Here is a 72,089-nt window from a genome sequence, read left to right on the forward strand (position 1 = left end):
CGTTTCATCTTCAATGCCCTTGCTGATGGAAGGAGGTTTTCACTCAAAATCTCACGATACATGGCCCCATTCATTCTTTCCTTTACACGGATCAGTCGTCCTGGTCCCTTTGCAGAAAAACAGCCCCAAAGCATGATGTTTCCACCCCCATGCTTCACAGTAGGTATGGTGTTCTTTGGATGCAACTCAGCATTCTTTGTCCTCCAAACACGACGAGTTGAGTTTTTACCAAAAAGTTATATTTTGGTTTCATCTGACCATATGACATTCTCCCAATCCTCTTCTGGATCATCCAAATGCACTCTAGCAAACTTCAGACGGGCCTGGACATGTACTGGCTTAAGCAGGGGGAAACGTCTGGCACTACGTCCCTGGCGGCGTAGTGTGTTACTGATGGTAGGCTTTGTTACTTTGGTCCCAGCTCTCTGCAGGTCATTCACTAGGTCCCCCCGTGTGGTTCTGGGATTTTTGCTCACTGTTCTTGTGATCATTTTGACCCCACGGGGTGAGATCTTGCGTGGAGCCCCAGATCGAGGGAGATTATCAGTGATCTTGTATGTCTTCCATTTCCTAATAATTGCTCCCAGAGTTGATTTCTTCAAACCAAGCTGCTTACCTATTGCAGATTCAGTCTTCCCAGCCTGGTGCAGGTCTACAATTTTGTTTCTGGTGTCCTTTGACAGCTCTTTGGTCTTGGCCATAGTGGAGTTTGGAGTGTGACTGTTTGAGGTTGTGGACAGGTGTCTTTTATACTGATAACAAGTTCAAACAGGTGCCATTAATACAGGTAACGAGTGGAGGACAGAGGAGCCTCTTAAAGAATAAGTTACAGGTCTGTGAGAGCCAGAAATCTTGCTTGTTTGTAGGTGACCAAATACTTATTTTCCACCATAATTTGCAAATAAATTCATTAAAAATCCTACAATGTGATATTCTGGATTATTTTTTCTCAATTTGTCTGTCATAGTTGACGTGTACCTATGATGAAAATTACAGGCCTCTCTCATCTTTTTAAGTGGGAGAACTTGCACAATTGGTGGCTGACTAAATACTTTTTTTCCCCACTGTATGTCATGCAATAAAATGCAAATGAATTACTTAAAAATCATACAATGTGATTTTCTGGATTTTTGTTTTAGATTCCGTCTCTAACAGTTGAAGTGTACCTATGATAAAAATTACAGACCTCTACATGCTTTGTAAGTAGGAAAACCTGGAAAATCGGCATTGTGTCAAATACTTGTTCTCCCCACTGTATATATTTCATATATATAACCTGGTAAATATTGGTGGAAAATAAGTATTTGGTCAATAACAAAAGTTTCTCAATACTTTGTTATATACCATTTGTTGGCAATGACACAGGTCAAACATTTTCTGTAAGTCTTCACAAGGTTTTCACACACTGTTGCTGGTATTTTGGCCCATTCCTCCATGCAGATCTCCTCTAGAGCAGTGATGTTTTGGGGCTGTCGCTGGGCAACACGGACTTTCAACTCCCTCCAAAGATTTTCAATGGGGTTGAGAACTGGCTAGGCCACTCCAGGACCTTGAAATGCTTCTTACGAAGCCACTCCTTCGTTGCCCGGGCGGTGTGTTTGGGATCATTGTAATGCTGAAAGACCCAGCCACATTTCATCTTCAATGCCCTTGCTGATGGAAGGAGGTTTTCACTCAAAATCTCACGATACATGGCCCCATTCATTATTTCCTTTACACGGATCAGTCGTCCTGGTCCCTTTGCAGAAAAACAGCCCCAAAGCATGATGTTTCCACCCCCATGCTTCACAGTAGGTATGGTGTTCTTTGGATGCAACTCAGCATTCTTTGTCCTCCAAACACGACGAGTTGAGTTTTTACCAAAAAGTTCTATTTCGGTTTCATCTGACCATATGACATTCTCCCAATCCTCTTCTGGATCATCCAAATGCAAACTTCAGATGGGCCTGGACATGTACTGGTTTAAGCAGGGGAACACGTCTGGCACTGCAGGATTTGAGTCCCTGGCGGCGTAGTGTGTTACTGATGGTAGGCTTTGTTACTTTGGTCCCAGCTCTCTGCAGGTCATTCACTAGGTCCCCCCGTGTGGTTCTGGGATTTTTTGCTCACCGTTCTTGTGATCATTTTGACCCCACGGGGTGAGATCTTGTGTGGAGCCCCAGATCGAGGGAGATTATCAGTGGTCTCGTATGTCTTCCATTTCCTAATAATTGCTACCACAGTTGATTTCTTCAAACCAAGCTGCTTACCTATTGCAGATTCAGTCTTCCCAGCCTGCTGGTGCAGGTCTACAATTTTGTTTCTGGTGTCCTTTGACAGCTCTTTGGTCTTGGCCATAGTGGAGTTTGGAGTGTGATTGTTTGAGGTTGTGGACAGGTGTCTTTTATACTGATAACAAATTCAAACAGGTGCCATTAATACAGGTAACGAGTGGAGGACAGAGGAGCCTCTTAAAGAAGAAGTTACAGGTCGTCTGCTTGTTTGTAGGTGACCAAATCTTATTTTCCACCATAATTTGCAAATAAATTCATTAAAAATCCTACACATTTTTTTTCTCAATTTGTCTGTCATAGTTGACGTGTACCTATGATGAAAATTACAGGCCTCTCTCATCTTTTTAAGTGGGAGAACTTGCACAATTGGTGGCTGACTAAATACTTTTTCCCCCCACTGTCTATATAACCTGGTAAATATATATATATATTTAATATGTAAAATATATATAACCTGGTAAATATATATATATTTAATATGTAAAATAAAATAGTTTAGTTTTTAGTTTTTTGGTTATTCATTGTTAAGCCTACAACATGTTTAAGCTTTCAGTCTGCTAGATACCATTAGTGATATGATACAGCTTTCAGTCTGGTAGATACCATTAGTGATATGACACAGCTTTCAGTCTGGTAGATACCATTAGTGATATGATACAGCTTTCAGTCTGGTAGATACCATTAGTGATAGGATACAGCTTTCAGTCTGGTAGATACCATTAGTGATATGATACAGCTTTCAGTCCGGTAGATACCATTAGTGATATGATACAGCTTTCAGTCTGGTAGATACCGTTAGTGATATGATACAGCTTTCAGTCCGGTAGATACCATTAGTGATATGATACAGCTTTCAGTCCGGTAGATACCATTAGTGATATGATACAGCTTTCAGTCCGGTAGATACCATTAGTGATATGATACAGCTTTCAGTCCGGTAGATACCATTAGTGATATGATACAGCTTTCAGTCCGGTAGATACCATTAGTGATATGATAGAGCTTTCAGTCTGGTAGATACCATTAGTGATATGATACAGCTTCTGGTAGATACCATTAGTGATATGATACAGCTTTCAGTCTGCTAGATACCATTAGTGATATGATACAGCTTCTGGTAGATACCATTAGTGATATGATACAGCTTTCAGTCCGGTAGATACCATTAGTGATATGATACAGCTTTCAGTCTGCTAGATACCATTAGTGATATGATACAGCTTCTGGTAGATACCATTAGTGATATGATACAGCTTTCAGTCTGGTAGATACCATTAGTGATATGATACAGCTTTCAGTCCGGTAGATACCATTAGTGATATGATACAGCTTTCAGTCCGGTAGATACCATTAGTGATACGATACAGCTTCCAGTCTGGTAGATACCATTAGTGATATGATACAGCTTTCAGTGTGGTACAGTGCCTTGCAAAAGTATTCAACCCCCTTGGCGTTTTTTCCTATTTTGTTGCATTACAACCTGTAATTTAAATTGATTTTTATTTGGATTTCATGTATTGGACATACACAAAATAGTCCAAATTGGTGAAGTGAAAGGAAAAAAATAACTTGTTTAAAACAATTCTATAAAATAAATCACAGAAAAGTGGCGTGTGCACATGTATTCACCCCCTTTGCTATGAAGCCCCTAAATAAGATCTGGTGTAACCAATTATCTTCAGAAGTCACATAATTAGTTAAAGTCCACCTATGTGCAATCTAAATGTCACATGATCTGTCACATGATCTCAGTATATATATACCCCTGTTCTGAAAGGCCCCAGAGTCTGCAACACCACTAAGCAAGGGGCACCACCAAGCAAGCGGCACCATGAAGACCAAGGAGCTCTCCAAACAGGTCAGGGACAAAGTTGTGGAGAAGTACAGATCAGGGTTGGGTTATAAAAAAATATCAGAAACTTTGAACATCCCACAGAGCACCATTAAATCCATTATTAAAAAATTGAAAAGAATATGGCACCACAACAAAGCTGCCAAGAGAGGGCCGCCCACCAAAACTCACGGACCAGGCAAGGAGGGCATTAATCAGAGAGGCAACAAAGAGACCAAAGATAACCCTGAAGGAGCTGCAAAGCTCCACAGCGGACATTGTAGTATCTGTCCATAGGACCACTTTAAGCCGTACACTCCACAGAGCTGGGCTTTACGGAAGAGTGTCCAGAAAAAAGACATTGCTTAAAGAAAAAAATAAGCAAACACGTTTGGTGTTCGCCAAAAGGCATGTGGGAGACTCCCCAAACATATGGAAGAAGGTACTCTGGTCAGATGAGACAAAAATGTAGCTTTTTGGCCATCAAGGAAAACGCTATGTCTGGCGCAAACCCAACACCTCTCATCACCCCAAGAACACCATCCCCACAGTGAAGCATGGTGGTGGCAGCATCATGCCGTGGGGATGTTTTTCATCGGCAGGGACTGGGAAACTGGTTAGAATTGAAGGAATGATGGATGGCACTAAATACAGGGAGATTCTTGAGGGAAACCTGTTTCAGTCTTCCAGAGATTTGGGACGGAGGTTCACCTTCCAGCAGGACAATGACCCAAAGCATACTGCTAAAGCAACACTCGAGTGGTTTAAGGGGAAACATTTAAATGTCTTGGAATGGCCTAGTCAAAGCCCAGACCTCAATCCAATAGAGAATCTTTTGTCTTATTTCTTGTTTGTTTCACCCCAAAACTTATTTTGCATCTTCAAAGTGGTAGGCATGCTGTGTAAGTCAAATGATACAACTCCCCCAAAAATCAATTTGTATTCCAGGTTGTAAGGCAAAGAAAATGGGAAAAATGCCAAGGGGGGGTGAATACTTTCGCAAGCCACTGTAACAATACATAGATGTATATAATATATATATATATATATATATATATATATATATATATATATATATATATATATATATATATATAATGAACATTCACTAATGGCGTTCCACATGCTATTTATTTTCAGATTTATATTAAAAAATAAGTTGCATTAATAAAATGCTTTATACAATCAGCACCTCTTACATTATGGAATAATACTTTTGGGAACATTCATGAGGTAGTGAGTGTTCTTCATGTCAAAAAATTGTCAACGTTATCAGAACAACGTAATCAAATTTTCATACACCTTTATCTTGAAGAGAAGACTACACAAATTAACTCAATGAAACGCAACAACTACATTCATGAGATTTCAAGGTTAAAATCAAGAAATACACATTCCACTAATCTATTTTATTATTTTAATTTTTAAATATCAAAATCATATAATGACCATCTGACGGTTCATACAGTACTTGTATTCTATCAATCCAAATTATTAATAAAAATAGTAAATTGATTTTAGACATTCTTGAGAGGAAACAAACAAAAGTAAAAGCCTATTTTTCATATAAACATGATTTCATTACTAAAAATAAACATAAAAAACATAAGTCAGAACACAGTAGTTTCCATCCATCTTTAGCTTGAAAACTAGAACACAAATGAAGTCAACGAAACACAATAACTAACTTAAAGAGGTTTCAAGGTTAAAATCAAGAAATACACATTGGATTCATCAATTTAATCATTTCCATGTTTTAAATATCCAAATCATATAATGAACATCTGAGGGTTCATACAGTACTTGCATTCCATCAATCCAAATTAAACTTTTTAAAATTGTAATTTGATTTTAGACGTGATCATGTCTCGAGAGGAAAAAATCCAAACAAAAGTAAGCCTATTTCTGAGTAAGATTTCAAATTTTTTACATTTTAGTCATTTTAGCAGATGCTCTTATCCAGAGCCTTACAGTTAGTGAGTCAATACATTTTCATACTGGCCCCCCGTGGAAAAGGAACCCACAACCCTGGCGTTGCAAGCGCCATAATCTACCAACTGAGCTACAGGGGACTATATCATAAACAATGTGATTTCATTTAAAAATAAATAAATAAGTCAGAACACAGCCTCTCTATTCTGTCATGTGATTTAAGCTCCTCTGTCCAGGAAAGTATGTTAAGATTTCTCTCCAGAGTGTATTCTCTTCTTATGGTTGTTCAGGCTCCCTAACTGGGTAAAACTCTTTTCACACTGGGCGCAGTGGTAAGGCTTTTCTCCAGAGTGTATTCTCTTATGTTTGTTCAGGCTCCCTAACTGGGTAAAACCCTTTCCACAATGGGAGCAATGGTGTGGTTTATCCCCCGTGTGTGTCCTCTCATGTGATTTTAGTTCCTGTGATCGTGAAAATCTTTTTCCACACTGGGAACATTGGAAAGGCTTTTCTCCTGTGTGTATTCCTTTATGCTTTTTCAGGCTCCCTAACTGGGTAAATCTCTTTCCACACTGGGAGCAGTGGTGTGGTTTCTCTCCAGTGTGTGTCCTACCATGTGATTTTAGGTGCTCTGATCGTGAAAATCTCTTACCACACTGGGAACATTGGAAAGGCTTTTCTCCTGTGTGTATTCCTTTATGCTTTTTCAGGTTCCCTAACAGGGTAAATCTCTTTCCACACTGGGAACATTGGAAAGGCTTTTCTTCTGTGTGTATTATTTTATGGTTGTTCAGGTTCCCTAACTGGGTAAAACGCTTTCCACACTGGGCGCAGTGGTAAGGCTTTTCTCCAGAGTGTATTCTCTTATGTTTGTTCAGGTTCCCTAATTGGGTAAAACCCTTTCCACAATGGGAGCAGTGGTGTGGTTTATCCCCCGTGTGTGTCCTCTCATGTGATTTTAGTTCCTGTGATCGTGAAAATCTTTTTCCACACTGGGAACATTGGAAAGGCTTTTCGCCTGTGTGTTTCATCTCATGCGTTTTTAGGTTCCCTAACTGGGTAAAATCCATTCCACACAGGGCACAATGGTGTGGTTTCTCCCCTGTGTGCGTCCTCTCATGTGATTTTAGGTGCTGTAAACCTGAAAATCTCTTTCCACACTGGGAACATTGGAAAGGCTTTTCTCCTGTGTGTATTCCTTTATGCTTTTTCAGGCTCCCTAACTGGGTAAATCTCTTTCCACACTGGGAGCAGTGGTGTGGTTTCTCCCCAGTGTGTGTCCTACCATGTGATTTTAGGTGCTCTGATCGTGAAAATCTCTTTCCACACTGGGAACATTGGAAAGGCTTTTCTCCTGTGTGTATTCCTTTATGCTTTTTCAGGTTCCCTAACAGGGTAAATCTCTTTCCACACTGGGAGCAGGGGTGTGGTTTCTCCCATGTGTGTGTCCCCTCATGCTGTATAAGCTTCCATAACCACTTAAAACTCAAACTACACTGGGAGCAGTGGTGTCGTCTCACTGGTTTGGCCGTCTCTGGGTCTGGTTCCCCCGAAGAACTCTTCTTGCATCTGTCAGAATGAGAGTCTGGTCTCTCTCCTGCCAAAGACAGAGTATTTAGTTAAACAGAGAGATATCTAAATGAAATCTCCTGCTCTTCTTCCTATGAAGTTTAATCCAGACTAGATCCCTCATTATAAAACCATAAATGTGGATCCTGGATGCTGATTTGTTGATAGTCATGATTCATGGGTAATCCCTGTAAAATGGGTCTAGAATGGTACATAAGGGGTTAAGTTAAGATGGAGCTAGAATGGTACATAAGGGGGTTAGTATAAAATGGGTCTAGAATGGTACATAAGGGGGTTAATTTAAGATGGGTCTAGAATGGTACATAAGGGGTTAAGTTAAGATGGGGCTAGAATGGTACATAAGGGGGTTAAGTTAAGATGGGGCTAGAATGGTACATAAGGGGTTAAGTTAAGATGGGGCTAGAATGGTACATAAGGGGTTAGGTTAAGATGGGGCTAGAATGGTACATAAGGGGTTAGGTTAAGATGGGGCTAGAATGGTACATAAGGGGTTAAGTTAAGATGGGGCTAGAATGGTACATAAGGGGTTAAGTTAAGATGGGGCTAGAATGGTACATAAGGGGTGTAGATGGGGCTAGAATGGTACATAAGGGGTTAAGTTAAGATGGGGCTAGAATGGTACATAAGGGGTTAAGTTAAGATGGGGCTAGAATGGTACATAAGGGGTTAAGTTAAGGTGGGGCTAGAATGGTACATAAGGGGTTAATTTAAGATGGGGCTAGAATGGTACATAAGGGGTTTAGATGGGGCTAGAATGGTACATAAGGGGTTAAGTTAAGATGGGGCTAGAATGGTACATAAGGGGTTAAGTTAAGATGGGGCTAGAATGGTACATAACAGGTTAAGTTAAGATGGGTCTAGAATGGTACATAAGGGGTTAATTTAAGATGGGGCTAGAATGGTACATAAGGGGTTAATTTAAGATGGGGCTAGAATGGTACATAAGGGGTTAAGTTAAGATGGGGCTAGAATGGTACATAAGGGGTTTAGATGGGGCTAGAATGGTACATAAGGGGTTAAGTTAAGATGGGTCTAGAATGGTACATAAGGGGGTTAATTTAAGATGGGTCTAGAATGGTACATAAGGGGTTAATTTAAGATGGGGCTAGAATGGTACATAAGGGGTTAAGTTAAGATGGGGCTAGAATGGTACATAAGGGGTTTAGATGGGGCTAGAATGGTACATAAGGGGTTAAGTTAAGATGGGTCTAGAATGGTACATAAGGGGTTTAGATGGGGCTAGAATGGTACATAAGGGGTTAAGTTAAGATGGGTCTAGAATGGTACATAAGGGGTTAAGTTAAGATGGGTCTAGAATGGTACATAAGGGGTTAAGTTAAGATGGGGCTAGAATGGTACATAAGGGGTTAAGTTAAGATGGGGCTAGAATGGTACATAAGGGGTTTAGATGGGGCTAGAATGGTACATAAGGGGTTAAGTTAAGATGGGTCTAGAATGGTACATAAGGGGGTTAATTTAAGATGGGTCTAGAATGGTACATAAGGGGTTAAGTTAAGATGGGGCTAGAATGGTACATAAGGGGTTAAGTTAAGATGGGGCTAGAATGGTACATAAGGGGTTAAGTTAAGATGGGGCTAGAATGGTACATAAGGGGTTAAGTTAAGATGGGGCTAGAATGGTACATAAGGGGTTAAGTTAAGATGGGTCTAGAATGGTACATAAGGGGTGAAGTTAAGATGGGTCTAGAATGGTACATAAGGGGTGAAGTTAAGATGGGTCTAGAATGGTACATAAGGGGTTAAGTTAAGATGGGTCTAGAATGGTACATAAGGGGTTAAGTTAAGATGGGTCTAGAATGGTACATAAGGGGTTAAGTTAAGATGGGGCTAGAATGGTACATAAGGGGTTAAGTTAAGATGGGTCTTCAGTTGAACAGTGATTAGAACAGGTGATAGATCCAGTGATGTATTTGATCATGTGATCCAGCACCAGCCAAGCGAGCCTCCCTGTTTAGCGTGAATGAAGTGAGTTGGGAACAACAATGTAAATTGTCTTAGAAGTCAATTTCACATAAAAACGTTATTTACATTGTAGTCACTGGCCCCCCGTGGGAATCGAACCCACAACCCTGGCGTTGCAAACGCCATGCTCTACCAACTGAGCTATGTCTGAACTCAGAATAAAATATGCTTCACAAAAATAACATGCTCGCTGTGGTAGAGGTTTTATTTTGAAAAGGCAATTTTCTGCATTTATCAGAATCAGCCATCAGTCCGTAAACAGGATTACTAGAAACATTTTATATAAATGCTTATTGTGTATAACGTTGGACGGAAACTGTTTATTTGTCTACGGAATGTCCCTTTATTTGTCATGACTGATTTCAAGATTTCTATAATTTTCATAATATTTGTACCTTTATACCATCAATATCAATGGCGGAGACGCATAGAGATGGCAGCCCTCTGCACTTACCACTAATTCCTTTTTTTGCTAAGTTGGCCATATTGTACATTCCTCCACGTTACTCCTTTTTTAGTGTCGTCATTAACTATTTTAGCTTCAAGACGCCCCAAAAATAAAGAAGTTAAAAAAGTTTATTGTGCTGATTTATTGGCACATTGAATTGTAGTTTACAAACTCAGTGGAAAAAAACAATGACGTCATATCTGAATTCTGCCATCTTTATGTTTGCCATTGGAATCTGTCAATGCTTACCTGGATAAATGCTTGCTTTACCATTAAACAGTTAAGGAACTGTGTGACAAACCCTTGACATTTTTAGTATAATAAATTGAAATGTTTGTTTTTTTGGAGACTTCAGAAGTAAGTTGAAACAGTCCACGTGTTGAATTTCATTTGATATAATTCCCCAGAATCTAAATAGTTCCAGAATCTGAATAGTTCCAGAATCTGTATAGTTCCAGAATCTAAATAGTTCCAGAATCTAAATAGTTCCAGAATCTGTATAGTTCCAGAATCTAAATAGTTCCAGAATCTGAATAGTTCCAGAATCGAAATAGTTCCAGAATCGAAATAGTTCCAGAATCTGTATAGATCCAGAATCTGAATAGTTCCAGAATCTGAATAGTTCCAGAATCTAAATAGTTCCAGAATCTGAATAGTTCAAGAATCTGAATAGTTCCAGAATCTGAATAGTTCCAGAATCTGTATAGTTCCAGAATCTAAATAGTTCCAGAATCTGTATAGGTCCAGAATCTGTATAGTTCCAGAATCTGTATAGATCCAGAATCTGAATAGTTCCAGAATCTGTATAGTTCCAGAATCTAAATAGTTCCAGAATCTGAATAGTTCCAGAATCTGAATAGTTCCAGAATCTGAATAGTTCCAGAATCTGTATAGTTCCAGAATCTGTATAGTTCCAGAATCTGTATAGTTCCAGAATCTGAATAGTTCCAGAATCTGTATAGGTCCAGAATCTGTATAGTTCCAGAATCTGAATAGTTCCAGAATCTGTATAGATCCAGAATCTGTATAGTTCCAGAATCTGTATAGTTCCAGAATCTGTATAGATCCAGAATCTGAATAGTTCCAGAATCTGTATAGATCCAGAATCTGTATAGTTCCAGAATCTGTATAGATCCAGAATCTGAATAGTTCCAGAATCTGTATAGTTCCAGAATCTAAATAGTTCCAGAATCTGAATAGTTCCAGAATCTGAATAGTTCCAGAATCTGAATAGATCCAGAATCTGAATAGTTTCAGAATCTGTATAGTTCCAGAATCTGTATAGTTCCAGAATCTAAATAGTTCCAGAATCTAAATAGTTCCAGAATCTAAATAGTTCCAGAATCTAAATAGTTCCAGAATCTGTATAGTTCCAGAATCTGTATAGTTCCAGAATCTAAATAGTTCCAGAATCTAAATAGTTCCAGAATCTAAATAGTTCCAGAATCTGTATAGTTCCAGAATCTGTATAGTTCCAGAATCTGTATAGTCCCAGAATCTGTATAGTTCCAGAATCTGAATAGTTCCAGAATCTGAATAGTTCCAGAATCTGTATAGTTCCATAATCTAAATAGTTCCAGAATCTGAATAGTTCCAGAATCTGTATAGTTCCAGAATCTGTATAGTTCCAGAATCTGAATAGTTCCAGAATCTGTAGATTTCCAGAATCTAAATAGTTCCAGAATCTGTATAGTTCCAGAATCTGTATAGTTCCAGAATCTGAATAGTTCCAGAATCTAAATAATTCCAGAATCTAAATAGTTCCAGAATCTGTATAGTTCCAGAATCTAAATAGTTCCAGAATCTGAATAGTTCCAGAATCTGAATAGTTCCAGAATCTGTATAGTTCCATAATCTAAATAGTTCCAGAATCTGAATAGTTCCAGAATCTGTATAGTTCCAGAATCTGTATAGTTCCAGAATCTGAATAGTTCCAGAATCTGTAGATTTCCAGAATCTAAATAGTTCCAGAATCTGTATAGTTCCAGAATCTGTATAGTTCCAGAATCTGAATAGTTCCAGAATCTAAATAATTCCAGAATCTAAATAGTTCCAGAATCTGTATAGTTCCAGAATCTAAATAGTTCCAGAATCTGAATAGTTCCAGAATCTGAATAGTTCCATTCCTGATATTACTGCCAGTGTTTTATAATGGTTTCCCACCATGATATTGTGATATGTATTCCTGTCAGTCATTAACTTTGTATCTGTTGATTTGTGAATGCTGTACATGCTAGCTAGTGGCTGTACTTTTCTCTGCACACGTCGTCATTGGGCTAGCATGGCTATTCATGTCCCCTTTTATTGTTCATTTGTACTTTACAGAGGAGTTGGTGCTAGAGGTCTGCATAGGTCTAACAGACCCGGAATTCCTAGATCCGACCCGGGATCCGGGTCCTAAATTCTGACTTTTGTCTTGGATCTGATATAATTGCCACGAGTCTGGGGTATGTGCAATTAAAATGTATTTACCGACTGGACCCCTCCTGATGACCGCGTGGAGCTTGTTATCTGTGTCAGACCATTGCAACACAATAAAACGTACAGCTTATGTCCAGCTGAAACTGGTTCCGGCTGCTCACGTCACGTGCGCCTGCTGCTGAGGAGAGAGAGGGAGCGAGTGAACGGAGCCTTGGCCTAGGTTACTGTTCATTGCGAAGATGGAGGCCTTTTTCATTTAACTAAACGACAGTTAGAGGAGGAGTGAAAAGAAGTCTACAAGGGGAATGTTTTATTTTTTGTATTATTATTTTTTTAGTCATTTAGCAGACGCTCTTATCCAGAGCGACTTACAGGAGCAATTAGGGTTAAGTGCCTTGCTCAAGGGCACATCGACAGATTTTTCAATTCTTAGAAAATGTTTTAGCTGATTATAGATGAGAAAACTTTGTTCAACTCGCTATTCAGATTTGATGCAATTTCTCAAATTCGTATGATTTATTTTCGTATTTATGATTCGTTTTATTATTATTATTGTTATTGTAGGTCTATTTAAGAATCTAAACCAGTTCTTTATGTATGTTTTGTTTCATTTTGTAGAAATTCTTTCGTTGGCTAAATTAATTTCGAACTGTCTTTTGGACCCGTGAATATCTCTCTATTTTTTAAAAATATATACTGTTTGTTTTTGAAAGATTGTCTTTTTCTTACTACAACGACATACTTAGACAAAGACAATTGACAACTAAACATTTACTACAAACATTGACATCCCACCTGCTCAGACCCACATGTTCCCACCATATCCACCCATCCTGTTTGTCTCACAATCTGATTTTCTCTCCTTCCTCATCCTTTGAATATCTCCAGTGCTTGTAATATTTTACGCCATATGGCTTCAAATTGAACAATTATTTTTCTCTCTGTAGCCCACATTTTGTTCAATATTTAGATAATAATGCATTTGATTCATCCACTGTCTTAACGATGGAGGGTCATTTGATTCATCCACTGTCTTAACGATGGAGGGTCATTTGATTCATCCACTGTCTTAACGATGGAGGCTCATTTGATTCATCCACTGTCTTAACGATGGAGGCTCATTTGATTCATCCACTGTCTTAACGATGGAGGGTCATTTGATTCATCCACTGTCTTAACGATGGAGGGTCATTTGATTCATCCACTGTCTTAACGATGGAGGGTCATTTGATTCATCCACTGTCTTAACGATGGAGGGTCATTTGATTCATCCACTGTCTTAACGATGGAGGGTCATTTGATTCATCCACTGTCTTAACGATGGAGATATAAGAAAACTCAGGAAATATTTTTTCGACATATTTAACCCCTTACTTCCAACATAGGCAGATGTGGTGGATTAAGACTCAGCCCATGCTACGTCTCAATATCTCTAGCTTCAACTGACGGATTTTGATGGAGTTTATTTTTCATTATGTTACTTAGATTGACGCACGGGTGCGTCAATAAACTGTTAAGGATTTTAAATAACCTGTAGTAATTATTTTTTAATCCAGATCAAAATGATCCTTCTTTGTCTTGACACGAGTCACACACGAGTTGTTTTATGCTTTTATGTGATGTCAAGCACAGACACTGAGTAAAGCACTACAGAAAGAGATATTCAGATGTTTACAAAGGTAGTGAAATATATAATGTGAAGCATTTGATCCATTAACGTTTTGTTGGCCGCCCCCCACTCTTTGTAGATTTAACAATTCCTACAGAACAACATATTAAAGTGTAGACCTTCATTAGAATGGCCCTTTAAAACCACACATCGGTTCAACAACTGCAGAGTTTGTGCTCCTGTTTTTAATATATTACTCACTGTTGTTAATCAGATCTCCAGTCTCTTCTTCTTCTTCCAATGTGACAGTAATCTCCCCCTCTTCCTTTATTCCAAAAATGTCTTCCTCTTCTTTCACTGTAACATCATCCTCCTCTTTCACTCTGAACGCGTCTTCCTCTTCTTTCACTGTAACATCCTCCTCCTCTTTCACTCTGAACGCGTCTTCCTCTTCTTTCACTGTAACATCTTCCTCCTCTTTCACTCTGAACGCGTCTTCCTCTTCTTTCACTGTAACGTCTTCCTCTTCTTCTTTCACGGTAACAGCTTCACCCTCTACTTGTTTTTGTATTGTAACATCCTCCTCTTCCTCCTCCTCTTTCACTAGAGCTTCTTTCTCCGTCCAGCAGACCTCCTCTTCTTTAGCAGGAGGAGAGTAGCTTAGTGAGCTCATGGTTGGGATGTTAGCTAGATAGCTAGTTAGCATTAGTGACTAGGCTGGTGCTAATTTACCCAGCCAGCTAGCTAGCTGACTAACAACAACGTAAATATTAAATAGGGTAACTAGCAAGTAGATACGACAAGTGTGTTTAAAACACAGTGGCTAATATACACCGAAAGAGTTTAAAGAGCTTCAATGTTTTTTTTGGCTATGAAGCGACGGAGGTGGTTGACTAGCTGTTGTTGTTGAAGAAGCGTCCCGTCCACTAGATTATACGTCACACTGGCAGCATCGCCTGAAACAGGCACATCGCCATCTGCTGGGTGGGAAGGGTAACACAGTCAAGGGAAATGTTCATTTTATTTTGAGACAAAAAGTTGATTTTTCATTTATTTCATTAAATAATATTATATTGAGACGTACAAAGAGAAGCATGTGTTGATTAGTGAATATCTTTAATGAGTGAGAATTTAAAACAACCTACCATACTAAGGCAGCTAGGTCCAACCTGCTCCTACATGGTGTACCAGTACTGAGTAGGTCCAAACTGCTCCTACATGGTGTACCAGTACTGAGTAGGTCCAAACTGCTCCTACATGGTGTACCAGTACTGAGTAGGTCCAAACTGCTCCTACATGGTGTACCAGTACTGAGTAGGTCCAAACTGCTCCTACATGGTGTAACAGTACTGAGTAGGTCCAAACTGCTCCTACACGGTGTAACAGTACTGAGTAGGTCCAAACTGCTCCTACACGGTGTAACAGTACTGAGTAGGTCCAAACTGCTCCTACACGGTGTAACAGTACTGAGTAGGTCCAAACTGCTCCTACATGGTGTACCAGTACTGAGTAGGTCCAAACTGTTCCTACATGGTGTAACAGTACTGAGTAGGTCCAAACTGCTCCTACACGGTGTAACAGTACTGAGTAGGTCCAAACTGCTCCTACATGGTGTAACAGTACTGAGTAGGTCCAAACTGCTCCTACATGGTGTACCAGTACTTAGTAGGTCCAAACTGCTCCTACATGGTGTACCAGTACTGAGTAGGTCCAAACTGCTCCTACACGGTGTAACAGTACTGAGTAGGTCCAAACTGCTCCTACATGGTGTACCAGTACTGAGTAGGTCCAAACTGCTCCTACATGGTGTACCAGTACTGAGTAGGTCCAACCTGCTCCTACATGGTGTACCAGTACTGAGTAGGTCCAAACTGCTCCTACATGGTGTACCGGTACTGAGTAGGTCCAACCTGCTCCTACATGGTGTAACAGTAGGTCCAAACTGCTCCTACATGGTGTACCAGTACTGAGTAGGTCCAAACTGCTCCTACATGGTGTACCAGTACTGTGTAGGTCCAAACAGTTTTGGACAAGTCTCTGAATGTCTTTGAATGGCCCAGCCAGAGCCCAGAAATGAACCCGATCTAACATCTCTGGAGAGATCTGAAAATAGCTGTGCAGCGACACTCCCCATCCAACCTGACAGAGCTTGAGAGGATCTGCAGAGAAGAATGGGAGAAACTGAATACTTATTATGTAAATAAGGTATTTCTGTTTTTATAAATTTGAAGAAAAAAAAACGTTTTGCTTTGTCATTATGGGATATTATGTGTAGATGAATGAGGAAAAACCCCAATTTAACCCGTTTTAGAATAAGGCTGTAATGTAACAACATGTTGGAAAAGGGAAGAATCCTTTCCGAATGCACTGTATGATGCAGGTTCTCTGTGTCTATGATGCAGGGTTTTCTGTGTCTATGATGCTGGTTCTCTGTGTCTATGATGCTGGTTTTCTGTGTCTATGATGCTGGTTCTCTGTGTCTATGATGCTGGTTTTCTGTTTTTTGTGTCTATGATGCTGGTTTTCTGTGTATATGATGCTGGTTTTCTGTGTCTATGATGCTGGTTCTCTGTGTCTGTGATGCTGGTTCTCTGTGTCTATGATGCTGGTTCTCTGTGTCTATGATGCAGGGTTTTCTGTGTCTATGATGCTGGTTCTCTGTGACTATGATGCTGGTTTTCTGTGTCTATGATGCTGGTGTTCTGTGTCTATGATGCTGGTTCTCTGTGTCTATGAATCTGGTGTTATGTGTCTATGATGCTGGTTCTCTGTGTCTATGATGCTGGTTTTCTGTGTCTATGATGCTGGTGTTATGTGTCTATGATGCTGGTTCTCTGTGTCTATGATGCTGGTTCTCTGTGACTATGATGCTGGTTTTCTGTGTCTATGATGCTGGTTCTCTGTGTCTGTGATGATGGTTCTCTGTGTTTATGATGCTGGTTCTCTGTGTCTATGATGCAGGGTTTTCTGTGTCTATGATGCTGGTTCTCTGTGACTATGATGCTGGTTTTCTGTGTCTATGATGCTGGTGTTCTGTGTCTATGATGCTGGTTCTCTGTGTCTATGATGCTGGTGTTATGTGTCTATGATGCTGGTTCTCTGTGTCTATGATGCTGGTTTTCTGTGTCTATGATGCTGGTTCTCTGTGTCTATGATGCTGGTTCTCTGTGACTATGATGCTGGTTTTCTGTGTCTATGATGCTGGTTCTCTGTGTCTGTGATGCTGGTTCTCTGTGTTTATGATGCTGGTTCTCTGTGTCTATGATGCAGGGTTTTCTGTGTCTATGATGCTGGTTCTCTGTGACTATGATGCTGGTTTTCTGTGTCTATGATGCTGGTGTTCTGTGTCTATGATGCTGGTTCTCTGTGTCTATGATGCTGGTGTTATGTGTCTATGATGCTGGTTCTCTGTGTCTATGATGCTGGTTTTCTGTGTCTATGATGCTGGTTCTCTGTGTCTATGATGCTGGTTCTCTGTGTCTATGATGCTGGTTCTCTGTGTCTATGATGATGGTTTTCTGTGTCTATGATGCAGGGTTTTCTGTGTCTATGATGCTGGTTCTCTGTGACTATGATGCTGGTTTTCTGTGTCTATGATGCTGGTTTTCTGTGTCTATGATGCTGTTATTCTGTGTCTATGATGCTGGTTTTCTTTCTGTTAATGTGATACAGATTTTCTGTGTCTATGATGCTGGTTTTCTGTGTCTATGATGCTGGTTCTCTGTGTCTATGATGCTGGTTTTCTGTGTCTATGATGCTGGTTCTCTGTGTCTATGATGCTGGTTCTCTGTGTCTATGATGCAGGGTTTTCTGTGTCTATGATGCTGGTTCTCTGTGACTATGATGCTGGTTTTCTGTGTCTATGATGCTGGTTTTCTGTGTCTATGATGCTGGTGTTCTGTGTCTATGATGCTGGTTCTCTGTGTCTATGATGCTGGTTTTCTGTGTCTATGATGCTGGTTCTCTGTGTCTATGATGCTGTTTCTCTGTGTCTATGATGCTGGTTTTCTGTGTCTATGATGCTGGTTTTCTGTGTCTATGATGCTGGTTCTCTGTGTCTGATGCTGGTTTTCTGTGTCTATGATACTGGTTTTCTGTGTCTATGATGCTGGTTTTCTGTGTCTATGATACTGGTTTTCTGTGTCTATGATTCTGGTTTTCTGTGTCTATGATGCTGGTTCTCTGTGTCTATGATGCTGGTTTTCTGTGTCTATAATGCTGGTTTTCTGTGTCTATGATGCTGGTTTTCTGTGTCTATGATGCTGTTATTCTGTGTCTATGATGCTGGTTTTCTTTCTGTTAATGTGATATAGATTTTCTGTGTCTATGATGCTGGTTTTCTGTGTCTATGATGCTGGTTCTCTGTGTCTATGATGCTGGTTTTCTGTGTCTATGATGCTGGTTCTCTGTGTCTATGATGCTGGTTCTCTGTGTCTATGATGCAGGGTTTTCTGTGTCTATGATGCTGGTTCTCTGTGACTATGATGCTGGTTTTCTGTGTCTATGATGCTGGTTTTCTGTGTCTATGATGCTGGTGTTCTGTGTCTATGATGCTGGTTCTCTGTGTCTATGATGCTGGTTTTCTGTGTCTATGATGCTGGTTCTCTGTGTCTATGATGCTGTTTCTCTGTGTCTATGATGCTGGTTTTCTGTGTCTATGATGCTGGTTTTCTGTGTCTATGATGCTGGTTCTCTGTGTCTATGATGCTGGTTTTCTGTGTCTATGATACTGGTTTTCTGTGTCTATGATGCTGGTTTTCTGTGTCTATGATACTGGTTTTCTGTGTCTATGATTCTGGTTTTCTGTGTCTATGATGCTGGTTCTCTGTGTCTATGATGCTGGTTTTCTGTGTCTATGATGCTGGTTCTCTGTGTCTATGATGCTGGTTTTCTGTGTCTATAATGCTGGTTTTCTGTGTCTATGATGCTGGTTTTCTGTGTCTATGATGCTGGTTCTCTGTGTCTATGATGCTGGTTTTCTGTGTCTATAATGCTGGTTTTCTGTGTCTATGATGCTGGTTCTCTGTGTATACAGTGCAATGGTGGAAATAAATAATTCAGGCACTTGTGATGTTGGGCTGAAGCTACTGAACCAGAAATTGATGGAAAAGTTTTTGTTTTTCAGACCTAAAGCTGTTTTTCTTTTAACTAAATAGCCAACAATATTATACTAAAACGTACAAAGAGAAGTAAGTGTTGATTGATTAGTGAAGATTTTTAATGAGTGAGAATAAATGATTTACATCTGTATTTAAGGCAATTTCTTATTCAGTCAGTCAGTCAAACAAACAGACAGTATCAAAATAAGCATCTAGCTCATTAATGCTCCTACATGTAACAACACATAGATGTATATAATGAACAGACTAGGTCTATACTGCTCCTACATGGTGTAACAATACATCATATAGATGTATATAATGAACAGACTAGGTCTATACTGCTCCTACATGGTGTAACAATACATCATGTAGATGTATATAATGAACATTCATGAGGTAGTTTCCATCCATCTTTAGCTTGAAAACTAGAACACAAATGAAGTCAACGAAACACAATAACTAACTTAAAGAGGTTTCAAGGTTAAAATCAAGAAATACACATTGGATTCATCAATTTAATCATTTACATGTTTTAAATATCCAAATCATATAATGAACATCTGAGGGTTCATTCAGTACTTGTATTCCATCAATCCAAATTAAACTTTTTAAAATTGTAATTTGATTTTAGACGTGATCATGTCTCGAGAGGAAAAAATCCAAACAAAAGTAAGCCTATTTCTGAGTAAGATTTCAAATTTTTTACATTTTAGTCATTTTAGCAGATGCTCTTATCCAGAGCCTTACAGTTAGTGAGTCAATACATTTTCATACTGGCCCCCCGTGGGAAAAGAACCCACAACCCTGGCGTTGCAAGCGCCATGCTCTACCAACTGAGCTACAGGGGACAATATCATAAACAATATGATTTCATTTAAAAATAAATATTCTGTCATGTGATTTAAGGTCCTTTGTCCAGGAAAGTATGTTAAGATTTCTCTCCAGAGTGTATTCTCTTCTTATGTTTGTTCAGGCTCCCTAACTGGGTAAAACTATTTCCACAATGAGAGCAGTGGTGTGGTTTCTCCCCTGTGTGTGTCCTCTCATGTGATTTTAGGTCCTGTGATCTTGAAAATCTTTTTCCACACTGGGTACATTGGAAAGGCTTTTCTCCTGTGTGTATTCTATTATGGTTGTTCAGGTTCCCTAACTGGATAAAACTCTTTCCACACTGGGAGCAGTGGAAAGGCTTTTCTCCAGAGTGTATTCTCTTATGTTTGTTCAGGCTCCCTAACTGGGTAAAACTCTTTCCACAATGAGAGCAGTGGTGTGGTTTCTCCCCTGTGTGTGTCCTCTCATGTGATTTTAGGTCCTGTGATCTTGAAAATCTCTTTCCACACTGAGAACATTGGAAAGGCTTTTCTCCTGTGTGTTTCATCTCATGTTTTTTTAAGTTCCCTAACTGGGTAAAATCCTTTCCACAGTGAGAGCAGTGGTGTGGTTTCTCCCCCGTGTGCGTCCTCTCATGTGATTTTAGGTGCTCTGATCGTGAAAATCTCTTTCCACACTGGGAACATTGGAAAGACTTTTCTCCTGTGTGTATTCCTTTATGCTTTTTCAGGCTTCCTAACTGGGTAAATCTCTTTCCACACTGGGAGCAGTGGTGTGGTTTATCCCCTGTGTGTGTCCTCTCATGTGATATTAGGTGCTCTGATCGTGAAAATCTCTTTCCACACTGGGAACATTGGAAAGACTTTTCTCCTGTGTGTATTCCTTTATGCTTTTTCAGGTTCCCTAACAGGGTAAAACTCTTTCCACACTGGGAGCAGTGGTGTGGTTTCTCCCCTGTGTGTGTCCTCTCATGCTCTTTTAGCTTCCATAACCACTTAATACTCAAATTACACTGGGAGCAGTGGTGTCGTCTCACTGGTTTGGGCGTCTCTGGGTCTGGTTCCCCTGAAGGACTCTTCTTCCGTCTGTCAGAGTGAGAGTCTGGCCTCTCTCCTGCCAAATACAGAGTATTTAGTTAAACAGAGAGACCTAAATGAAATCTCCTGCTCTTCTTCCTATCAGATTTAATCCAGACTATATCCCTCATTATAAAACCATAAATGTGGATCCTGGATGCTGTTCCATTTGAATTATCCCTACACATCCACTGTCCACAGCCAGCCAGGTTTTTTCTAAACTAATCTCCACTAGAAAGAATCATCTAGACATTATTACCCCATGTTTCTAGTCTAACAGTTGGTTTGTAACAGATGGGATTTATATAATCCTTGCTATCTGCCTCTCCCACCTCTACAACTGAGCCATTTTGTTTGTAAAAAAAATATGTATACAACTTATTTGCTAAGTTGGCCGTATTGTACATTCCTCCACGTTACTCCTTTTTTAGCTTCAAGACGCTGGAAAATACAAAAAACTAAAAAGTAGATTGTGCTGATTTATTGGCACATTGAACTGTAGTTTACAAACTCAGTGGAAAAAACAATGACGTCATATCTGAATTCTGCCATCTTTATGTTTGCCATTGGAATCTGTCAATGCTTACCTGGATACATGCTTGCTTTACCATTCAACAGTCAAGGAACTGTGTGACAAACACTTGACATTTTGAGTATAATACATTTAAATGTTTTTTTTTTTTGGAGACTTCAGAAATATGTTGAAACAGTCCATGTGTTGAATTTCATTTGACATAATTCCCTGAATCTGAATAGTTCCAGAATGTGAATAGTTCCAGAATCTGTATAGTTCCAGAATCTAAATAGTTCCAGAATCTGAATAGTTCCAGAATCTGAATAGTTCCAGAATCTAAATAGTTCCAGAATCTAAATAGTTCCAGAATCTGAATATTTCCAGAATCTGAATAGTTCCAGAATCTAAATAGTTCCAGAATCTGTCTAGTTTCAGAATCTGTCTAGTTTCAGAATCTGAATAGTTCCAGAATCTGAATAGTTCCAGATTCTAAATAGTTCCATAATTGAAATAGTTCCAGAATCTGAATAGTTCCAGAATCTAAATAGTTCCAGAATCTGTATAGTTCCAGAATCTAAATAGTTCCAGAATCTAAATAGTTTCAGAATCTGAATAGTTCCAGAATCTGAATAGTTCCAGAATCGGAATAGTTCCAGAATCTGAATAGTTCCAGAATCTAAATAGTTCCAGAATCTAAATAGTTTCAGAATCTGAATAGTTCCAGAATCGGAATAGTTCCAGAATCTGAATAGTTCCAGAATCTAAATAGTTCCAGAATCTAAATAGTTCCAGAATGTGAATAGTTCCAGAATCTGAATAGTTCCAGATTCTAAATAGTTCCAGCATTGAAATAGTTCCAGAATCTGAATAGTTCCAGAATCTGTATAGTTCCAGAATCTAAATAGTTCCAGAATCTGTATAGTTTCAGAATCTGAATAGTTCCAGAATCTGAATAGTTCCAGAATCTGAATAGTTCCAGAATCTGAATAGTTCCATTCCTGATATTACTACCAGTGTTTTATAATGGTTTCCCACCATGATATTGTGATATGTATTCATTTCAGTCATTAACTTTGTATCTGTTGATTTGTGAATGCTGTACATGCTAGCTAGTGGCTGTACTTTTCTCTCTACACGTCGTCATTGGGCTAGCATGGCTATTCATGTCCCCTTTTATTGTTCATTTGTACTGTCACGCCCTGGCTCTGGGGACTCTCGTATGTTGAGCCAGGGTGTGAGTTTCTAGTTTTTGTATTTCTATGTTGGCCAGGGTGGCTCCCAATCAGAGACGGCTGAAGCTCGTTGTCTCTGATTGGGAGCCATGCTTAGGTAGCCGTAAGGCATTCGTTTGGTTTCTGGTTCCGCCTGTCTACTGTTGCTGTTAGTTTTGCTCCTCTGTGTTGAAGACACAGCTGCTTGACCTCCTTCTATAGGCCTATATCTGTAGAGCAGTAGTAGCCTATCTGAACTGGGCTAATTAGCCTCCTTCTATAGGCCTATATCTGTATAGCAGTAGTAGCCTATCTGAACTGTGCTAATTAGCCTCCTTCTATAGGCCTATATCTGTATAGCAGTAGTAGCCTATCTGAACTGTGCTAATTAGCCTCCTTCTATAGGCCTATATCTGTATAGCAGTAGTAGCCTATCTGAACTGGGCTAATTAGCCTCCTTCTATAGGCCTATATCTGTATAGCAGTAGTAGCCTATCTGAACTGGGCTAATTAGCCTCCTTCTATAGGCCTATATCTGTATAGCAGTAGTAGCCTATCTGAACTGTGCTAATTAGCCTCCTTCTATAGGCCTATATCTGTATAGCAGTAGTAGCCTATCTGAACTGGGCTAATTAGCCTCCTTCTATAGGCCTATATCTGTATAGCAGTAGTAGCCTATCTGAACTGTGCTAATTAGCCTCCTTCTATAGGCCTATATCTGTATAGCAGTAGTAGCCTATCTGAACTGGGCTAATTAGCCTCCTTCTATAGGCCTATATCTGCATAGCAGTAGTAGCCTATATGAACTGGGCTAATTAGCCTCCTTCTATAGGCCTATATCTGTATAGCAGTAGTAGCCTATCTGAACTGTGCTAATTAGCCTCCTATAGGCCTATATCTGTATAGCAGTAGTAGCCTATCTGAACTGTGCTAATTAGCCTCCTTCTATAGGCCTATATCTGTATAGCAGTAGTAGCCTATCTGAACTGTGCTAATTAGCCTCCTTCTATAGGCCTATATCTGTATAGCAGTAGTAGCCTATCTGAACTGTGCTAATTAGCCTCCTTCTATAGGCCTATATCTGTATAGCAGTAGTAGCCTATCTGAACTGTGCTAATTAGCCTCCTTCTATAGGCCTATATCTGTATAGCAGTAGTAGCCTATCTGAACTGTGCTAATTAGCCTCCTTCTATAGGCCTATATCTGTATAGCAGTAGTAGCCTATCTGAACTGGGCTAATTAGCCTCCTTCTATAGGCCTATATCTGTATAGCAGTAGTAGCCTATCTGAACTGGGCTAATTAGCCTCCTTCTATAGGCCTATATCTGTATAGCAGTAGTAGCCTATCTGAACTGTGCTAATTAGCCTCCTTCTATAGGCCTATATCTGCATAGCAGTAGTAGCCTATCTGAACTGTGCTAATTAGCCTCCTTCTATACGCCTATATCTGTATAGCGGTAGTAGCCTATCTGAACTGGGCTAATTAGCCTCCTTCTATAGGCCTATATCTGTATAGCAGTAGTAGCCTATCTGAACTGTGCTAATTAGCCTCCTTCTATAGGCCTATATCTGTATAGCAGTAGTAGCCTATCTGAACTGTGCTAATTAGCCTCCTTCTATAGGCCTATATCTGTATAGCAGTAGTAGCCTATCTGAACTGTGCTAATTAGCCTCCTTCTATAGGCCTATATCTGTAGAGCAGTAGTAGCCTATCTGAACTGTGCTAATTAGCCTCCTTCTATACGCCTATATCTGTATAGCGGTAGTAGCCTATCTGAACTGGGCTAATTAGCCTCCTTCTATAGGCCTATATCTGTATAGCAGTAGTAGCCCATCTGAACTGTGAGGTGGACAATTGTTATTTTAGGAAAGTAAAAAAACGAATAAAACAATAGACTGTAAAGCTTTGAATATGCTACACATCGAAACAACAAATATATATGTTTTTCTAATTTGTTATAGGCCGTTTTTAAAAACACGTAACGGTGGATCATTTGGCAAACATTGATAGTTTATTGATGGCGCTGGCAGCGCCCAGTGGGAGGTTTCCTTCTCTCCCCTCTTTCTACTCTCTGGTCTGAATGGGTCTCTCGGATCCGAACCACCACGGGTCTGTTTGGGTCTGTTTCTCACGTGCCTTTTCGGAACGGTTCTTACTGTCCTCGGGTCCATTCAGAACGGGTCTCTGTTTAAAAAAACTTGTATTTATGCATATCGGGTCGGAAAGCCACGGATCCATTTCGGAACGGGTCCTACGTTTTGGACCCGTGAATCTCTCTACTTGGGATATTTTTTTTAATATATACTTTATATTTTGGAAAGATTTTTATTGTCTTTTTCTGACTACAACGACTTACTTAGAGAAAGACAATAGACAACTTAACATTTCCTACATTATTTCTACAAACATTAATGACATCACCTGCTCAGACCCACATGTTCCCACCATATCCACCCATCCTGTCTGTCTCACAATCAGATTTTCTCTCCTTCCTCATCCTTTGAATATCTCCAGTGCTTGTAATATTTTATGCCATATGGCTTCAAATTGAACTATTCTGTTTCTCTCTGTAGCCCACATTTTGTTCAATATCTAGATAATAACGCATTTGATTCATCCACTGTCATAACGATGGAGGGTCATTTGATTCATCCACTGTCTTAACGATGGAGGGTCATTTGATTCATCCACTGTCTTAACGACGGAGGGTCATTTGATTCATCCACTGTCTTAACGATGGAGGGTCATTTGATTCATCCACCGTCTTAACGATGGAGGGCCATTTGATTCATCCACCGTCTTAACGATGGAGGGTCATTTGATTCATCCACTGTCTTAACGATGGAGGGTCATTTGATTCATCCACTGTCTTAACGATGGAGGGTCATTTGATTCATCCACTGTCTTAACGATGGAGGGTCATTTGATTCATCCACTGTCTTAACGATGGAGGGTCATTTGATTCATCCACTGTCTTAACGATGGAGGGTCATTTGATTCATCCACTGTCTTAACGATGGAGGGTCATTTGATTCATCCACTGTCTTAACGATGGAGGGTCATTTGATTCATCCACCGTCTTAACGATGGAGGGTCATTTGACTCATCCACCGTCTTAACGATGGAGGGTCATTTGATTCATCCACTGTCTTAACGATGGAGGGTCATTTGATTCATCCACTGTCTTAACGATGGAGATATAAGAAAACTCAGGAAATATTTTTGGACATCATTAACCCCTTACTTCCAACATAGGCAGATGTGGTGGATTAAGACTCAGCCCATGCTAAGTCTCAATATCTCTAGCTTCAACTGACGGATTTTGATGGAGATTATTTTTAATTATGTTACTTAGATTGACGCACGGGTGCGTCAATAAACTCTTAAGGAATTTAAATAACCTGTAGTAATTATTTTTTTATAAATTTAATCCAGATCAAAATTATCCTTCTTTGTCTTGACACGAGTCACACACGAGTTGTTTTATGCTTTTATGTGATGTCAAGCACAGACACTGAGTAAAGCACTACAGAAAGAGATATTCAGATGTTTACAAAGGTAGTGAAATATATAATGTGAAGCATTTGATCCATTAACGTTTTGTTGGCCGCCCCCCACTCTTTGTAGATTTAACAATTCCTACAGAACAACATATTAAAGTTTAGACCTTCATTAGAATGGCCCTTTAAAACCACACATCGGTTCAACAACTGCAGAGTTTGTGCTCCTGTTTTTAATATATTACTCACTGTTGTTAATCAGATCTCCAGTCTCTTCTTCTTCTTCTTCCAATGTGACAGTAATCTCCCCCTCTTCCTTTATTCCAAAAATGTCTTCCTCTTCTTTCACTGCGACAGTCATCTCCCCCTCCTCCTCTTTCACTCTGAACGCGTCTCCCTCTTCTTTCACCGTGACATCCTCCTCCTCTTTCAATCTAAAAGCTTCTTCATCTTCGGTCAATTTAACGTCTTTCACTTCTTCTTTCACGGTAACAGCCTCAACCTCTACTTCTTTTTGTATTGTAACATCCTCCTCTTCCTCCTCCTCTTTCACTATAGCTTCTTTCTCCGTCCAGCAGACCTCCTCTTCTTTAGCAGGAGGAGAGTAGCTTAGTGAGCTCATGGTCGGGGATGTTAGCTAGATAGCCAGTTAGCATTAGTGACTAGGCTACTGCTAATTTACCCAGCCAGCTAGCTGACTAACAACAACGTAAATATTAAATAGGGTAACTAGCAAGTAGATACGACAAGTGTGTTTAAAACACAGTGGCTAATATACACCGAAAGAGTTTAAAGAGCTTCAATGTTTTTTTTGGCTATGAAGCTACGGAGGTGATTGACTAGCTGTTGTTGTTGAAGAAGCGTCCCGTCCACTAGATTATACGTCACACTGGCAGCATCGCCTGAAACAGGCACATCGCCATCTGCTGGGTGGGAAGGGTAACACAGTCAAGGGAAATGTTCATTTTATTTTGAGACAAAAAAGTTGATTTTTCATTTATTTCATTAAATAATATTATATAGAGACGTACAAAGAGAAGCATGTGTTGATTAATGAATATCTTTAATGAGTGAGAATTTAAAACAACCTACCATACTAAGGCAACTAGGTCCAAACTGCTCCTACATGGTGTACCAGTACTGAGTAGGTCCAAACTGCTCCTACATGGTGTACCAGTACTGAGTAGGTCCAAACTGCTCCTACATGGTGTACCAGTACTGAGTAGGTCCAAACTGCTCCTACATGGTGTACCAGTACTGAGTAGGTCCAAACTGCTCCTACATGGTGTACCAGTACTGAGTAGGTCCAAACTGCTCCTACATGGTGTACCAGTACTGAGTAGGTCCAAACTGCTCCTACATGGTGTACCAGTACTGAGTAGGTCCAAACTGCTCCTACATGGTGTACCAGTACTGAGTAGGTCCAAACTGCTCCTACATGGTGTACCAGTACTGAGTAGGTCCAAACTGCTCCTACATGGTGTACCAGTACTGAGTAGGTCCAAACTGCTCCTACATGGAGTACCAGTACTGAGTAGGTCCAAACTGCTCCTACACGGTGTACCAGTACTGAGTAGGTCCAAACTGCTCCTACATGGTGTACCAGTACTGAGTAGGTCCAAACTGCTCCTACATGGTGTACCAGTACTGAGTAGGTCCAAACTGCTCCTACATGGTGTACCAGTACTGAGTAGGTCCAAACTGCTCCTACATGGTGTACCAGTACTGAGTAGGTCCAAACTGCTCCTACATGGTGTACCAGTAGGTCCAAACTGCTCCTACATGGTGTACCAGTAGGTCCAAACTGCTCCTACATGGTGTACCAGTACCAACCTGCTCCTACATGGTGTACCAGTACTGAGTAGGTCCAAACTGCTCCTACATGGTGTACCAGTACTGAGTAGGTCCAAACTGCTCCTACATGGTGTACCAGTACTGAGTAGGTCCAAACTGCTCCTACACGGTGTACCAGTACTGAGTAGGTCCAAACTGCTCCTACATGGTGTACCAGTACTGAGTAGGTCCAAACTGCTCCTACATGGTGTAACAGTACTGAGTAGGTCCAAACTGCTCCTACATGGTGTACCAGTACTGAGTAGGTCCAAACTGCTCCTACATGGTGTAACAGTACTGAGTAGGTCCAAACTGCTCCTACATGGTGTACCAGTACTGAGTAGGTCCAACCTGCTCCTACACGGTGTACCAGTACTGAGTAGGTCCAAACTGCTCCTACATGGTGTACCAGTACTGAGTAGGTCCAAACTGTTTTGGACAAGTCTCTGAATGTCTTTGAATGGCCCAGCCAGAGCCCAGAAATGAAACCGATCGAACATCTCTGGAGAGACCTGAAAACAGCTGTGCAGCGACTCTCCCCATCCAACCTGACAGAGCTTGAGAGGATCTGCAGAGAAGAATGGGAGAAACTCCCCAAATACAGGTGTTCCAAGCTTGTAGGGTCATACCCAAGAAGACTCAAGGCTGTAATCGCTGCCAAAGGTGCATCAACAAAGTACTGAGTAAAGGATCTGAGTACCTATGTAAATGTGATATTTCCAGGTCTAACAAAAGCCACCGTCTTTCTATTATCAATTTCCCTATAAGCTGAAAGTCTGTTGTTAATTTATTTACTGTAAAATAGCATTGTATCTGGTCAAATACCATTTTTTCCAAAAGTTTACTAAGGTTTAGCAACAGGCTGATTGGTCGGCTATTTGAGCCAGTAAATGGGGCTTTACTATTCTTGGGTAGCGGAATGACTTTCGCTTCCCTCCAGGCCTGAGGGCACACACTTTTTTGTAAGCTTAGATTGAAGAGATGGCAAATAGGAGTGGCAGTACTGTGCGCTATTATCCCCAGTAGCTTGTGGAGGATTCCCCAGTGGCTGTGCCACTAGAGATCCTGGTTCGAATCCAGGCTCTGTCGCAGCCGGCCGCGACTGGGAGACCCCATGGGGCGGCGCACAATTGGCCCAGCGTCGTCCAGGGTAGGGGAGGGAATGGCCGGCAGGGATGTAGCTCAGTTGATAGAGCATGGTGTTTGCAACGCCAGGGTTGTGGGTTCGATTCCCACAGGGGGTATGAAAAAATAAATAATGTATGCACTAACTGTAAATCTCTCTGGATAAGAGCGTCTGCTAAATGACTAAAATGTAAATGTGTAAGTTTGCCACTTGTTTGCTAAGAGTAGCCACTTCGCCCCTGTAGTTCACTGCAAGCAAACAGTTAATACATTGAAAGTTCGGGCGGTCCACATAGTCCCGGAATAAAGCAAAAATAAACACAGCTCCTGCAGCGTTGAAAACGTCCAATAGCGTCCTCCATTTGAGACGGCCGGCCAGCTAGGATTTCTGGGCTTCCTTGTCTCTCTCCTTACAGGGAATTCTAAAAAAAAATAACACACAAAAATGGCGAAAACTAAAAAGATGTGTCCTCCTTTAAATCCTCTCAGAGCGGTGAACACGAAAGCTTCGTCTTTGCACATGCTGCTGTTGGTAGCAGCATCGGCTAATGTTGGTAGCTATACAACGCAGTTTCAGCCAGGTCAGGTAGCAGGGAATACAGCCACAATTAGCGTGGGACACCTCCGCGGTCCCAGCCACTAAGGGCTAACCGCGCAGCGGGCTGTGTTCAAGCTGTTCGTGGAAAAACCCTGCTAGCTTGATAGCTACCAGCTAGGCTAATAGCTAGCTACGGCAAACAACTTGAGACGTTTTGGCAGGATCCCGGGACAGATAGTAGCGGTCACAGCAACTGTGGCTAACAGCATTGCGGGATCCATAATAAAAAGGTATATAAAACAAATTGTATTTCATAGTTTTGATGTCTTCACTATTATTCTACAATGTAGAACATAGTAACAAATAAAGAAAAACCCTTGAATGAGTAGGTGTGTCCAAACTTTTGACAGGTACTGTAAGTATTCATACCCTTTACTCAGTACTTTGTTGAAGCACCTTTGGCAGCGATTACAGCCTCTAGTTTTATTGGGTATGACGCTACAAGCTTACCTGTATTTGGGGAGTCCTTCTGGAAGGTTCTCCCATCTCCACAGAGAAACTCTGTCAGAGTGATATCGTATCTGAAGATTATGTCTTTGTTAAATGTTTTTCATGACGGAATGGAATGTTGGTTGTTCAGGCCAGAGGGGGGAGGTTTTATGATGTTATTTGAAATGTGCCGCTTGGAGGGTGACGGCCGAGGGGAGACTGGTGATTGGCCAGAAGAAGGGAGTAGCCCCTCCCTTTGCATTGTTTATAAATAGGGGGTAAACGATTAGACGGCAGAACGACCATATCAATCTGGGAAGTCGTTCTCCAGGCAACGCGTGTCTGTAATTTATGCTGTAACCTCGTGATATGAATAAAAACTTCTGACACGATGCAGCATAACGGACTTTTTGTTGGCAGCGATAATGGCCACCATTCATCATATACGACAGTGACCATCGGGTTCTTGGTCACCTCCCTGACCAAGGCCCTTCTCCCCCGATTGCTCAGTTTGACATTTCCTTCGACCTCATGGCTTGGTTTTTACTCTGACATGCACTGTCAACTGTGCAACATTACATAAACAGGTGTGTCCTTTCCAAATCATGTCCAATCAATTGAATTTAACACAGATGGACTCTAATGAAGTTGTAGAAAAATCTCAAGGATGGTCAATGGAAACAGGAAGCACCTGAGCACTGTATGATGCAGGTTCTATGTGTCTATGATGCAGGGTTTTCTTTCTGTTAATGTGATATAGATTTTCTGTCTATGATGCTGGTTCTCTGTGTCTATGATGCTGGTTCTCTGTGTCTATGATGCTGGTTTTCTGTGTATACAGTGCAATGGTGGAAATAAATAATTCAGGCACTTGTGATGTTGGGCTGAAGCTACTGAACCAGAAATTGATGGACAAGTTTTTGTTTTTCAGACCTAAAGCTGTTTTTCTTTTAACTAAATAGCTAACAATATTATACTGAGACGTACTAAATGTTGATTGATTAGTGAAGATTTTTAATGAGTGAGAATAAATGTTTTACATCTGTATTTAAGAAAATGTCTTATTCAGTCAGTCAGTCAAACAGACAGTATCAAAATAAGCATCTAGCTCTTTAATGCTCCTACATGTAACAACACATAGATGTATATAATGAACAGACTAGGTCTATACTGCTCCTACATGTAACAACACATAGATGTATATAATGAACAGACTAGGTCTATACTGCTCCTACATGTAACAACACATAGATGTATATAATGAACAGACTAGGTCTATACTGCTCCTACATGGTGTAACAATACATCATGTAGATGTATATAATGAACAGACTAGGTCTATACTGCTCCTACATGGTGTAACAATACATCATATAGATGTATATAATGAACAGACTAGGTCTATACTGCTCCTACATGGTGTAACAATACATCATGTAGATGTATATAATGAACAGACTAGGTCTATACTGCTCCTACATGGTGTAACAATACATCATGTAGATGTATATAATGAACAGACTAGATCTATACTGCTCCTACATGGTGTAACAATACATCATGTAGATGTATATAATGAACAGACTAGATCTATACTGCTCCTACATGGTGTAACAATACATCATATAGATGTATATAATGAACAGACTAGGTCTATACTGCTCCTACATGGTGTAACAATACATCATGTAGATGTATATAATGAACAGACTAGGTCTATACTGCTCCTACATGGTGTAACAATACATCATGTAGATGTATATAATGAACATTCATGAGGTAGTTTCCATCCATCTTTAGCTTGAAAACTAGAACACAAATGAAGTCAACGAAACACAATAACTAAATTAAAGAGGTTTCAAGGTTAAAATCAAGAAATACACATTGGATTCATCAATTTAATCATTTACATGTTTTAAATATCCAAATCATATAATGAACATCTGAGGGTTCATTCAGTACTTGTATTCCATCAATCCAAATTAAACTTTTAAAAATTGTAATTTGATTTTAGACATGATCATGTCTCGAGAGGAAAAAACTCAAACAAAAGTAAGCCTATTTCTGAGTAAAATTTCATCTTTTTTACATTTTAGTCATTTTAGCAAATGCTCTTATCCAGAGCCTTACAGTTAGTGAGTCAATACATTTTCATACTGGCCCCCCGTGGGAAAAGATCCCACAACCCTGGCGTTGCAAGCGCCATGCTCTACCAACTGAGCTACAGGGGACAATATCATAAACAATGTGATTTCATTTAAAAATAAATAAATAAGTCAGAACACAGCCTCTCTATTCTGTCATGTGATTTAAGGTCCTCTGTCCAGGAAAGTATGTTAAGATTTCTCTCCAGAGTGTATTCTCTTCTTATGTTTGTTCAGGCTCCCTAACTGGGTAAAACTATTTCCACAATGAGAGCAGTGGTGTGGTTTCTCCCCTGTGTGTGTCCTCTCATGTGATTTTAGGTCCTGTGATCTTGAAAATCTTTTTCCACATTGGGTACATTGGAAAGGCTTTTCTCCTGTGTGTATTCTATTATGGTTGTTCAAGTTCCCTAACTGGATAAAACTCTTTCCACACTGGGAGCAGTTGTAAGGCTTTTCTCCAGAGTGTATTCTCTTATGTTTGTTCAGGCTCCCTAACTGGGTAAAACTCTTTCCACAATGAGAGCAGTGGTGTGGTTTCTCCCCCGTGTGCGTCCTCTCATGTGATTTTAGGTCCTGTGATCTTGAAAATCTCTTTCCACACTGAGAACATTGGAAAGGCTTTTCTCCTGTGTGTTTCATCTCATGTTTTTTTAAGTTCCCTAACTGGGTAAAATCCTTTCCACAGTGAGAGCAGTGGTGTGGTTTCTCCCCCGTGTGCGTCCTCTCATGTGATTTTAGGTGCTCTGATCGTGAAAATCTCTTTCCACACTGTGAACATTGGAAATACTTTTCTCCTGTGTGTATTCCTTTATGCTTTTTCAGGCTTCCTAACTGGGTAAATCTCTTTCCACACTGGGAGCAGTGGTGTGGTTTATCCCCTGTGTGTGTCCTCTCGTGTGATATTAGGTGCTCTGATCGTGAAAATCTCTTTCCACACTGGGAACATTGGAAAGACTTTTCTCCTGTGTGTATTCCTTTATGCTTTTTCAGGTTCCCTAACAGGGTAAAACTCTTTCCACACTGGGAGCAGTAGTGTGGTTTCTCCCCTGTGTGTGTCCTCTCATGCTCTTTTAGCTTCCATAACCACTTAATACTCAAATTACACTGGGAGCAGTGGTGTCGTCTCACTGGTTTGGGCGTCTCTGGGTCTGGTTCCCCTGAAGGACTCTTCCCGCTGTCAGAGTGAGAGTCTGGTCTCTCTCCTGCCAAAGACAGAGTATTTAGTTAAACAGAGAGACATAAATGAAATCTCCTGCTCTTCCTATGAGATTTAATCCAGACTATATCCCTCATTATAAAACCGTAAATGTGGATCCTGGATGCTGTTCCATTTGAATTATCCCTACACATCCACAGCCAGCCAGGTTTTTTCTAAACTAATCTCCACTAGAAAGAATCATCTAGACATTATTACCCCATGCTTCTAGTCTAGCAGTTGGTTTGTAACAGAGGGGATTTATATAACCCTTGCTATCTGCCTCTCCCACCTCTACAACTGAGCCATTTTGTTTGTAAAGAAAAATATGTATACAACTTATTTGCTAAGTTGGCCGTATTGTACATTCCTCCACGTTACTCCTTTTTTAGCTTCAAGACGCTGGAAAATACAAAAAACGAAAAAGTAGATTGTGCTGATTTATTGGCACATTGAACTGTAATTTACAAACTCAGTGGTAAAACAATTCTGCCATCTTTATGTTTGCCATTGGAATCTGTCAATGCTTACCTGGATACATGCTTGCTTTACCATTAAACAATTAAGGAACTGTGTGACAAACCCTTGACATTTTGAGTATAATACATTGAAATGTTTTTTTTTTTTTGGAGACTTCAGAAATATGTTGAAACAGTCCACGTGTTGAATTTCATTTGACATAATTCCCTGAATCTGAATAGTTCCAGAATCTGTATAGTTCCAGAATCTGTATAGTTCCAGAATCTAAATAGTTCCAGAATCTGAATAGTTCCAGAATCTGTATAGTTCCAGAATCTAAATAGTTCCAGAATCTGAATAGTTCCAGAATCGGAATAGTTCCAGAATCTAAATAGTTCCAGAATCTGAATAGTTCCAGAATCGGAATAGTTCCAGAATCTGTATAGTTCCAGAATATGAATAGTTCCAGAATCGGAATAGTTCCAGAATCGGAATAGTTCCAGAATCGGAATAGTTCCAGAATCTAAATAGTTCCAGAATCTGTATAGTTCCAGAATATGAATAGTTCCAGAATATGAATAGTTCCAGAATATGAATAGTTCCAGAATATGAATAGTTCCAGAATCGGAATAGTTCCAGAATATGAATAGTTCCAGAATCGGAATAGTTCCATGCCTGACATTACTGTACATTCCTTTTGTTGTTGTCAGTGCCCTTTTTAATGTTGCACACTTCCTTCTCCTTCTGCATTCCCCCTCATAAACATCCTGCCCCCTTACCTCTTCCCTGTCTACTGGACCCATGTGGAAGAGGTAAGTTACTGTAAAATAGTCCCATGAAATTTGTTAAAACACTTCTAATGAGTTTATATGGTCACTGACAGTGTTTTATAATGGTTTCCCACCATGATATTGTGATATGTACTCCTGTCAGTCATTAACTTTGTATCTGTTGATTTGTGAATGCTGTACATGCTAGCTAGTGGCTGTACGTTTCTCTGCACACGTCGTCATTGGGCTAGCATGGCTATTCATGTCCCCTTTTATTGTTCATTTGTACTGTCACGCCCTGGCTCTGGGGACTCTCGTATGTTGAGCCAGGGTGTGAGTTTCTAGTTTTTGTATTTCTATGTTGGCCAGGGTGGCTCCCAATCAGAGACGGCTGAAGCTCGTTGTCTCTGATTGGGAGCCATACTTAGGTAGCCGTAAGGCATTCGTTTGGTGTGGTTTCTTGTTCCGCCTGTCTACTGTTGCTGTTAGTTTTGCTCCTCTGTGTTGAAGAGGTTTTGGCGTTTGCTTTGTATTTTGTAGTTTACGCCTTGTGTGCGTAATCGCTCGCCTCCGGGCTCGTTTGAGGCTCGTTTTGTATTTTTGTGACTAAAGTCTGTTGGACTAAGCTTCTGTGTCCTGCGCCTGATTCCTGCACCACATCCACATTCAGCAAGCGTGACAGAAGAGACCACCACGACTGGGTCAAGCAGCGTGATGAGGAGAGAGGTTGGACGTGGGAGCAGATGAGCGAGAGTCTGGCGAGAGCCATGGAGGCCGGGTCCACGGGGGAGAGAGACGCCCAGAATTTTTTTAGGGGGGGGGGGGGCTCACGTCGTGGACGACGAGGCAGCGGGAGGCCGCAATAGAGCGGTTAGCAGAGGAGGCCGCCAGGTTACGGGGGCCACTGGTCACCAGGGGGAAGGAGAGTGTTGAGGCTGCTCCCCGCACCAAGCCTGTGGTGCGCGTCGTCAGTCCGGTACAGCCCGTGCCTGTTCCACCGGTGTCTGGTCCGGCACCGGTCAGCTGCACCACTCCAGAACTAGAGCAATCCGCTCCACCAGTATTCAGTCCAGCTCCGGCCAGCAGGGCCAGACCGGACCAGGGGCGCTTTGGGGGGTTAGAGAGGGAGTGGGGGTCATGCCCGGAGCCGGATCCACCGCCGAGGCGGAGTGCCCACCCGGTCCCTCCCCTGTTGTGTTTGGTTGGCGCGGTCGGAGTCCGCGCCTTTGGGGGGGGGGGGGGGGGGTACTGTCACGCCCTGGCTCTGGGGACTCTCGTATGTTGAGCCAGGGTGTGAGTTTCTAGTTTTTGTATTTATATGTTGGCCAGGGTGGCTCCCAATCAGAGACGGCTGAAGCTCGTTGTCTCTGATTGGGAGCCATACTTAGGTAGCCGTAAGGCATTCGTTTGGTGTGGTTTCTTGTTCCTTTTGGTTTGTGTTTGTACCGTAGGACTTCACGTATCGTTTGTTGTTTTGTTCGCTGTGGTGTACTAAATAAAATATGTACGCATCTCACGCTGCGCCTTGGCCAGCATCTTTTCAAGACGATCGTGACATGTACTTTACAGAGGAGTTGGTGCTAGAGTTCTGCATAGGTCTAACAGACCCGGAATTCCTAGATCCGACCCGGGATCCGGGTCCCAAATTCTGACTTTTGTCTTGGATCTGATATAATTGCCACGAGTCTGGGGTATGTGCAATTAAAATGTATTTACCGACTGGACCCCTCCTGATTTATTGGGCTTAGCGTTCCAACTGACTCCGACAGTTGAACTTGAGGTGAGGAAGAGTGTTTCAGGCCTACCAGAGTTACTCCTTTAATCTAACAATATAATGCTTTTAAAAAATATATATATTCTTGATCGAAAATGTAGGAATTAGCCTCCTTCTATACGCCTATATCTGTATAGCAGTAGTAGCCTATCTGAACTGGGCTAATTAGCCTCCTTCTATACGCCTATATCTGTATAGCAGTAGTAGCCTATCTGAACTGTGCTAATTAGCATCATCCTATATGCCTATATCTGTATAGCAGTAGTAGCCTATCTGAACTGTGCTAATTAGCATCATCCTATATGCCTATATCTGTAGAGCAGTAGTAGCCTATCTGAACTGTGCTAATTAGCCTCCTTCTATAGGCCTATATCTGTATAGCAGTAGTAGCCTATCTGAACTGGGCTAATTAGCCTCCTTCTATACGCCTATATCTGTATAGCAGTAGTAGCCTATCTGAACTGGGCTAATTAGCCTCCTTCTATACGCCTATATCTGTATAGCAGTAGTAGCCTATCTGAACTGTGCTAATTAGCATCATCCTATATGCCTATATCTGTATAGCAGTAGTAGCCTATCTGAACTGTGCTAATTAGCATCATCCTATATGCCTATATCTGTATAGCAGTAGTAGCCTATCTGAACTGGGCTAATTAGCCTCCTTCTATACGCCTATATCTGCATAGCAGTAGTAGCCTATCTGAACTGGGCTAATTAGCCTCCTTCTATACGCCTATATCTGCATAGCAGTAGTAGCCTATCTGAACTGGGCTAATTAGCCTCCTTCTATACGCCTATATCTGCATAGCAGTAGTAGCCTATCTGAACTGGGCTAATTAGCCTCCTTCTATACGCCTATATCTGCATAGCAGTAGTAGCCTATCTGAACTGTGCTAATTAGCCTCCTTCTATACACCTATATCTGCATAGCAGTAGTAGCCTATCTGAACTGGGCTAATTAGCCTCCTTCTATAGGCCTATATCTGCATAGCAGTAGTAGCCTATCTGAACTGTGCTAATTAGCCTCCTTCTATACGCCTATATCTGTATAGCAGTAGTAGCCTATCTGAACTGGGCTAATTAGCCTCCTTCTATACGCCTATATCTGTATAGCAGTAGTAGCCTATCTGAACTGTGCTAATTAGCATCATCCTATATGCCTATATCTGTATAGCAGTAGTAGCCTATCTGAACTGTGCTAATTAGCATCATCCTATATGCCTATATCTGTATAGCAGTAGTAGCCTATCTGAACTGGGCTAATTAGCCTCCTTCTATACGCCTATATCTGCATAGCAGTAGTAGCCTATCTGAACTGGGCTAATTAGCCTCCTTCTATACGCCTATATCTGCATAGCAGTAGTAGCCTATCTGAACTGGGCTAATTAGCCTCCTTCTATACGCCTATATCTGCATAGCAGTAGTAGCCTATCTGAACTGGGCTAATTAGCCTCCTTCTATACGCCTATATCTGCATAGCAGTAGTAGCCTATCTGAACTGTGCTAATTAGCCTCCTTCTATACGCCTATATCTGTATAGCAGTAGTAGCCTATCTGAACTGGGCTAATTAGCCTCCTTCTATACGCCTATATCTGTATAGCAGTAGTAGCCTATCTGAACTGTGCTAATTAGCATCATCCTATATGCCTATATCTGTATAGCAGTAGTAGCCTATCTGAACTGTGCTAATTAGCATCATCCTATATGCCTATATCTGTATAGCAGTAGTAGCCTATCTGAACTGGGCTAATTAGCCTCCTTCTATACGCCTATATCTGCATAGCAGTAGTAGCCTATCTGAACTGGGCTAATTAGCCTCCTTCTATACGCCTATATCTGCATAGCAGTAGTAGCCTATCTGAACTGGGCTAATTAGCCTCCTTCTATACGCCTATATCTGCATAGCAGTAGTAGCCTATCTGAACTGGGCTAATTAGCCTCCTTCTATACGCCTATATCTGCATAGCAGTAGTAGCCTATCTGAACTGTGCTAATTAGCCTCCTTCTATACACCTATATCTGCATAGCAGTAGTAGCCTATCTGAACTGGGCTAATTAGCCTCCTATAGGCCTATATCTGTATAGCAGTAGTAGCCTATCTGAACTGTGCTAATTAGCCTCCTTCTATAGGCCTATATCTGTATAGCAGTAGTAGCCTATCTGAACTGGGCTAATTAGCCTCCTTCTATACGCCTATATCTGTATAGCAGTAGTAGCCTATCTGAACTGTGCTAATTAGCCTCCTTCTATAGGCCTATATCTGTATAGCAGTAGTAGCCTATCTGAACTGTGAGGTGGACAATTGTTATTTTAGGAAAGTAAAAAAACGAATAAAACAATAGACTGTAAAGCTTTGAATATGCTACACATCGAAACAACAAATATATATTTTTTTGTAATTTGTTATAGGCCGTTTTTAAAAACACGTAACGGTGGATCATTTGGCAAACATAGTTTATTGATGGAGCTGGCAGCGCCCAGTGGGAGGTTTCCTTCTCTCCCCTCTTTCTACTCTCTGGTCTGAATGGGTCTCTCGGATCCGAACCACCACGGGTCTGTTTGGGTCTGTTTCTCACGTGCCTTTTCGGAACGGTTCTTACTGTCCTCGGGTCCATTCAGAACGGGTCTCTGTTGAATTTTATTTTATTTATGCATATCGGGTCGGAAAGCCACGGATCCATTTCGGAACGGGTCCTACGTTTTGGACCCGTGAATCTCTCTACTTGGGATATTTTTTTTTAATTTATACTTTATGTTTTGGAAAGATTTTATTGTCTTTTTCTGACTACAACGACTTACTTAGATAAAGACAATAGACAACTTAACATTTCCTACATTATTTCTACAAACATTAATGACATCACCTGCTCAGACCCACATGTTCCCACCATATCCACCCATCCTGTCTGTCTCACAATCAGATTTTCTCTCCTTCCTCATCCTTTGAATATCTCCAGTGCTTGTAATATTTTATGCCATATGGCTTCAAATTGAACTATTTTGTTTCTCTCTGTAGTCCACATTTTGTTCAATATCTAGATAATAATGCATTTGATTCATCCACTGTCTTAACGATGGAGGGTCATTTGAATTCCAGTTAAGCAAAAGTTATTTCCAAACGATTGACGAGAAAATTACGGTCTAGCTCATTGGGTGTCTCACCGCACCCCCGTATGCCATGTCTTGAAATATGAAGACAGACGGATGAAAAGTTAATTTATATTGTAAAACTTCTGACAGACAACAATCTAACTCCGCCCATAACTTTTGGACTTTATAGCGCTCCCAGAAGGCATGAATCATGGAGTCACTGTTCGTTTTTCACTTAAGATATGACTCTGTTGTGCTGTAAAATTTGATCCTTGCGACATGGGGCCGTGCATAATCATGCTGAAACATGAGGTGATGGCGGCGGATGAATGACACGACAATGGGCCTCAAGATCTTGTCACGGTATCGCTGTGCATTCAAATTGCCATTGATAAAATGCAATTCCATCAGCAAACCTTCTGCCATCTTCCCGGTACAGTTGAAACCTGGAATTTATCCGTGAACAGCACACTTCTCCAGCGTGCCAGTGGCCAGTGAAGATGAGCTTTTGCGAAGTGAAGTAGGTTACGACGCTGAACTGCAGTCAGGTCAAGACCCTGGTGAGGATGACGAGCACGCAGATGAGCTTCCCTGAGACGGTTTCTGACAGTTTGTGCAGAAATTCTTTGGTTGTGCAAAGCCACAGTTTCATCAGCTGTCCGGGTGGCTGGTCTCAGACGATCCCACAGGTGAAGAAGCTGGATGTGGAGGTCCTGGGCTGGCGTGGTTACGGTTGTATGCGGTTGTGAGGCCGGTTGGATGTACTGCCAAATTCTCTAAAACGACGTTGGAGGTGGTTTATCGTAGAGAAATGAGCATTCAATTTTCTGGCCAAAAAAAAAGAAATACTACCGATTTCGTAGTAGTTCCATTCTGAAGAAAACAATTTTTTTGTTCATTCCGTTCTACTGAACTGACCAGCAAAATAAAGTTATGAACCGGTTCGAACCCCACAAAAATGTGTATATCGTTTCTTTCGGTTACTTTTCAAACCTCTAAAATATACATATTTTTATACATTTAGCTCGACATAAAATGTATTCACCAATCAGTGTGGATAGAGCAGCTTGCTATGGAGCAGGTAAGCTATTTCATCTGTATGGGAAAGTCGTTAAGAGCTAATTGTATTTTGCCGTAACAGCATGGTTTAACCCCAATGAAAGACACACAATGTGCTGCCAGTCACTATGGACAGACCAGTGTAGGCCGCGAGATGCGACTGAAACTTTGCAGGTGGGGAGAGAGCGAGAGAGGATGGAGGAAGCTTGGCTTGAAGCGCTGGGCATCTTGTTATGACATGTATTATCTGAATTAGGCCCACAGAATTATACCTACGGAGGAGCGGCTTCTATGGAGGAACGTTGAAAGTCTTTGGTGGCTTGACGTTGGACCAGAGCTAACGTTAGCTAATTAGCTAACAAGCTTGTGTGTGCAGAGCAGCACTAGAATTAAAAACACGTTTTAGCTTTTAGTAGATAATAAATCCACTGTGAAACGTTTAGCTGTTTCTGTTAAGCCTACATTCTAGGTGAAAAATCTGAGTCTCAGCGCAATTCCGTTACGGTGGAAGTGCCCTCATCTAATCAAGGTATATAAGTGTTTAGTTTTTCATTAAATCACAACAACAACAACAACAAAAGAGTTTCCACTTTGACAGAGTATTTTGTGTAGATCGTTGACAAAAAAATACAATTAGATCCAATTTAACCCCATTTTGTAACACAAAATCCAAGAGGGGGGGTAGACTGTATGTGCCCTGAACAAATATAGACTTGGTCCATTAACGTTTTGTTGGCCGCCCCCCACTCTTTGTAGATTTAACAATTCCTACAGAACAACCTATTAAAGTGTAGACCTTCATTAGAATGGCCCTTTAAAAACCACACATCGGTTCAACAACTGCAGAATTTGTGCCCCTGTTTTTAAGATATTACTCACTGTTGTTAATCAGATCTCCAGTCTCCTCTTCTTCTTCTTCTTCTTCTTCTTCTTCTTCCAATGTGACAGTAATCTCCCCCTCCTCCTTCTTCTTCTTCTTCACTCCAAAAACTGCATCCTCCACTTTCTCGTCTTCCTCTTCTTTCACTGTAACATCATCCTCCTCTTTCACTCTGAACGCGTCTTCCTCTTCTTTCACTGTAACATCCTCCTCCTCTTTCACTCTGAACGCGTCTTCCTCTTCTTTCACTGTAACATCCTCCTCCTCTTTCACTCTGAACGCGTCTTCCTCTTCTTTCACTGTAACATCCTCCTCCTCTTTCACTCTAAAAGCTTCTTCATCTTCGGTCAATTTAACGTCTTTCTCTTCTTCTTTCACGGTAACAGCTTCACCCTCTACTTGTTTTTGTATTGTAACATCCTCCTCTTCCTCCTCCTCTTTCACTAGAGCTTCTTTCTCCGTCCAGCAGACCTCCTCTTCTTTAGCAGGAGGAGAGTAGCTTAGTGAGCTCATGGTTGGGATGTTAGCTAGATAGCTAGTTAGCATTAGTGACTAGGCTACTGCTAATTTACCCAGCCAGCTAGCTGACTAACAACAACGTAAATATTAAATTAAATGGGGGTAACTAGCTAGTAGATACGACAAGTGTGTTTAAAACACAGTGGCTAATATACACCGAAAGCGTTTAAAGAGCTTCAATGTTTTTTTGCTATGAAGGTGGCTGACTAGCTGTTGTTGTTGTTGAAGAAGCGTCCCGTCCACTAGATTATACGTCACACTGGCAGCATCGCCTGGCACACTGCCATCTGCTGGGTGGGGAGGGTAACACAGTAGATTTTACATTTTTACATTTTACATTTTAGTAATTTAGCATACGCTCTTATCCAGAGAGACTTACAGTTAGAGAGTGCATACATTTTATTTTTATTTATCATACTGGCCCCTCGTGGGAATCGAACCCACAACCCTGGCGTTGCAAGCGCCATGCTCTACCAACTGAGCTACAAGGGAAATGTTTATTTTACATCTGCATTTAGGACATCAGTCAAACAAACAGATAATATCCCAATAAGGCAGCTAGGTCCAAACTGCTCCTACATGGTGTACCAGTACTGAGTAGGTCCAAACTGCTCCTACATGGTGTAACAGTACTGAGTAGGTCCAAACTGCTCCTACATGGTGTACCAGTACTGAGTAGGTCCAAACTGCTCCTACATGGTGTAACAGTACTGAGTAGGTCCAACCTGCTCCTACATGGTGTACCAGTACTGAGTAGGTCCAAACTGCTCCTACATGGTGTACCAGTACTGAGTAGGTCCAAACTGCTCCTACATGGTGTACCAGTACTGAGTAGGTCCAAACTGCTCCTACATGGTGTAACAGTACTGAGTAGGTCCAAACTGCTCCTACATGGTGTACCAGTACTGAGTAGGTCCAAACTGCTCCTACATGGTGTACCAGTACTGAGTAGGTCCAAACTGCTCCTACATGGTGTACCAGTACTGAGTAGGTCCAAACTGCTCCTACATGGTGTACCAGTACTGAGTAGGTCCAACCTGCTCCTACATGGTGTAACAGTACTGAGCTGCGTTTAGTATGAAAAAAGTAGTGGAACTTCAGTTCATCAACGATTTTAATTGGCTGATACACATTTTGTGCTGGAGAACCTGTTTACATGTAAAATGGTTGCTTATAGATCCATTATTCATCCAATTAATAATTTCCATTTTAAAATATCCAAATCATATAATGGACATGAAGGGTTTATAGCTGAATTCAATCAATCCCAAATCCATAATTACAAATGTTTTAATTATAATTTGATTTTAGACATGATCATGTCTCCAGAGGAAAAAAACTAAAACAAAAGTAGGCCTATTTTTGAGTAAGATTTCATATAAACAATATGATTTAATGTGGCATAAAACAACAGTCAAACATCAGTCAGAACACAGCCTCTCTATTCTGTCATGTGAATTCAGGTCCTCTGTCTGGGAAAATGTCTTTCCACAATTAGGTTCCCTGACTAAAACTCTTTCCAAACTGTGAGCTTATCCTCCCCTGTGTGTGTATGTTCTCATGCCTTTTCAAGTTCCCAAGCTTGGTAAAAAATTTTCCACACTGGGAACAATGGTAAGGTTTCTCTTTAGAGTGTATTATCTTGTGTATGGTCAGGCTATCTAAATCAGTAAAACTCTTTCCACACTGGGAGCAGTGGTAAGGCTTTTCTCCTGAGTGTGTCCTCTCGTGCTTTTTAAGGTCCAGTGATCTTGAAAATCTCTTTCCACACTGGGAGCAGTGGTAAGGCTTTTCTCCTGTGTGTTTCCTCTCGTGTTCTTTTAGGTTCCCTAACTTGGTAAAATCCTTTACACACAGGGAGCAATGGTAAGGTTTCTCTCCTGTGTGTGTCCTCTCATGCTCCTTCAGATTATCTGACAACCTAAAGTTCTTTCCACAATGGGAACAAGGGTAAGGCTTCTCTCCAGAGTGTATTCTCTTATGTTTGTTCAGGTTCCCTAACTGGGTAAAAGTCTTTCCACATTGAGAGCAGTGGTAAGGCTTTTCTCCTAAGTGCATTCCTTTATGCCTTTTCAGGCTCACTAACTGGGTATAACTTTTTCCACATTGGGAGCATTGGAAGGGCTTTTCTCCTGTGTGTGTTCTCTCATGCTCTTTCAGCTTCCATAACCACTTAAAACTCTTATTACACTGGGAGCAGTGGTGTTGTCTCGCTGGTTTAGACATCGCTGGGTCTGGTTCCCCTGAAGGACTCTTCCCGCTGTCAGGGTGAGAGTCTGGTCTCTCTCCTGCCAAAGACAAACAGAGCATATAGTTAAACAGAGAGACCTGAATGAAACCTCCACAAGATAAAACTGTCTTCCTATGAGGTTTAATCTAGACTAGATCGCTCATTATAAAACAGTACATTTGGATCCCGGATACTGATTGGTTGATCGCCGTTAGTTATTCATGATTATCCCTGGGTTCCATTTGAATTATTCCTACTAGTCGAGGCTCCTCAGAGGAGGACCATCCTCAGTGAATTTCAGAAAAATAAAAAGTGAAATATTTTTTAAAAAGTTATCATTTTTAGATAAAACTATACTAAATATAATCACGTCACCAAATAACTGATTAAAAACACACTGTTTTGCAATGAAGGTTCTCCAGTAGCCTCAGCAGCACTCTGTAGGGTAGCACCATGGTGTAGCCGGAGGACAGCTAGCTGAAGGACAAACAAGAGAGGCTAGGAGGCTGGTGATTCTCACCCCCATCCATGAACTGACATGTTGTCCACCCAATCAAAAGGATCAGAGAATGAATCTAGTACTGAAAGCACAAGGCTACGGCTATCCAACACTGGAACTCTGCCAAGTCAAGGTCAGCTTTTGGTTTTATTAATGTATTGCCACCGGGGCCCACCGGTGTAACTGCCAAACTGTTTGCTGTACACTGTACTGCATGATTGTAGCGGGTTTATTAACGCGTTAGTTCTAGTAGCTAGTTATGTTGACTCTGACGTTACTTTAGCTAATATGGTGACAACAATGTAGGCTGTGTGTAGCAGTTAGCGGTTATGGTATTTGTATTTTGTATTTATTAGGGATCCCCATTAGCTGCTGCCAAGGCAGCAGCTACTCTTCCTGGGGTCCAAACGTATTAAATCACTTACATCACATATAAAACAAAATATAAAACAGTGCATCATATGACATTATTACACAACTACCTACAGTGGGGAAAAAAAGTATTTAGTCAGCCACCAATTGTGCAAGTTCTCCCACTTAAAAAGATGAGAGAGGCCTGTAATTTACAGGTTCCTATTGATGGTAAAACAGGTTCCAATTGATATTGATGGTAAAACAAACTCAAAAAGAAGGGCATTGAAGATGAAACGTGGCTGGGTCTTTCAGCATGACAATGATCCCAAACACACCGCCCGGGCAACGAAGGAGTGGCTTCGTAAGAAGCATTTCAAGGTCCTGGAGTGGCCTAGCCAGTCTCCAGATCTCAACCCCATAGAAAATCTTTGGAGGGAGTTGAAAGTCCATGTTGCCCAGCGACAGCCCCAAAACATCACTGCTCTAGAGGAGATCTGCATGGAGGAATGGGCCAAAATACCAGCAACAGTGTGTGACAACCTTGTGAAGACTTACAGAAAACGTTTGACCTGTGTCATTGCCAACAAAGGGTATATAACAAAGTATTGAGAAACTTTTGTTATTGACCAAATACTTATTTTCCACCATAATTTGCAAATAAATTCATTAAAAATCCTACAATGTGATTTTCTGGATTTTTTTTTCTCATTTTGTCTGTCATAGTTGACGTGTACCTATGATGAAAATCACAGGCCTCTCTCATCTTTTTAAGTGGGAGAACTTGCACAATTGGTGGCTGACTAAATACTTTTTTCCCCCACTGTATAACAAATGTGATTTCTGTTCAACCAAGAAAATATATCTTAGGCCTTTTCTTGGACACACGGAAGCATGTTGAAACAGTCCTTGTAAAGGTGTCTAAAGGAAGTGGCTGATTAGAATATTGGGACGTTGTTTTGAAGCCACTACAGCAACAATGTTGACATTTTGAAACGTGATCTCCGCCCTGCCACAGGTAATGAACGTGACCGGATGAGACAGCAACTTTTTCTGAGCCAGCCTGATGAAAATCAAGCATCAGCACTATTATCAATATCTTATTATATCATACAAAGAAATATCAACAGAAAAACTGGTCAAACAAACAAATACATCTATACTGAACAAAAATATAAATGCAACATGCAACAATTTCAAAAGGTTTTACTGAGTTACAGTTCATATTAAGGAAATCAGTCAATTGAAATAAATAAATTAGGCCCTAATCTATGGATTTCACATGACTGGGAATAGAGATATGCATCTGTTGTAGGGGCGTGGATCAGAAAACCAGTCAGTATCTGGTATGACCACCACTTGCCTCATGCAGCGCGACACATCTCCTTCACATAGAGTTGATCAGGCTGTTGATTGTGGCCTGTGGAAGGTTGTCCCACTCCTCTTCAATGGCTGTGCGAAGTTGCTGAAAATTGGCGGGAACTGGAACACTCTGTCGTACACATCGTTCCAGAGCATTCCAAACATGCTCAATGGGTGACGTGTCTTGTGAGTATGTAGGCCATGGAAGAACTGGGACATTTTCAGCTTCCAGGAAGTGTGTACAGATCATTGCAACATGGGGGCCGTGCATTATCATGTTGAAACATGAGGTGATGGCGGCGGATGAATGGCACGACAATGGGCCTCAGGATCTCGTCACGGTGTTCAAATTGCTATCGATAAAATGCAATTGTGTTTGTTGTCCGTAGCTTATGCCTGCCCATACCATAACCCCACCGCCACCATGGGTCACTCTGTTCACAACGTTGACATCAGCAAATCGCTCGCCCACACAACGCCTACATGTGATCTGCGGTTGTGAGGCCAGTTGGACGTACTGCCAAATTCTCTAAAACGACATTGAAGGTGGCTTATGGTAGAGATATTAACATTAAATTATCTGGCAACAGCTCTGGTGGTCATTCCTGCAGTCAGCATGCCAATTGCACGCTCCCTCAAAACTTGAGACATCTGTGGCATTGTGTTGTGTGACAAAACTGCACATTTTTGAGTGACCTTTTATTGTCCCCAGCACAAGGTGCACCTATGTAATGATCATGCTGTTTAATCAGCTTCTTGATATGCCACACATGTCAGGTGGCTGGATTATCTTGGCAAAGGAGAGATGCTCACTAAAAGGGATTTTTTTTTAAATGTGTGCACCAATTTTTTTTTGCCGCATGTTACATTTATGGAATCTTTTATTTCAGCACATGAAACATGGGACCAACACTTTACATGTTGCGTTCATATTTTCTCACAGATCTGGAGAAGGGTACCAACACATTTTTGCAGCATCGAAGGTCCCCAAAAACACAGTGACCTCCATCATTCTTAAATGGAAGAAGTTTGAACCAAGACTCTTCCTAGATCTGGCTGCCGGAAATTGCCAAACTGAGCAATCGGGGGAGAAGGGCCTCGAGTTACATGTTAAAATATGCTTATTTGGGGGGAATTTAAACCATTTACTTGTGTTACAAAACGTTAATAAAATATGAAGTGTTACTGTTTGACAGTGTCATTTTGTCAACATTGGGAATGTTGGTGCTTTTAGACGATATCATCTGGTATACAGAAAACATGTTGTCAATCTTATTAATCATGTTTGATAAAAGCTCTCAGAAGAAAAATTACTCAACCCATGGATTATTGTGAATAACACTCTAAGAACAGCCTTTAGTCATGTGTTACAATAATCCACGGTGCAATAATCCACAGGTTTTCATGCTTTATTGGTTAAATAACCTGATCAGTTTATTTTAAATACATTTAATCCAGATCAAAATGATCCTTCTTTGTCTTGATTCTGTCCACTTCATCATTTTAAGTCACACACAAGTCGTTTTTTGCTTTTATGTGATGTCAAGCATAGACACAGAGCAAAGCACTACAGAAAGAGATATTCAGATGTTTACAAAGGTAGTGTAGATTTAACAACCTATTAAAGTGTAGAACTTCATTAGAATGGCCCTTTAAAACCACACATCGGTTCAACAACTGCAGAATTTGCGCCCCTGTTTTTAAGATATTACTCACCAGGGGCGGCCTGTTCAATAGGGCGATATGGGCGACGCACTGCCAAACGGGAAAAGGAAGGGATTTTTTTTCTAATCAATTATATCACGGCAACAGTAGTTATCAGTGTTGTAATCTATACGTCTGATCTGCCACAGTGCCACACTGCCACTAAATGTCAAATCAGGCTAAAGTCGTGCTTCAAATGGCTCCCCCCCCTTTTGGGGCGATTTCAGTCAGGTTGAAAATCGCCCAGAAGTCTCTCATAGCCTCTAATGTAAAATCTATTTTTTTCAAATTTCAGAGCCTTCAATACAATCTCTATGGGTGTCTGAGGGCTTGCACTTACGCGCTTTCGTCATACGTAACGTAACGTAACCATGAACGTAACTGAGAAAAGAGCGGATTGTGTCTTTGAAAGAAGTTCCTTTTTGTCGGCGAACCAATGAAGATAAATTGGCAACGAAACAATTAGGACCTCCCAGACCAAATTTAATAATTCAACAGGTTTCTACTAAAGGCGGAAAGTCCTACACCCGAGGATTTTCCAAAAATTGGTACGAACGGAAAAATAACATTGCCACTCAACTTGATGAGGGATACAGGCTAGCTGTCCGCCGCCACAACGATGAGGTTAGTGTTGATAATCACAAGTTTACTGGAGAACTGAGACCAAGTAGAGACTTTGGACAGGGTGGATATGGTATAATAAAGGCAGTTTATTCAGAGGTAAAGATATCTGGAATCGCGTGCACGGACCCGTTCGTCAAACTCTTAGGGAGCTATAAATTAAGCCCCATTACTTACCATATCAGATAAGAGAAATTGCTGCAGCTACATATATTTTACATCCTGGCCCTACATAGTTCAGTATTTGCATCACTTACCAAAATATTACATGTGGTCATATATGCTTGGAAAGTGGAGATGCCATAGAACGTCAAAAAAGTAAACATTGCTGGACACACATTGCCGTTTTGGAGAAGACATCGCGTTTGCTAGCGAAGAGATTTGTTGTGGCAAATGAACTTGGGCTGGGAATTGCCAGGAACCTCACGATAAGATATATGCATCAGCATTGCGAGTCTCATGATTCTATACGTATTGCGATTCGATACTGTGATTTTATTGCGCACCATATGTCTGTTGCAGAGGGATCAGAAAGCCATGAGAACGAGTTTTGATCAGTCATGGAAATAAAAGTGCTGAAAAAAAAATTGGCTCCCAATGTGAAAAGATTGAGAACAAGCTATGAAGGAACAATAATGGTGTTTTGGTGCAGGTACAGCCAACTAGCGCTAAAATATTGCGATATTGTCAATACAGTATATCGTAAAGTATCACTATGTAACTCGATTTCTTTCACCCCAATCCCTCAAATTAACGGTAAATAACTGAATTGTTTGCCCCACATTTAGCTAAGATGATTAGCTAGCCAGCTAAAATGTTTTATTTAGTTAGCAGTCGCATCTACAATAGTTTACTGTCAATAACATGTCTCCAAAAATGACGTGGTGTCTCCAATTGTGTTGACATTTTACAATTGCGATGCGCATCCATGAGTATCCACTTTCTGTAGCTCAGCTGGTAGAGCATGGCGCTTGTAACGCCAAGGTAGTGGGTTCGATCCCCGGGACCACCCATACACAAAAATGTATGCACGCATGACTGTAAGTCGCTTTGGATAAAAGCGTCTGCTAAATGGCATATTATTATTATTATTATTATTATCTGAAGAGAGCCCCGAAACATTGTGTGCAGACATTTTATGCAATAAATGAAGTAGGTTGAATCTAGTAGTTCTGATCTTCTGATTGGTCCTGATGAGTTGGGCGAGGTCCCCTCCAGGCTAGTGTCACTGTTGCATTAGCTCTGAGTCGGGTTCTCTGTCTTCAAATGTTCAGCCTAAGAGAGGGGATTTTTGTGTGTGTGTGTGTGTGTGTGTGTTTAACAGTGATGATGTGTGTGTGTGTGTGTGTGTGTGTGTGTGTTTAACAGTGATGATGTGTGTGTGTGTGTGTTTGTGTGTGTGTGTGTGTGTCCTCAGAGCAAGAACTCGTGAGTTGGAAGAACTGAGAGGCCTATGGCGTGGGTGTTGTCCTTGGCCACCTGCTGACAAGGCTGACAAGATAGGACCCTTTTGTCCATTGTTATTGGATAGGAACAGAACTTATAACCAGCTCCTGACCTAAATAGATCTTAGCACAACATTTTACTCAACATATCATATTCCATATTCACTATAACAAATATATTTACTACGACATTAGCAAGAACCGCCACATCCTCAGCCGGCTAATCCAGTGTGTGAAGTTTTGCGGAGTGTTTGAGTTAGCTTTGCGAGGCAAAGATGAAACTGAGGGCTCCACCAACCCTGGTAAGCCAACACTTTTGAGATCAGTCAATAAATGCTTCTGGTATTGACTTATATGCTGCCCCTGTCTTCATGTTGTTGCTGGACATATCTTTTTTAAAATGTGTGTAGGTCACCTAAATCATCAGAAAAATTGCCCCCCCTGAGAATTTTTTCAGGAGCCGCCACTGTTACTCACTGTTGTTAATCAGATCTCCAGTCTCTTCTTCTTCTTCCTCCAATGTGACAGTAATCTCTCCCAATCCAAAAACTGCCCCCTCCTCTTCTTTCACTCTGAACGTGTCCTCCTCTTCTTTCACTGTAACATCCTCCTCCTCTTTCACTCTGAACGCGTCTTCCTCTTCTTTCACGGTAACAGCTTCACCCTCTACTTGTTTTTGTATTGTAACATCCTCCTCTTCCTCCTCCTCTTTCACTAGAGCTTCTTTCTCCGTCCAGCAGACCTCCTCTTCTTTAGCAGGAGGAGAGTAGCTTAGTGAGCTCATGGTCGGGGATGTTAGCTAGCTAGGCTAGTGCTAACTTAACCAGCCACCTAGCTGACCAATAACAACAACACCGTAAATATGAAATTAAATGGGATAACTAACTAGACGACAGAAGTGGGTTTAAAACACAGTGGCTAATATACACGAAAGCGTCTAAAGAGCTTTATTGGTTGGGCTATTTTGTCTAGCAAGCTACCGAGGTGTCTGACTAACTGTTGCTGCTGTTGAAAGAAGCGTCCCGTCCACTAGATTATACGTCACACTAGCAGCATAGCCTTAAAGTCCCACATCGCCATCTGCTGACTGGAGTGGGTAACGAAGTTGAGTAAAATGTAGATTTTATTTTCAGACAAAAAGTTAAAGGGTAGGAAGCATGTGTTTTTACTCACCAATGTAACAACACAGTGTGGTTAAAGACTTAGGAACTTAGTTGTAGTCACGATCTGGTTACCTATTAAGTTCAAACAGTTATGTTTTTGCGTTATTACATATTTATTAACTTATTTCCAGATATCTTCTAAACTACCCACAATGCACTATTTCTCAACGTCATATGGAGGATCTACTCTGTGCTGCCGAGTTTGTATGCTAGCTCGGAAGCTAGCTCAAGCTAGCAAACGTTAGCCACACCTCATGTTTTTCATGCACTGTGTGGTTGTGTTATCTAGTGTGAACCTGTTACCACAATAGGCTCTGGTGCCTTCTTGCCGTGGGCTCAAAACCAAAGAGAAAATCAAGACCTGGCAGTGACATACTAGACCCTGGCTGTAAATCTAATACTCAGGTGCTTTAAGTCATGCATGAAAGGTCTGGGGTGGTTCCGTGGTTATAAGTTACTGACCTAAAACTCACTAGTTTCTATAACTCTCGTCTTGCTAAAACTCACAAGCTTCTAGAACTCTGGTCTTCCTAAAACTCACTAGCTTCTAGAACTCTGGTCTTCCTAAAACTCACTAGCTTCTAGAACTCTGGTCGTCCTAAAACTCACTAGCTTCTAGAACTCTGGTCTTCCTAAAACTCACTAGCTTCTAGAACTCTGGTCTTCCTAAAACTGACTAGCTTCTAGAACTCTGGTCTTCCTAAAAGTCATTAGCTTCTAGAACTCTGGTCTTCCTAAAACTCACTAGCTTCTAGAACTCTGGTCTTCCTAAAACTCACTAGCTTCTAGAACTCTGGTCTTCCTAAAACTCACTAGCTTCTAGAACTCTGGTCTTCCTAAAACTCACTAGCTTCTAGAACTCTGGTCTTCCTAAAACTCACTAGCTTCTAGAACTCTGGTCTTCCTAAAACTCACTAGCTTCTAGAACTCTGGTCTTCCTAAAACTCACTAGCTTCTAGAACTCTGGTCTTCCTAAAACTCACTAGCTTCTAGAACTCTGGTCTTCCTAAAACTCACTAGCTTCTAGAACTCTGGTCTTCCTAAAACTCACTAGCTTCTAGAACTCTGGTCGTCCTAAAACTCACTAGCTTCTAAAACTCACTAGCTTCTAGAACTCTGGTCTTCCTAAAACTCATTAGCTTCTAGAACTCTCGTCTTCCTAAAACACATTAGCTTCTAGAACTCTCGTCTCCTTGGAACGAGCCCAAACAAAACTCATCTCCAATACAGAAAAATGTGCAGTCAAAATAAATTGTGATCCATGACAACGCACTGGCTAAATGCAAAACACAAATCCTTTTGACTGCCCACCCTTGAGACAATCAGCAACCAAGTTGTCCTTACCACGGACATGTCTGATTTCAAGAGGAAACTCCTGCAATATCCATAGTAACTTTCCACCTCACTGCGGAGCTTCTCTCTCTTTTCAGGGTTCACTCGATAGGCATGTTGTTGGATCGGGGCCGAGTCCCCAATGTCATACTCTAGTACATTTGGGTTGGCACATCTGAGAATGAACCCTGATATTCTACAAGCAGGGCAACAATGTCAATATAATAGTAGCAAAAAATTGTCAGTTGGTTGCATAAATTATAATTACTAGATGTTACATGAAATGTAAATATTATGGAATATCAAAACAGAATGTACACCCCTTTGTTAATATGTATTGGCAATAATTCACTTAATGGTGAGGCATTGAATAATTAAAAATGTATATTTTGTCAGGCTGGATGTTTGAAATATGAGTAGGTGATTTGAGTCATGCTTCTTCAGTAGTGGAATAAAGACAAGTAGCACTTGAATGTTGTAAAGAAATACTGGAGTGATGTAAGATTGTTAATAAAACTGATTATAGACCAATTTATTATACTAGGTCCATGTTTATAGGCTGCAAGTACGTTGAAATTAAGTTATTGTCAAGTCGTTGAAAAAACGACCTGAAAATACATATTTTCAACTAAAACCGAATGTAAACTCAGCAACAAAAAAAAGTCCTCTCACTGTCAACTGCGTTTATTTTCAGCAAACTTAACATGTGTAAATATTTGTATGAACATAACAAGATTCAACAACTGAGACATAAACTGAACAAGTTCCACACACAAATAATGTGTCCCTGGGGGGGGGGGGGTCCATATCAAAAGTAACAGTCAGTATCTGGTGTGGCCACCAGCTGCATTAAGTACTGCAGTGCATCTCCTCCTCATGGACTGCACCAGATTTGCCAGTTCTTGCTGTGAGATGTTACCCCACTCTTCCACCAAGGCACATACAAGTTCCCGGACATTTCTGGGGGGAATTGCCCTAGCCCTCACCCTCCGATCCAACAGGTCCCAGACGTGCTCAATGGGATTGAGATCCGGGTTCTTCACTGGCCATGACAGAACACTGACATTCCTGTCTTGCAGGAAATCACGCACAGAATGAGCAGTATGGCTGGTGGCATTGTCATGTCAGGATGAGCCTGCAGGAAGGGTACCACATGAGGGAGGATGCCTCCTTGCAGCATGCATAAGGCACGTTCACGCAGATGAGCAGGGACCCTGGGCATATTTCTTTTGGTGTTTTCCAGAGTCAATAGAAAGGCCTCTTTTGTGTCCTAAGTTTTCATAACTGTGACCTTAATTGCCTACCATCTGTAAGTCTTAACAACCGTTCCACAGGTGTATGTTCATTAATTATTTATGGTTCATTGAACAAGCATGGGAAACAGTGTTTAAACCCTTTACAATGAAGATCTGTGAAGTTATTTGGATTTTTACAAATTATCTTTGAAAGACAGGGTCCTGAAAAGGGGACGTTTCTTTTTTTGCTGAGTTTATATTGGACATCAGGCATAGTCTTCTTTTCAATGTCTTTTCAATGACATTTTGCTACGTGGGAAACCTCAATGTCAAAACACAGTTTTAACATGTCCAAATCAATAACCAATTGTCAGGTGTTGAGTGTGGATGCGGTGAGGAATCAAGCGCAGGAAACACGGGCGTTCGTCAACAGACTTTAGTAACCAAAAAAGCAGCACCAAACAGGCGAACAGCCAACCCAACCGGGAAGCAAAGTACAAAATTACGCACAACACACACAGTGCGTAAAAATGAATAAAGCGCACACAGTGCGGACTCTCGGGAAAACAACAAACACGAGAGTATACAACAGAGCAACAGCTTGACAATGAACAATCACACATAACACCTGACCCAACACACGATAACTAAATAGGAAACAAAATCAGACACTAACAAGGGACAGCTGTACAACTAGACAAAACCAAACAAACATGAAACATCGAACGGTGGTAGCTAGTACTCCGGGGACGACGACCGCCGAAGCCTGCCCGAACAAGGAGAAGGAGCAGCCTCGGCCGAAACCGTGACAGTACCCCCCCCTTGACGCGCGGCTCCAGCCGTGCGCCGATCCCGGCCTCGGGGACGACCAGGACGACGCGGAGCAGGGCGCGTAGGATGACCCCGATGGAACTCGGTCAGCAGGGACAGGTCTAATATGTCCCTCCTCGGCACCCAGCACCGCTCCTCCGGGCCGTACCCCTCCCACTCCACGAGATATTGGAGACCCGCCATCCGGCGTCTCGAATCAAGGATGGACCTCACAGTGTACGCCGGAGCCCCCTCGATGTCCAACGGGGGCGGAGGAATCTCCTCTATCTCATAATCCTGGAGTGGACCAGCTACCACCGGCCTGAGGAGAGACACATGAAACGAGGGGTTAATATTCCTGTAATCAATAGGCAGTTCTAACCTGTAACACACCTCGTTCAACCTCCTCAGGACTTTAAATGGCCCCACAAACCGCCGACCCAGCTTCCGGCAGGGCAGGCGGAGGGGCAGGTTTCTGGTCGAGAGCCAGACTCGATCTCCAGGTGCGTACACAGGCCCCTCACTGCGGTGGAGATCGGCGCTCGTCTTATGCCGACGGATGGCCCGCTGCAGATGAACGTGGGCAGCGTTCCACGTCTCCTCCGAGCGCCGCACCCACTCATCCACCGCAGGGGCCTCGATCTGGCTCTCGTGCCAAGGTGCCAGAACCGGCTGGTACCCTAACACACACTGGAAAGGGGTTAGTTGGGTGGAGGAGTGGCGGAGAGAGTTCTGCGCCATCTCGGCCCACGGAACGTATCTCGCCCACTCCTCCGGCCGGCCCTGGCAATAAGACCTCAGAAACCTCCCCACATCCTGGTTGACACGTTCAACCTGCCCATTACTCTCCGGGTGGTAACCCGAGGTAAGGCTCACCGAAACCCCCAACCGTTCCATAAACGCTCTCCACACTCTGGAGGTGAACTGGGGGCCTCGATCAGACACTATATCCTCGGGTACCCCGTAATGCCGGAAGACATGGGTAAACAGAGCCTCAGCGGTCTGTAGGGCAGTAGGTAGACCCGGCATGGGTAGGAGACGACAGGCCTTCGAGAACCGATCCACAACGACCAGGATGGTAGTATTCCCCTGTGAGAGGGGAAGGTCTGTAACAAAATCCACCGAGAGGTGGGACCAGGGTCGTTGTGGAACGGGCAGGGGTTGTAGCTTACCCCTGGGCAAATGTCTGGGCGCCTTACACTGGGCACACACCGAACAGGAGGAGACATAAATCCTCACATCCCTGGCTAACGTTGGCCACCAGTACTTAGTGCTAAGGCAGTGAACTGTCCGGCCGATACCTGGATGTCCAGAGGAGGGGGACGTATGAGCCCAATAAATGAGGCGATCGTGTACCTCGAGCGGAACGTACGTCCGACCCACAGGACACTGGGGAGGACTTGGGTCGGTGCGTAACGCTCGCTCGATCTCGGCATCAACCTCCCATACCACCGGTGCAACCAGACACGACTTCGGTAGTATGGGAGTGGGCTCAACGGACCTCTCCTCCGTGTCATATCGCCGAGACAGGGCATCTGCCTTCCCGTTCTGGGACCCAGGGATGTAAGTGATTTTAAACACAAACCGGGCTAGAAACATAGTCCAGCGGGCCTGGCGAGGATTCAGTCTCCTAGCTGTCCGGATGTATTCCAGGTTACTGTGGTCAGTTAGAATGAGGAAAGGGTGTTGAGCCCCCTCAAGCCAATGCCTCCACACCTTTAGGGCCTGTACCACGGCTAACAGCTCCCTGTCCCCTACGTCATAATTCCGCTCCGCCGGACTGAGCTTCTTAGAATAAAAAGCACAGGGGCGGAGTTTAGGTGGTGTGCCAGACCGTTGGGAGAGAACGGCCCCAATACCAGCCTCGGACGCGTCTACCTCTACCTGGAAAGGCAAAGCGGGATCCGGATGCGCCAACACCGGCGCCGAGGTAAACAGGTCCTTCAGTTTCCCAAAAGCCCTGTCCGCCTCAGCTGACCACTGCAAGCGCACCGGACCCCCCTTCAACAGAGACGTAATGGGAGCTGCCACCTGTCCAAAACCCCGGATAAACCTCCGGTAATAATTCGCAAAACCCAAGAACTGTTGCACCTCTTTCACAGTGGTTGGGGTTTGCCAATTACGCACAGCTGACACCCGGTCAACCTCCATCTTCACCCCTGACGCAGACAATTGATAACCCAAAAAGGAGACCGACTTCTGAAAGAACAGACATTTCTCTGCCTTGACATATAGGTCATGCTCCAACAGCCTCCTCAACACTCGGCGCACCAGGGCTACATGCTCAGCTCGGGTAGAACTGTACACCAGAATATCGTCTATGTACACGACTACTCCCTGCCCCTGCATGTCCCGGAAAATCTCATCTACAAAGGATTGGAAGACTGAGGGAGCATTCATTAACCCATATGGCATGACGAGATACTCGTAATGACCGGAGGTCGTGCTAAATGCTGTCTTCCATTCATCGCCCTCTCTAATGCGCACCAAGTTATATGCGCTCCTAAGATCCAATTTTGTGAAGAACTGAGCACCGTGTAATGACTCCGTCATAGTCGCAATCAGAGGAAGTGGATAGCTGTACTTCACTGTAATCTGATTGAGACCGCGGTAATCAATACACGGGCGCAGACCTCCATCTTTTTTCTTCACAAAAAAGAAGCTTGAGGAAGCGGGTGAAGTGGAGGCCCGTATGTATCCCTGTCTCAGAGACTCGGCGATGTAAGTTTCCATTGCCTTCCTCTCCTCTTGGGACAAGGGATACACATGGCTCCGCGGGAGAGCTGCTCCTGACTGGAGATCTATCGCACAATCCCCCTGTCTATGAGGCGGCAGCTGCGCTGCCCTAGTCTTACTGAACACCAGTTTCAAATCCTCATACTCAGGGGGAATCTGCAGTGCTGGCATTAGATTCGGACTCTCCACCGAGGTCGCCCCTATGGAAACACCCAGACACAGCCCCACACACTGAGCAGACCACCCTGTAAGAGCTTTCTCTCGCCACGAAATAGTAGGGTCATGGGTAATCAACCAGGGAAGCCCCAGCACCACCGGATACGCAGGAGAGTCAATCAGATAGAGCTGAATCGTCTCCTCATGACCCCCCTGCGTCACCATCTTAAGAGGCGCTGTGACCTCCCTAATCAACCCAGATCCTAACGGACGGCTATCTAGGGCATGTACAGGGAAAGGAATCCCTAACTTTACACAGAACTGGCGATCTACAAAATTCCCAGCTGCGCCTGAATCTACCAGCGCCTTATGCTGGGAACGAGGTGCAACCTGTGGAAAACAAACAGGCAAGGTTAGGTGAACGACAGAAAGCTCTGGGTAAGTAGGGCGCCTACTCACCTGGGAGGACTCCCCAATGCCTGGCCTGACCTCACCTCCACCAGGGGACCTTCCCCAACACCTAGCCGCGGTGTGCCCTCCACGGCCACAGTTGGTGCAGGGAACGGCCCCCCTCGGGTTCCTACTCCTCCGTTCCCTAGCGCCAGCACCTCCGAGCTCCATAGGGCTCGGCTCGGAGGCGCTGGAAGGTGGAATGGGCAACCCCCCCCCGGGACGTCCACGGGTAGCGAGCAGGGTGTCCAGCCGAATGGCCATGTCGACCAGTTGGTCAAACGACAACGTGGTATCACTGCACGCCAACTCTCTCTGGACGTCCTCCCGGAGGCTGCAGCGGAAGTGGTCTATGAGGGCCCGCTCATTCCACCCTGCATCTGCCGCTAGAGTCCGGAACTCCAAGGCAAAAGCCTGTGCGCTCCTCATCCCCTGTCGGAGGTAGAACAGACGCTCCCCCGCCGCCTTCCCCTCCGGTGGATGGTCAAACACGGCACGGAAGCGGCGGGAGAACTCCGCATAGGTAACAGTAGCGGCGTCTATTCTCCTCCATTCGGCGTTGGCCCACTCCAACGCCTTGCCGGTGAGACAGGAGATGAGGGCGGAGACGCTCTCGTGTCCCGAGGGAGCCGGGTGTACGGTGGCGAGGTAGAGCTCCACTTGCAGCAAGAACCCTTGACACCCGGCAGCGGAGCCGTCGTACGCCCTCGGAAGGGAGAGCCGAATCCCGCTGGGTTCCGGAAGGGGGACAGGAGGACTGACCGATGGGGATGGTCCGGTAGGTGGGGGCGTGGGTACCCCGCTGGTCTCCCATCGGTGGAGAGTGGTCATCACCTGATCCAGGGCGTGACCGATCTGGTTGATCCTGTCCTCCTGCCCACGAAGACGGTCCTCCATAATGTCCGTTGGCGCAGCTGCTCCTGCTGATTCCATAGTTGGATGTGTGATTCTGTCAGGTGTTGAGTGTGGATGCGGTGAGGAATCAAGCGCAGGAAACACGGGCGTTCGTCAACAGACTTTAGTAACCAAAAAAGCAGCACCAAACAGGCGAACAGCCAACCCAACCGGGAGGCAAAGTACAAAATTACGCACAACACACACAGTGCGTAAAAATGAATAAAGCGCACACAGTGCAGACTCTCGGGAAAACAACAAACACGAGAGTATACAACAGAGCAACAGCTTGACAATGAACAATCACACATAACACCTGACCCAACACACGATAACTAAATAGGAAACAAAATCAGACACTAACAAGGGACAGGTGTACAACTAGACAAAACCAAACAAACATGAAACATCGAACGGTGGTAGCTAGTACTCCGGGGACGACGACCGCCGAAGCCTGCCCGAACAAGGAGAAGGAGCAGCCTCGGCCGAAACCGTGACACCAATATGCAAAAACAGTTTGTGATATATTGAAAACCGAAACCTAAACTGTACTATCTACACAAATGTGCCACAATAATCATATTAAAACAAGCACCTTATAAACTGCACAAGCACCAACAATAAGTCACTGATATCGATTATGGGGGAGATCAGGTTGTACCTGCTGTTGAAACTAACACAACTAAAAAAACACATGGAAATGGGAGATAACTTTTACCTCACTGGTTAGAGGACAACCTGCAGAAGACAGTCAGCTACATTTTGGAATGATGCATTTACATTTATGGGTCGCTAAACAAAGGAACGCAACACTTATTTAATCGATATCATGTTGAAATCAATTGCGCAAGAGGGGGGAGATGAGGTTGCACGTCCTGTTAAAACGAATAGCTCAAACACCACACAGAATCTGGGAATAATGTGTACATCACTGGTTAAAGGACAATTTTTAGAAAACAGCTAGCTACATTTTGAAGTGTTGCATTTTGATTCAAGTGGGTTGCCAACAAGGTAAGTGTAACACAACTTTTTTTTTCTTTCACTTTTTGTTAAATCACATAAATACTCTTTCAATTCAGAGCCTGGATTTTTCCCAGAGGCTAATATCCATATCATGCTGAAATAAATTGAACAGGGGGAAACGTTTAGGGTTCTACATTGTGATATTAATTAAAATACTCCTACTACAATGTTAAAACATTGTACATTGTGACATTATTTCATTGATATCATGAAACAACTCCTTCATGTATGTATTTTCTGATGTTTGATCAGAGATATTTTATCAGAGTATCTCTTGTCACATGATCACAGCTATATGTCTTCTCTCCTGTGTGAGTTCTCAGATGTACTATAAGGCCACTTGACTGCATAAAACTCTTCCCACATTGAGTACAGCTATATCATTTATCTCCTGCTATATAGTTTCTCTCCTGTGTTGTGTGTGTTCTCTGGTGTGATTTTAAATCTCTTAACCTAACAAAATTATTTCTGCAGTCAGAGCAGTCGTAAGATTTCTCTCATGTGTGTGTTCTCAGATGTACTATCAGCACGCTTGAATTAGTAAAACTCTTCCCACATTGATCACAGCTATAAGGTTTCTCTCCTGTGTGTGTTCTCTGGTGTGATACCAGGCCACCTGACTGAGCAAAACTCTTCCCAAATTGAGTACAGCTATACGATTTCTCTCCTGTGTGTGTTCTCTGGTGTATCTTCAGATTGCAAGATGAAACAAAACTCTTCCCACATTGAGTACAGCTATAAGGTTTCTCTCCTGTGTGTGTTCTCTGGTGTATCGTCAGATTGCAAGATGCAACAAAACTCTTCCCACATATAGTACAGCTATAAGGTTTCTCTCCTGTGTGTGTTCTCTGGTGCACTATCAGGGAGCTTGACCGAGTAAAACTCTTCCCACATTGAGTACAGCTATAAGGTTTCTCTCCTGTGTGTGTTCTCTGGTGTATCGTCAGATTGCAAGATGCAACAAAACTCTTCCCACATATAGTACAGCTATAAGGTTTGTCTCCTGTGTGTGTTCTCTGGTGCACTATCAGGGAGCTTGACCGAGTAAAACTCTTCCCACATTGAGTACAGCTATATGGTGATTTCTCTCCTGTGTGTGTTCTCTGGTGTGATTTTAAACCTCTTAAACTAACAAAAGTCTTTCCACAGTCTCCACAGTCAGAGCAGTCGTAAGATTTCTCTCCTGTGTGTGTTCTCAGATGTACTTTCAGCGTGCTTGAATGAGTAAAACTCTTCCCACATTGATCACAGCTATAAGGTTTCTCTCCTGTGTGTGTTCTCAGATGTACTATCAGGGAGCTTGACCGAATAAAACTCCTCCCACATTGATCACAGCTATAAGGTTTCTCTCCTGTGTGTACTCGCTGGTGTATTTTAAGTTCTGATGTAGACCTGCAACGTTTCCCACAGTCAGAGCAGCAGTGAGATTTCTTCCCAGTGGGTCTCAGATGTTTTTTTTTAAGGTGTTCTGATCTGGAGAGAGACCTTTCTGCCTCGTCAGCATCATGTTGTTGAGGCTCCCCAGAGGATCCACGATAGCCACGTCTCTCTCCTGTGTGAACGACAAAGTCAGACAGATGGTTAAAGAACCACAACAGCAGAAATACACTGTTTATTTGAGGTAAAAGGTGATACCCAGAGCATACCCATGAAATTGTACAACAACTGACATCTTTAATTATTTGACAATTGTCTTAAGACAGTCAAGTGAGCAACAATAGTCATATTTTGTCTTGTTTTCAGATTAGTAGTAACATCGATGATTCTAGGCTCGAAATAAGTTATTAAAGTTGTTGAAATCCTAAGCAGAGTGCCAGACAACTTTTACTCTCCAATATAGGACCCTTTCTGTGTTTGCTGTTTGTTGCTATGCAACACAATTTGGCTGCAGAAACTCCTCCATGCTAATAACCTCTAGTTATGGATGTAGTATATCTGAACTCCTCCATGCTAATAACCTCTAGTTATGGATGTAGTATATCTGAACTCCTCCATGCTAATAACCTCTAGTTATGGATGTAGTATATCTGAACTCCTCCATGCTAATAACCTCTAGTTATGGATGTAGTATATCTGAACTCCTCCATGCTAATAACCTCTAGTTATGGATGTAGTATATCTGAACTCCTCCATGCTAATAACCTCTAGTTATGGATGTAGTATATCTGAACTCCTCCATGCTAATAACCTCTAGTTATGGATGTAGTATATCTGAACTCTTCCATGCTAATAACCTCTAGTTATGGATGTAGTATATCTGAACTCCTCCATGCTAATAACCTCTAGTTATGGATGTAGTATATCTGAACTCCTCCATGCTAATAACCTCTAGTTATGGATGTAGTATATCTGAACTCCTCCATGCTAATAACCTCTAGTTATGGATGTAGTATATCTGAACTCCTCCATGCTAATAACCTCTAGTTATGGATGTAGTATATCTGAACTCCTCCATGCTAATAACCTCTAGTTATGGATGTAGTATATCTGAACTCCTCCATGCTAATAACCTCTAGTTATGGATGTAGTATATCTGAACTCCTCCATGCTAATAACCTCTAGTTATGGATGTAGTATATCTGAACTCCTCCATGCTAATAACCTCTAGTTATGGATGTAGTATATCTGAACTCCTCCATGCTAATAACCTCTAGTTATGGATGTAGTATATCTGCATGGAGGAACAATGGTGAGCGAAGATTTTAGTTTTTCACAACGTATTCTGAATATTACAGCGCACTATCAGTGGAAGATCAGGAGTGCTACTCAAGGAAACTCACATTAAGCTCTGTGTCGCTATTCACTAATTCACCACCGTGGGGGAAAACTCAGGGGAGTTCTCAGAGGCTGCCAGCAAAAATAGCCTCCATTTACAGGTTGGCTTATGAGTGCATTTCCCACTACTTTAGGATTATAATTGTAAGGCTCGTTTGAATGTCCTGCTTAATATAATGAGTGTTATTGTCGCAAATCAACTGATTTATACTCAAAAAACACTTCAACCAGAAATACTCTTTGGCTAGCTTTTCCGTTAGCCTGACAATACGGGTTTGTACACTAAGTGTATGCCAAATTGGCCCATAACTTCACCTAACAATAACACAGACCTACTGTAGGACCCATAACTTCACCTAACAACATAGACCTACTGTAGGACCCATAACTTCACCTAACAATAACATAGACCTACTGTAGGACCCATAACTTAACCTAACAATAACATAGACCTACTGTAGGACCCATAACTTCACCTAACAACATAGACCTACTGTAGGACCCATAACTTCACCTAACAACAACATAGACCTACTGTAGGACCCATAACTTCACCTAACAACAACATAGACCTACTGTAGGACCCATAACTTCACCTAACAATAACATAGACCTACTGTAGGACCCATAACTTCACCTAACAATAACACAGACCTACTGTAGGACCCTTAACTTCACCTAACAACAACACAGACCTACTGTAGGACCCATATCTTCACCTAACAATAACATAGACCTACTGTAGGACCCATAACTTCACCTAACAATAACATAGACCTACTGTAGGACCCATAACTTCACCTAACAACATAGACCTAATGTAGGACCCATAACTTCACCTAACAACATAGACCTACTGTAGGACCCATAACTTCACCTAACAACATAGACCTACTGCAGGACCCGTAACTTCACCTAATAACAACATAGACCTACTGTAGGACCCATAACTTCACCTAACAACAACAGACCTACTATAGGACCCATAACTTCACCTAACAATAACATAGACCTACTGTAGGACCCATAACTTCACCTAACAACAACATTGACCTACTGTAGGACCCATAACTTCACCTAACAACATAGACCTGCTGTAGGACCCATAACTTCACCTAATAACAACATAGACCTACTGTAGGACCCATAACTTCACCTAACAATAACATAGACCTACTGTAGGACCCATAACTTCACCTAACAATAACACAGACCTACTGTAGGACCCATCATTTCACCTAACAATAACATAGACCTACTGTAGGACCCATAACTTCACCTAACATAGACCTACTGTAGGACCCATAACTTCACCTAACAATAACACAGACCTAGTGTAGGACCCATAACTTCACCTAACAATAACATAGACCTACTGTAGGACCCATAACTTCACCTAACAATAACACAGACCTACTGTAGGACCCATAACTTCACCTAACAACAACACAGACCTACTGTAGGACCCATATCTTCACCTAACAATAACATAGACCTACTGTAGGACCCATAACTTCACCTAACAATAACATATACCTACTGTAGGACCCATAACTTCACCTAACAACATAGACCTAATGTAGGACCCATAACTTCACCTAACAACATAGACCTACTGTAGGACCCATAACTTCACCTAACAACATAGACCTACTGCAGGACCCATAACTTCACCTAACATAGACCTACTGTAGGACCCATAACTTCACCTAACAACAACACAGACCTACTGTAGGACCCATAACTTCACCTAACAACATAGACCTGCTGTAGGACCCATAACTTCACCTAACAACAACATAGACCTACTGTAGGACCCATAACTTCACCTAACAATAACATAGACCTACTGTAGGACCCATAACTTCACCTAACAATAACACAGACCTACTGTAGGACCCATAATTTCACCTAACAATAACATAGACCTACTGTAGGACCCATAACTTCACCTAACAATAACATACCTACTGTAGGACCCATAACTTCACCTAACAACAACATAGACCTACTGTAGGACCCATAACTTCACCTAACAACAACACAGACCTACTGTAGGACCCATATCCTCACCTAACAATAACATAGACCTACTGTAGGACCCATAACTTCACCTAACAACAACATAGACCTACTGTAGGACCCAAAACTTCACCTAACAACAACATAGACCTACTGTAGAACACATAACTTCACCTAACAACAACATAGACCTACTGTAGGACCCATAACTTCACCTAACAATAACATAGACCTAGACCTACTGTAGGACCCATAACCTCACCTAATAACATAGACCTACTGTAGGACCCATAACTTCACCTAACAACAACATAGACCTACTGTAGGACCCATAACTTCACCTAACAACATATAACTACTGTAGGACCCATAACTTCACCTAACAACAACATAGACCTACTGTAGGACCCATAACTTCACCTAACAACAACACAGACCTACTGTAGGACCCATATCTTCACCTAACAATAACATAGACCTACTGTAGGACCCATAACTTCACCTAACAACAACATAGACCTACTGTAGGACCCATAACTTCACCTAACAACAACATAGACCTACTGTAGGACCCATAACTTCACCTAACAACAACATAGACCTACTGTAGGACCCATAACTTCACCTAACAACAACACAGACCTACTGTAGGACCCATAACTTCACCTAACAACATAGACCTACTGTAGAACCCATAACTTCACCTAACAATAACATAGACCTACTGTAGGACCTATAACTTTACCTAACAACATAGACCTACTGTAGGATCCATAACTTCACCTAACAATAACATAGACCTACTGTAGGACCCATAACTTCACCTAACAACAACATAGACCTACAGTAGGACCAATAACTTCACCTAACACCATAGACCGGCTGTAGGACACATAACTTCACCTAACAACAACATAGACCTACTGTAGGACCCATAACTTTACCTAACAATAACATAGACCTAGACCTACTGTAGGACCCATAACCTCACCTAAGAACATAGACCTACTGTAGGACCCATAACTTCACCTAACAACAACATAGACCTACTGTAGGACCCATAACTTCACCTAACAATAACATAGACCTACTGTAGGACCCATAACTTCACCTAACAACAACATAGACCTACTGTAGGACCCATAACTTCACCTAACAATAACATAGACCTACTGTAGGACCCATAACTTCACCTAATAACAACATAGACCTACTGTAGGACCAATAACTTCACCTAATAACAACATAGACCTACTGTAGGACCCAAGAATACTTTGTGAATAATCCCACTAGGCTACTCTGTAAAGTGTTGTCATTCTAAATGCCCTGAATAAAGGAAAAAAGCTCTGTGTGTTGTGCCAAAGCCTCTCCATCAAGGAACAGTCCTCTACACATTATGGGGAAAGTATCCCTGTGTCCAAACTGACACACAGAAACATATAAAACATTACCACATTACCTTGATGCTTTCTGTTAGATCTAACGATACCCTACTGTAAATCAATCAGACCCTACTGTAAATCAATCAGACCCTACTGTAAATCAATCAGACCCTACTGTAAACCAATCATACCCTACTGTAAATCAATCAGACCCTACTGTAAATCAATCAGACCCTACTGTAAATCAATCAGACCCTGCTGTAAATCAATCAGACCCTACTGTAAATCAATCAGACCCTACTGTAAAACGTTATGACTATAACTACTGTTCCCTGAAGGAGGGAAACTAGGTACAACATACTATTAAATCTGCGACTCGCCTTCCACAGGTGACGAGCCTGAGGTTCGGATTAATTCCTTCAATTTAATACCGCTCTTCACCGAACCCAGGAACGGGCGGTGCGGGGCCAAACAGGTGTTGTTCCTTGTTAAGTTAAAAGTCATCACATTACTTTCCGTTTCAGTCGGTCAACTTCGGTACAACATACTATGGGGAAATAGAATCCCGCCCCAGACCAACCCCAACGGATACTAAATGAAAAGGCTCATTGCAGACCAGCCAGACCTGACCCAGCAAGATGCGGCAGTCTGGGTATTTCACACATGGTGCGCTGCCTAGTGACTTCCCCCAGCTGTTAGCACACTGGGAGCAGTGACGTCCAAGTCTCCCCCAGCTGTTAGCACACTGGGAGCAGTGACGTCCAAGTCTTCCCCAGCTGTTAGCACACTGGGAGCAGTGACGTCCAAGTCTTCCCCCAGCTGTTATCACACTGGGAGCAGTGACGTCCAAGTCTTCCCACAGCTGTTATCACACTGGGAGCAGTGACGTCCAAGTCTCCCCCAGCTGTTAGCACACTGGGAGCAGTGACGTCCAAGTCTCCCCCAGCTGTTAGCACACTGGGAGCAGTGACGTCCAAGTCTCCCCCAGCTGTTAGCACACTGGGAGCAGTGACGTCCAAGTCTTCCCCAGCTGTTAGCACACTGGGAGCAGTGACGTCCAAGTCTTCCCCAGCTGTTAGCACACTGGGAGCAGTGACGTCCAAGTCTTCCCCAGCTGTTAGCACACTGGGAGCAGTGATGTCCAAGTCTCCCCCAGCTGTTAGCTGTTAGCACACTGGGAGCAGTGACGTCCAAGTCTCCCCCAGCTGTTAGCTGTTAGCACACTGGGAGCAGTGACGTCCAAGTCTCCCCCAGCTGTTAGCACACTGGGAGCAGTGACGTCCAAGTCTCCCCCAGCTGTTAGCACACTGGGAGCAGTGACGTCCAAGTCTCCCCCAGCTGTTAGCACACTGGGAGCAGTGACGTCCAAGTCTTCCCCAGCTGTTAGCACACTGGGAGCAGTGACGTCCAAGTCTTCCCCAGCTGTTAGCACACTGGGAGCAGTGACGTCCAAGTCTCCCCCAGCTGTTAGCACACTGGGAGCAGTGACGTCCAAGTCTCCCCCAGCTGTTAGCACACTGGGAGCAGTGACGTCCAAGTCTTCCCCAGCTGTTAGCACACTGGGAGCAGTGACGTCCAAGTCTCCCCCAGCTGTTAGCACACTGGGAGCAGTGACGTCCAAGTTTCCCCCAGCTGTTAGCACACTGGGAGCAGTGACGTCCAAGTCTCCCCCAGCTGTTAGCACACTGGGAGCAGTGACGTCCAAGTCTCCCCCAGCTGTTAGCACACTGGGAGCAGTGACGTCCAAGTCTCCCCCAGCTGTTAGCACACTGGGAGCAGTGACGTCCAAGTCTTCCCCAGCTGTTAGCACACTGGGAGCAGTGATGTCCAAGTCTTCCCCAGCTGTTAGCACACTGGGAGCAGTGATGTCCAAGTCTCCCCCAGCTGTTAGCACACTGGGAGCAGTGACGTCCAAGTCTCCGCCAGCTGTTAGCACACTGGGAGCAGTGACGTCCAAGTCTCCCCCAGCTGTTAGCACACTGGGAGCAGTGACGTCCAAGTCTCCCCCAGCTGTTAGCACACTGGGAGCAGTGACGTCCAAGTCTTCCCCAGCTGTTAGCACACTGGGAGCAGTGACGTCCAAGTCTCCCCCAGCTGTTAGCACACTGGGAGCAGTGACGTCCAAGTCTTCCCCAGCTGTTAGCACACTGGGAGCAGTGATGTCCAAGTCTCCCCCAGCTGTTAGCTGTTAGCACACTGGGAGCAGTGACATCCAAGTCTCCCCCAGCTGTTAGCACACTGGGAGCAGTGACGTCCAAGTCTTCCCCAGCTGTTAGCACACTGGGAGCAGTGACGTCCAAGTCTTCCCCCAGCTGTTATCACACTGGGAGCAGTGACGTCCAAGTCTTCCCCCAGCTGTTATCACACTGGGAGCAGTGACGTCCAAGTCTCCCCCAGCTGTTAGCACACTGGGAGCAGTGACGTCCAAGTCTCCCCCAGCTGTTAGCACACTGGGAGCAGTGACGTCCAAGTCTCCCCCAGCTGTTAGCACACTGGGAGCAGTGACGTCCAAGTCTTCCCCAGCTGTTAGCACACTGGGAGCAGTGACGTCCAAGTCTTCCCCAGCTGTTAGCACACTGGGAGCAGTGACGTCCAAGTCTTCCCCAGCTGTTAGCACACTGGGAGCAGTGACGTCCAAGTCTTCCCCAGCTGTTAGCACACTGGGAGCAGTGACGTCCAAGTCTTCCCCAGCTGTTAGCACACTGGGAGCAGTGACGTCCAAGTCTTCCCCAGCTGTTAGCACACTGGGAGCAGTGACGTCCAAGTCTTCCCCAGCTGTTAGCACACTGGGAGCAGTGATGTCCAAGTCTCCCCCAGCTGTTAGCTGTTAGCACACTGGGAGCAGTGACGTCCAAGTCTCCCCCAGCTGTTAGCACACTGGGAGCAGTGATGTCCAAGTCTCCCCCAGCTGTTAGCACACTGGGAGCAGTGACGTCCAAGTCTCCCCCAGCTGTTAGCACACTGGGAGCAGTGACGTCCAAGTCTTCCCCAGCTGTTAGCACACTGGGAGCAGTGACGTCCAAGTCTTCCCCAGCTGTTAGCACACTGGGAGCAGTGACGTCCAAGTCTCCCCCAGCTGTTAGCACACTGGGAGCAGTGACGTCCAAGTCTCCCCCAGCTGTTAGCACACTGGGAGCAGTGACGTCCAAGTCTTCCCCAGCTGTTAGCACACTGGGAGCAGTGACGTCCAAGTCTCCCCCAGCTGTTAGCACACTGGGAGCAGTGAAGTCCAAGTTTTCCCCAGCTGTTAGCACACTGGGAGCAGTGACGTCCAAGTCTCCCCCAGCTGTTAGCACACTGGGAGCAGTGACGTCCAAGTCTCCCCCAGCTGTTAGCACACTGGGAGCAGTGACGTCCAAGTCTCCCCCAGCTGTTAGCACACTGGGAGCAGTGACGTCCAAGTCTTCCCCAGCTGTTAGCACACTGGGAGCAGTGATGTCCAAGTCTTCCCCAGCTGTTAGCACACTGGGAGCAGTGACGTCCAAGTCTCCCCCAGCTGTTAGCACACTGGGAGCAGTGACGTCCAAGTCTCCGCCAGCTGTTAGCACACTGGGAGCAGTGACGTCCAAGTCTCCCCCAGCTGTTAGCACACTGGGAGCAGTGACGTCCAAGTCTCCCCCAGCTGTTAGCACACTGGGAGCAGTGACGTCCAAGTCTTCCCCAGCTGTTAGCACACTGGGAGCAGTGACGTCCAAGTCTTCCCCAGCTGTTAGCACACTGGGAGCAGTGACGTCCAAGTCTCCCCCAGCTGTTAGCACACTGGGAGAAGTGACGTCCAAGTCTCTCCCAGCTGTTAGCTGTTAGCACACTGGGAGCAGTGACGTCCAAGTCTCCCCCAGCTGTTAGCACACTGGGAGCAGTGACGTCCAAGTCTTCCCCAGCTGTTAGCACACTGGGAGCAGTGACGTCCAAGTCTCTCCCAGCTGTTAGCTGTTAGCACACTGGGAGCAGTGACGTCCAAGTCTCCCCCAGCTGTTAGCACACTCGGAGCAGTGACGTCCAAGTCCAAAGGTCTAAAGCACTGCACCTTATAACTGTTATACCAAGATGTCTGAACTTGTTGATGAGGTCGCTAGGTTTTGGGTTAAGGTTGCTACAATAGCTTTCTCTATGAATTTGAGAGTGGTTACATTTCTCCAGCCCCCATCCCTCAGCTGTTTACCAAACAAAGTCTCTGGGCAGCCATTTAGTTGCTGTTTAAATCCTAGGATGTCCCTTAAAAAAGCCACACATCAATAATAATAATAATAATAATAATAATAATAATATGCCATTTAGCAGATGTTTTTATCCAAAACAACTTACAGTCATGCTTGCATAAATTTTTGTGAATGGGTGGTCCCGGGGATCGAACCCACTACCCTGGCGTTACAAGCGCCGTGCTCTACCAGCTGAGCTACAGAGGACCAATCTGCAGTTCAAATAATAACAAAGCTGTCATTCTGCCACTGTTTTGGTAATAAGATGAGGATGGGACTGGAGAAATGTAACTACTCTCAAAATCATAGACAGACCTATGGATGCAAGGACTGACCATCCATGACATCAATATTATAGTTTTAACCATGTTGAGGCTATACAGTGTTGGTTTACATTTACATTGTTTCTAAACATTGGAGAAGAAAAAGCTTATTTTGGAATCTGATGGGGTACGACAGTTGAACTAAGCTCATGAGGCATGTGTTATATTCTTCAAGAATCAATGGCTATATATAAGTATTATGTCCTCCATAATACTTAGAATAAGCTAGTGTAGCCCTAGAGGAAGAGAGAGAACCAACTCACGGGAATATCTCTCCTTCCAGCAGGTGGAGTTTTTGTATGGAGGTCTGTGAGCTGGTCCAAGTTGGTCAACAAAATGAATGGCTTACGTGCTACGTGATGTTTACTTGATCGAATAGAAGTTTCGTGATGCTTAAGTTGTTCTGAGTGTACTGATAAGTAGGACACGTGACATACCGACAACTTTGAGAAAAAACACTATAGGAGATGGCTTTGCAAATTCATAACATGATGCTAGTAGCATAGCATCTCTCTCCATTGAATTGACAAGCGAACTCCAAATATCCAAAGTGAAAAACACATTTAAGGCGGTACTTACTGGTGTTAATCAGATCTCCTATCTCCTCCTCTTCATCTTTCAATGTGACAGTAATCTCTCCCTCCTTCTTCACTCCAAAACCTGCATCTTCCTCCTCTTTCACCCTGAACGCGTCTTCCTCTTCTTTCACTGTAACATCCTCCTCCTCTTTCACTCTGAACGCGTCTTCCTCTTCTTTCACTGTAACATCATCCTCCTCTTTCACTCTGAACGCGTCTTCCTCTTCTTTCACTGTAACATCCTCCTCCTCTTTCACTCTGAACGTGTCTTCCTCTTCTTTCACTGTAACATCCTCCTCCTCTTTCACTCTGAACGCGTCTTCCTCTTCTTTCACTGTAACGTCTTCCTCTTCTTCTTTCACGGTAACAGCTTCACCCTCGACTTGTTTTTGTATTGTAACATCCTCCTCTTCCTCCTCCTCTTTCACTAGAGCTTCTTTCTCCGTCCAGCAGACCTCCTCTTCTTTAGCAGGAGGAGAGTAGCTTAGTGAGCTCATGGTCGGGGATGATAGCTAGCTAGGCTAGTGCTAACTTAACCAGCCAGCTAGCTGACTAATAACAACAACACCGTAAATATGAAATTAAATGGGATAACTAAC

General features: G+C 42.7%; 3 protein-coding genes and 1 pseudogene across 4 annotated transcripts; all 4 read right to left on the reverse strand.

Annotated features, from left to right (window-relative positions):
• Positions 1-6,281: 6,281 nt before the first annotated feature.
• On the reverse strand, positions 6,282-15,014 carry LOC311116665 (uncharacterized protein; the record flags this gene model as incomplete). Its single annotated transcript, XM_084191722.1, has 2 exons — positions 14,348-15,014; positions 6,282-7,633 (listed from the first exon to the last, which is right to left on the reverse strand). Exons 1-2 carry the CDS (start codon positions 14,790-14,792, stop codon positions 6,282-6,284), a joined length of 1,797 nt encoding a protein of 598 aa, XP_084047848.1. The 5' UTR covers positions 14,793-15,014.
• Positions 15,015-19,288: 4,274 nt separating this feature from the next.
• LOC311116667 (uncharacterized protein) lies at positions 19,289-27,180 on the reverse strand. The gene is made up of 2 exons (XM_084191723.1): positions 26,571-27,180; positions 19,289-21,132 (listed from the first exon to the last, which is right to left on the reverse strand). Exons 1-2 carry the CDS (start codon positions 26,941-26,943, stop codon positions 20,117-20,119), a joined length of 1,389 nt encoding a protein of 462 aa, XP_084047849.1. The 5' UTR covers positions 26,944-27,180; the 3' UTR covers positions 19,289-20,116.
• Positions 27,181-32,526: 5,346 nt separating this feature from the next.
• LOC311116671 lies at positions 32,527-42,248 on the reverse strand (annotated as a pseudogene). The gene is made up of 4 exons: positions 41,904-42,248; positions 41,681-41,771; positions 33,389-33,655; positions 32,527-33,079 (listed from the first exon to the last, which is right to left on the reverse strand). The product of its transcript is annotated as an uncharacterized misc_RNA (transcript).
• A 1,446-nt stretch (positions 42,249-43,694) lies between these two features.
• On the reverse strand, positions 43,695-51,210 carry LOC311116674 (uncharacterized protein; the record flags this gene model as incomplete). Its single annotated transcript, XM_084191727.1, has 3 exons — positions 50,890-51,210; positions 44,283-44,488; positions 43,695-44,033 (listed from the first exon to the last, which is right to left on the reverse strand). The coding sequence occupies exons 1-3, from the start codon at positions 51,194-51,196 to the stop codon at positions 43,695-43,697; spliced, it is 852 nt and encodes a 283-aa protein (XP_084047853.1). The 5' UTR covers positions 51,197-51,210.
• Positions 51,211-72,089: the final 20,879 nt, after the last annotated feature.

The sequence above is a fragment of the Coregonus lavaretus genome (genome assembly GCF_964263955.1).
Source record: "Coregonus lavaretus genome assembly, contig: HAP1_SCAFFOLD_119, whole genome shotgun sequence".
NCBI lineage: Eukaryota > Metazoa > Chordata > Actinopteri > Salmoniformes > Salmonidae > Coregonus > Coregonus lavaretus.

Excerpts from the sequence above, each read along its gene's own strand:
- LOC311116667 (XM_084191723.1), bottom strand. The coding sequence starts at position 26,943 with ATGAGCTCACTAAGCTACTCTCCTCCTGCTAAAGAAGAGGAGGTCTGC. Across the intron at positions 21,133-26,570 it reads TGGAGATCTGATTAACAACA|GAGAGAGGCCAGACTCTCAC; the intron begins GTGAGTAATATA and ends TGTATTTGGCAG.